Source organism: Phascolarctos cinereus, unplaced genomic scaffold (genome assembly GCF_003287225.1).
Source record: "Phascolarctos cinereus isolate Bilbo 61053 unplaced genomic scaffold, phaCin_HiC Scaffold_5;HRSCAF=322, whole genome shotgun sequence".
NCBI classification, from domain to species: domain Eukaryota; kingdom Metazoa; phylum Chordata; class Mammalia; order Diprotodontia; family Phascolarctidae; genus Phascolarctos; species Phascolarctos cinereus.
This window is the reverse complement of record NW_027555958.1, coordinates 418168594-418237104: the sequence shown is the minus strand read 5'-3', so window position 1 is coordinate 418237104 and position 68511 is coordinate 418168594. Positions and strand designations below refer to the sequence as shown.

The 68511-nt window shown below is 39.0% G+C and overlaps 1 protein-coding gene across 1 annotated transcript; it reads left to right on the top strand.

Moving 5' to 3' along the window:
* The first annotated feature begins 8214 nt into the window (after positions 1-8214).
* NTMT2 (N-terminal Xaa-Pro-Lys N-methyltransferase 2) lies at positions 8215-36794 on the top strand. The gene is given in 5 exon segments (XM_020970497.2): positions 8215-8582; positions 21300-21475; positions 31605-31706; positions 31709-31856; positions 32768-36794. Coding segments are annotated over 5 exon segments (864 nt in total). The 5' UTR covers positions 8215-8428; the 3' UTR covers positions 33052-36794.
* The last annotated feature ends 31717 nt before the right edge of the window (positions 36795-68511 follow it).

Here is a 68511-nt window from a genome sequence, read left to right as displayed (position 1 = left end):
TATACACATACACACACACATATATGACTGAAAGCCATTACTCAGAAAGACCTTAATAAGTGGTCAAAAGATATGAACAAATTGTTTTCAATAGAAGAATTGCAAACTACTAGCAACCATAAAAGGTAGTTCCAAATCATTAATATGAAGAGAAATGAAAATCAAAATAACTCTTGGGACAACAAGGCGATGCAGTGGATAGAGCTCTGGCCTTGGAGTCAGGAGGACCTGAGTTCAAATCCAGCCTCAGACACTTGACACTTACTAGCTGTGTGACTCTGGACAAGATACTTAACACCAATTGCCTCACCAAGAAGCAAAAAAAAAAAAAACTCTGAGATTACCCCTCATACATAGAAAATTGATAAAAATGACAAAAGATGGGGAAAAACCCATTTTGGAGAGGCTGTGTAAATACAGTACCCTAATACTCTATTTACACAGCCGTGAATTGGTCTAACCATTCTGAAAAAAAATTTGGAATTATGCCAAAAAGTATTTACATGGACACATCCTTTGTCTAGAAATTTTACTACTAAGCATATAATTCAAGCAAGTTAAAGATAAAAATAAAGGTTCTGTAGGTATCAAAATAAAATACTTCTTGTAGCAAAGAACTTCAAACAAAGTAGGCGCCTACTGATTGGAGAATGGCTAAACAAATTGTGCTATATACATGTAATAAAATATTGCTCTGTCCAAACAAATTATGAAGAATTCTGAGAAGTATAGGAAGACATAGGAACCAATGAAAGGTGAAGTTAAAAAGCACTGGGCTGATTACATCAACGTAAATGGAAAAAATAATAAAATGAAACTGAATGCTATTTAATTTTAATGACCGAGGTTGGTTTGAGAAAATATACCTCCCTCCCTTCTTTGCACAGATGGGGGCTATGGATGTGGGATATTCTGCATATTGTGAGGCATGATGATGTGGTTAGTTTTGCTGAAATTTTTTCTTTCCCTCTCTCAAAAAACTTTGTTACAAGGTTGACTTTGTGGGAAGGAGATAGGGGAGGGATATATTTAGAAATGAAGAGGAAGAAAATAGTAATTTGAAATTAAATAGAAACTATTCAATGATCTATATGTTAGCTTACATTTATGTGGATTTTGCAAACACCTTACAGTGTCTCATTTGAGCCTTATATCCTCCCTGTGAATTATCTACTACAAATATCATCCATTTTATAGATTATGAAACTGAGTCTGAGAGTGATTTAAATGACCTACCCTTAGTCGCTTAAGTAGTAAATATCAGAGATGGAATTTAAACTCAGGTCTTCCTAATTCCAGGTCTCACACTTTATGTATGATGCCATGCTGTCTGTCATTTAGATGGGGACAAATATACAGACTTGTGCTTGATTGGAGGATTCTGGTGAGCTTAGAGGTACTATGAATAAGGTAGCAATTTCACTGTATAGACTGATAATCCTCCCAATCATCTTGATACTTCCCTGTCCTAGCATTTCTGATAAGTAATACCATCAAAGAGTAAATGCTGGATTGTGACACAAAGCGCATGACAAAAAGGAGATAGCATAGCGTTCTGGAAAAAGCACTGATTACGGATTCAGAAGGTAAGCTCTGACTCTTTTGCTTATTGCCAATCACTTAATCTCTATGAGGTTCAGTTTCATGGTCTCTAAAATGATCATGTTGGACCTTTTCAACTCCAAATCATTGTGATCCAGCTAAGTAATGATGCTTCTACTATATTGAATCCAGTGCCCATAATTCTTCAGGGAAGGTAAGAAAATGTGATATAATTATATCTCCCTTTCTACCACAGTAACCTACCTGCTTTTACTAACCCTCATCTATCATCATCTTTCAATGAGATGAGAAATGTAAATCAAACCAAGCTGACTGGATTATGGCTCATTTGCTTCTTGATATCAATTCCACTTTCTAGGAGAGGTTCTGCTTGAAGCCATATAAATGGCATGTTCTGGATGTTAGGTGAAGGTATGTATTATAACATAGAAAGGAGGAATCCTGATCTGGACCTGAAATTTTTTCCCAACTTTTTTCACTGGGGGAGGAAGCTCCTTCTCAGGTTCTACAAAAACCAGATGTTGTAAGCAGGAGCATTATCCTTATCTTATCAAAAATGCCACTGTGTTTTCATCTCAGATGCTTTGAGAATTAAAATGCCTAATCCTATCCAAGCTACATATCTGAATTCTTCTCTTTAGGAAAGCAAGGAACCCAGCATAGTCCCTGGCCCTTTTCTTTCTCTTTATCTGTTAAATTAAATGAATTAACAAGAAAATTAGGAGTTAAATTATTTCTTCAGCTGTGAAAGGTCATTTGCCACAACCCCTTTCATGTTTAATGATCACCATTAAATTGAAACTGAGCTGCTGACCTCCTATCTGATTGGTCCAACTAGCCAAAGGACAGCTATTCTCTATTTCATAAAGCATTATCCTGGCTGAAGAGGGTCAGGCTTTGAAAGTATATAACCAAAGTAACTCATGTGCCTAATGTCCCAAGCTCAGGGTAATTGCCTCTGTTAACAGGCTTGCAGGGTTATATGCACTAAGGGAGTAACTAAATAAGAAGCCTGGTTCTTGGAAAAGTATCCCATTCCTTGATCTTCTAAATGAGAAATCTAAATTGAGATCCTCCTCCTGACCTGGAAAAGTCTATTCAGGAGATAGGATAAGGACACCATTCGGTATTGAGATAGATTGTGATGGGGACCAAGGAAAGATTCAGACAAAGTACCCTATGGAAATTTGAGGAAGGAAACATCACTTTCACTTGGAGAAAAAAGGGAAGGCTTCAGAAAGAAGATGGGTCTTGAAAAAAGAGAACTTCAATAGGAAGAGATGGGCAGATTATTGTGAAGGGTAGCAAATAAAAATGATTGCAACAAAAGCTTACCCCATTTTTTAAAAGCACAGTCATTATTTTCGTTGTTTATTTTTAATAGAAAGGATTTGAGATACACACCAGCAGTATTAATAGAAAGTGAATCTTGCTTTTCTGTTGACTTTTACTACAAAAGTAGACAAATTTCCTTTGGTGGTAAATTAGTTAAGTCTAAGTGAGGAACAGAATGCTATATTTTATCTGTTCTTAAGGGTGTGGGAATAGTGATATGTTTAAATGGAAGTTTGGGATTTAACTGTGTAGCCTTCATTTTCCACAACAACTTGAATTTTGAAAAAATGATGCAACTAATGAAGCAACCACTAACTTCTCAACTTTGATTTGGTCTTTCTTGTCTCTTCTAAAGGGATTTATTTTTGGCTTGGAAATGGCAGGATAAAAAATAGCTAATAGGAAGATGATATCCAAGATAAATAGGCAGATAGTCAAGTCAATAGGTATTTATTATGCTCCTACTATGTACCATACCCTTTGCTATGGGCTAGGAATCCAAAGAAAGGCAAAGACAGTCCCTACCCTCAAAAAGCTCATAATCTAATGGAGTAAAGGGGAGAAAACATGCAAACAGCTATACACAAACAAGACATGTAGAGGATAAATTAGAGATAATCTCAGAGAGAAGACACTAACATTAAAGAAGACTGGGAAGAGTCTCTAGCAGAGGGTGGAATTTCAGCTGAGACTTGAAAGAAGCCAGAGAAGCCAGGTGGCAGAGACCAAGAGGGAAAGAATTCCAGGAATGGAGATAGCTAGTGAAAATGCAGAGTTGGGAGGAGTATCTTGTTCAAGAAACAGCAAAAAAGACTGTCACTGAATCATAATGATTATATTAAATTGGTGGGTGGGAAGTAAGGTGTAAGACTGGAAAGGTAGAAGGGGGCCAGGTTGTAATATCAGTCAATAAGCATTCATTAAGTACCTACTTTGTGCTAGGCCCTATGCTAATCACTATGACTACATACCCACATGCAAAATATGAAAAAGACAGCCCCTGTCCTCAAGCAGCTCAAAGTCTAATGAGGGAGTCAACAAGCAAACAAATGTTTCTTTGTTGCTTCTTGAACAAGACACTCCATCTTCCAACTCTGCATTTTCACTGGCTGTCTCCACGCCTGAAATTCTCTTCTTCCTCATTTTTGCATCCTGGCTTCTCTGGTTCCTTTCAAAAATGCTATGTACAGGATAAATAGGAAATAATTAATTGAGTGAAGACACTAGAATTAAGAGAGGTTGGGAAAGGCTTCCTCTGTAGAGGGGAGGATTTTAACTGGGACTTGGAGGAAGCCGGGGAGGCCACTGGGTAAAGACAAGGAGGGAGAATATTCTAGACGTGGGGAACAGTCAGAGAAAATGCCCAGAGATAAGAGATGGAGTGTCTTATTCATGGAACAGCAAGGAGGCCATTGTCATTGGCTCAAAGGGTACATGGCAGGAAGTAAGGTGTAAGGAAACTAGAAAAGTGTAGGAGCTTTAAAAGCAAAAGAGAAGATTTTATATTTTATCCTGGAGGCAAAAAGGATCTCCTGGAATTTATTGAGTAAGGAAATTAACATGGTCAAACCTGCACTTTAGGAAGATCATTTTGATGGATGAGCAGAGGATGAAATGGAATAGGGAGAGACAGTTGGCAGGAAGGACAACTGGAAGGCTATTCCAATAATCTATTGACTGGCAGATTAGACTTAACCAGATCTTTTTCCTTTTTTTCTTTCTTTTTTCTTTCCCTCTTCCTTCTTTCTCTTCTTTCTTTCTCTTTCTTTCTCTTTCTTTCCTTCCTTCTTTCTTTCTTTCTTTCTTTCTTTCTTTCTTTCTTTCTTTCTTTCTTTCTTTCTTTCTTTCTTTCTTTCTTTCTTCCTTTCTTTCTTTCTTTCTTGTACAGGGTGTTGACAATTATACTTCCCAGCAGCCTGCTAGGCAATCAAAGGTTACTTTCATTGATGCCATCTTTGACTGACTACATCTTTGACTAACTACATCTTTGACTAACTACGTTTGACTAACTACATTAACCCATTGAGAGGGATAGTATCCAGATATCCAGATCTAGGGAAGATCTGGAAAGAATCTAAATAGTCCTAACTACCTCCAAAGATAGCCCATTCCATTTTTGGATAGCTCTAATCGGTAGGAAGTGTTTCCTTTCCTCTGTGCCTAAATTAACCTCTGCATTTTTGAGGCATTATTCCTAATTCTGCCTTTTGGAACCATTTAGAATAAATGTTTATTCCTCCTTCCACATGAGAGGCCTTCAAATATTTGAAAACAGCAATCGTTTGTGTTTTTCTCCTCCCACCAAGCATTCTCTTCTCTAATCTAAACATGAGATCCTTGAGCCAATGCCCACAGGGCACCCACCACCTAGAAGTGGGGAATATTAATTTTTAGTGGTATCACATAGTGATTGAAATGCTTATGGTTCTGTGTTTGAAGACATTCAGTGTATTCTTTTGAGTAACTTAAATACAAATGAAATGTAAAGGTCATTTTTAAATTAGTGGAAAAAATATAAGTTATTAGTTCATTGTTATTTTTGTGACTAGAACCAAGAACATATTTCATCTTTGCCCAACCTTGATAAAAACAATGAAATTTACTTTCTGCCTGAAAAAGAAAACAAGATTAAATTTTATCCAGAGGTAGAGTGTGATTTTTTAAAAAAAACTAGGCCCATTGCTTGGCCTAGGTCAATGGAAAGTTTGCCAAGATCACAGTCTTTTGTTGATGGAGATAATTTGCCAAATGCAAGGAACAAGACAAATTTCAATATTTAAATAAAACATTCAGAATTAGGAAATAAACCAATTGCTTCTTTTTTAATCAAAAATACCTTGAACTTAAAGCAGTTATTTTTAAAAGTGAAAATAACTGAAAAAATATCATTTGTAAGATCATAGGATTTTCAAATTGTGTTTAACATGTCAATTTGCATTCAACAAGGTTTTATTAGGGGCCTCTACTCTGTGAAAGGCACTCTCCTAGATGCTCAGAAATCCAACAGTGACTAAAATACTATTTAATAGCTATAGTCATTGTTTTCATATGTTCACTGTTAGCTTGAGCCTGTATCCTAAACTTCTTTGAATTTCATATCAGGGAACCTGTGTTTAAAACCACCACTGATATATACTAGCTGTGTGATCATAAGCAAACCCGTTACTCACTGTCTGTATCTTACATGTAGAGTTATTTGCGTGTTCCATCTCCCATTGGAATGTGAGACAGAAAGCATGTTTTTGCCTTTCTTTGTATTCTTAGCACTCGAGACAATGACGGTTATATCTTTTAATGTAGAAGCTCCAAGGTTCTGAGTAATCCTGGCTGTGGTTCCATGATATTTAAATTGTTTCTTTCTGGCTGCTTGCAGTATTTTCTCTTTGACCTGGTAATTTTGGAATTTAGCTACTATATTCCTTGGCATTTTCAATTTGGGATCTCTTTCAGGAGGTGATCAGTGGATTCTTTCTATGACTATTTTACCCTCTGGTTCTAGGACCTCAGGACAGTTTTCCTTTATGATTTCCTGAAAGATATCGTCCAGGCTTTTTTTTTTTTCATTGTGATTTTCAGGTACACCAATAATTTTTAAATTGTCTTTGCTGTATTGATTTTCCAGGTCAGTTGTTTTACCAATGAGGTATTTTACATCTTCATCTATTTTTTCACTCTTTTGATTCTGTTTGACTGATTCTTGCTCTCTCATAGAGTCATTAGCTTCCATGTACAAAACCCCTTACCTACATTATTTCATTTGAGCCTCACAAAACCTCTCTAAGGCGGGTGCTATTATTATCATCTCTATTTTACAGATGAGAAAACTGAGGCTGAAAGGGCTTAAGGGCTTGCCTGACTAAGTGTCTGAAAAGGGATTTGAACTCAAGTCTTCTTGTCTCTTAAGGCCACCACCACTCTATATGCTATGCCATACTGTCCCAGAGATATGAAAGAAGCAGGTATAGGTTAGGCTGTTGTAAAAGCCTCAGCATGTCTTCAGCTTTCTCTTTCTTATTAATTTATTTTAAACTTAAATACATAATATGAAAAAGAAAATATTATAATTAAATATTAAAACTTAAATACAAAATAAGAAAAGAAAAAAGCATCGCCTTGTGTTTAGCAGAACATACAAGAGGATTCAAAATATACAGCAATAAATTTCCATTTCAAGAAAGCCTATATAATAAATACTACTCATTGTGTTCAGAGCTGTCCATCTTTTCTTTGCTACTTTGTCATCAGCTTTCTCTTGAAGACCATGAGCCTTCCTTAGAGGTAAATTAGAGATCAGATAAAGCATTTATTGAAGTACTACCTTTATCCTGGTATTGTATAAGGAGTATAGGGGAACAGGAGGGTATTATTATATTTTTCTTATATGTCAAAAAAAAGTTGATGTACAGAAAAGTGGCCTAAAACATCACAGAAGTTAAACCAGAGAATTCAAAGGTCAAGGTGGGGAGTCTCTGCCTCCTTTCCCTTTCCTAGCATGCCACCTATGAAACCATGACAATCTCATGAAGGAACTGAAAACAGAGACACTAGGTTAAATCTGGTGGCTTAAAAAAAAGGCCATTGTTGTGGTATTTTCTTTATTTTGGTCTTAAGGCATATGCTAATTTCTTGTTCATTTTCCTACTGGAAACATCTGGGTATCTGACTGCATGTACCGGAGAAAAAAGTCTTATAACCTTAAAAAAAGGCAGAAGGAATCGGTTTAAATAACATTTGAGGGTACACAGAACTTATAGAAAGAGTTCCTTGACAGGGAGGAATGTTTAGGAATGAGATGATTTATCAAGGACTTTTCTCTCCTGGAAATTCTTCAGCCTGTGAGAAATCTTTTGCTCTATCTGGGATGATTAGAGGCCAATCTTGCCTTGTAGAAGAAGAGTAGACCAGGTGTCCAATGGAAGGCCCTTTCATCACTGGGATTCAGCGTTTCCAGGATGAATAGGGCAAATCATGGAAAGAGTATGCAAAGACTTTTTTCTTTTTAATATTAATCAATGAACAAGCATTCACTTTGTTCCAGGCACATATCCATGGCTCTTTGATATGGAAATGAAACAAGTCCAAGACTGGGAACAAATTAAAGCAAATCCTTAGGGTGTTGGGAGTGTGTGTGTGTGTGTGTGTGTGTGTGTGTGTGTGTGTGTGTGTGTATGTGTGTGTGTGTGTGTGTTGTGTGTGTGTGTGTGTAGCAACAGATAAAGCAGCATCTCAGTTTGTGTTTTCATCTTTGCTCAGCACTTGCTGGTCTGGAAGGGGTGACACCCAAGAGACTGGGGATAATGCCAAAAGTCTGACCTCTCCGTGCCTCCCTTCCCTCACTCCTACCCCCCTTCCCCTGCATCTCCACCCACCCCATGACACTCAGCCATGATATAGAATGACAGAGGACTGAGAGATGATTTAAAATGACAGCCCCAAGCTCCTGCAGAAGGAGATCACTCACTCTGCAAACTGGTCAGGCAGGAGTCTTCCTTTGCATGTAGAAAGAATCACTCTCCCTCTTCCCCTCATCATGGCCTATCTGGGAGCCCATCTTGCGTTTAGATCCCGTTGGCAAAAGACAGATGATGAGCTGTGTCGGCATAGCATGTCCTTCATCCTTCACAGGGCGATCCGCAATGACTTCTTTCAGAGTTATCTCTATCTCCTGGAAAAACTTTCTCTGGGTGAGTACATGAGACCTACAGGATCACAGCAGGGAGATGCCTGGGGTGGCTGGTTTGTTTTGGGCTTGTGGGGGGAAGAGAGAGGAAAGGAACGTTTTACATTTTCTTTTGCTGCTACAAACCACATAACTTTCAGCAGACACATGGCTGAGGAGCCCTTTTATGGGAGAGGGGAAAGCAAAGACTCTGGGGAGCTGTACCTTAAACTGTGAGTTACAACTGTAGGTTTCTGGTCTGAGATTCACTGTAGTCTAGGCATTTCATTTTCCATCTGAGACCAAGAATTAGAAGCACTTCCTCTCCCTGAAGGAGATGCACTATGGTACAATGGGAAGTGTGCTCCGTAGTGCTTAAGTCAGAGGTTTGCTGTTCAGTCATTTCAGGTGTGTCCCATTTGGAGTTTTCTTGGCCTTAAAGATATGGGAGTGGTTTGCCATTTCCTCCTCCAGCTCATTTTATAGATAACCTCAGTTTAAATTCTGCCTCTGAGGCTTACTATCTGTGGGACCTTAAACAAGGCTCTTAACCTTCCTAAGCCTGTTTGCTTATCTGAAATGGATGAATGGGACTGGATGCCCTCTAAAGTAGCTCCTAGCTCTATATCTGTGATCCTATGGGCATGTTCACTCTTTTGCAAATACTTAGGACTCTCAAAGTTGGATAAGTTTGAACTGCAGTTTATTAAGGATCTAGGAGGGGCGTAGACACACTAAACAATGATAGGAAAATGGTGTACTTGTTTGGCTTCAGCTTGGGTCTCTGATAAGTCCCATATATTAGACTTAATTTGGTGTTGAAACATGACCTAATGTGATATTTTCACCAAATTCTTGTACTTTAAAATATCCTTCTTTGACTTTTATGAGTCACAATAGTAAACAGAGAAAATGAAAAAGGCAGCTTTTGATTCTTTTTATTTGGCTGGGGTGGAAAGGGTTGAAAGGGGAGTTATGAGAAACTGAAATAATGGTTCTCTAGTTTCCTCCACTTTTCAAGGAATGGAACAATAGAGTAATAAAAGGCTTATCAGGCATGTCTATCCTTATTTCTATTGAATTGGTCACTTCAGAGCATTGTTTATAGTCAATCTATAGGAAATAAAGTCATGACTAAGGAATAAGTTAGTTTTATATAGTCGGACTTTTTCCAGGAACAGCAAGGGAGTCATTCATGTAGGGTTCCCAGACAATTTTTCTGACGCTGCCTGAAAGCCGTTTTAGGTCTTAGGTGAAGGAGGGCATTTTTTAAGAGTCTGGAAATAGTCGACAAGTTTAATTCAATTCAGCCCACATTTAAGTGTCTGCTATGTGCCAGACATCATCCTTTGTGATGGGAATACAAAAATAAGGCCCTCAAGGACCTTTTAGTTTGCAGGAGAATACAACCAAGATAAATAAGCGCAAAGTATATACAAAAGAATACAAAGTATTTACAAAAAGGGTAAAAGCATTAAAAATGAGGGGAGGGCAGAAAGGCTCCATTTAGAAGGTAGCACCTGAGGAATGTTTTGAGGGAAATTGTGCTACTTGAGGGAAACCTGGATAAAGGATGATCTGAACCCAGGTCTTTATCCCTAAAACTCTTTCTGAAGGTGGTTTTTGTTCATAGAAAAATTATAAGAACTCACCCTTATCGAGTTGTCTTGAAGTTGGATCAACTATGTTTTGAGTGAATGAACATAATGGCATTTATTAAGTGCTTACTATATGCTAGTTGTTAGTCACTGAGGTTACAGAGATAAAAACTAACACGGTCTCTGTCCTCATGGAATTTGTATATTCTAACAGAGGAAGACAATGCTTTTAGGGGAGTGGTGGCCAGGGAAGTTTGTTTTGTTCTGCAAAGTCCCTGGGATTATTAGATCAGCTTAGGTCTGGCTAGATGTCAAGAACTCTGACCAATTAGGAGCATGGTGCCCAAGGGTGGGAGCCAGAGTCCCTAGTTGGAGGTTAAGGGTAGAGCCAATCATAATGGTTTGAAGATGTTAGCTGATCTTCACAATGTGTGGTAAGTAAAGGAGGTCTTATACTGACTTTACATATAGGGAAATTGAGCCTCAGAGGAGAGTTGTGATTTACCTGCAGTCTCATAGATAGGTATTGGTAGAACCCAGGTCTAGAACCCAAATCTGCAACCTTAGGTAGTAGGTAGCATAGTGGGTAGAGTGCTGGACCTAGAGTCAAGTTTAAAACTGAATTCTGCCTCAGGTGCTTGCTAGCTATATGATCTTGGGCAAGTCACTTAGACCCTGGTCTCAGTTTCCTTATCTCTAAGGTTGGGATAATAATAACACTTAACTTAGGTGACTCGTCTTTGAAGAAACCTTTCTTTCTCATTTTATTATTGATGAAATGGTTTCTAGCTTCTTTCAAGGTCCAGTCTGGGTGCTGAAAGCTTTCCTTATCCCCCTAGCTTTCATCTTAAATGATCTTGTATTTACTTATTGGTATAACCATTATCCACTGCCTGCCCCCCAACAAAATGTAAACTCCTTGAGTTCAGGGATTGTATTTCTTCTTTTCTTTGTATTCCCAGAGGACGGCTAGACACACTAGAAGGAACAGAATTTAAGAATACCTTGAATCTGTGTTAATTGGCGCAGCATGTTCTTTTTAACTACAGGGTAAGGAAAATAGAGATAGAAAGAAAACCTATTTCAAAGTAAAATTTCAATAAATGTTTTCACATCTATTTATGCACCTTGTCCTTCTAGTATTAATAAAAATGCTTGTTAAATTGAATTGAAGACCTTGTTAAGGTCTGTTTAAATGAGTCTTCACCTCTTTGAGGGAGGTGTCCTGCTCAGTTCTTTTTACTCTCCCCTAGAAATCTCATTCACTCCCATCACTTTAATTACCACTATAATGATGATGATAATGACGGTGATAACTAGCATTTTTATAATTCTTTAAGGGTCTCACAGTACTTTGTAAATATCTCATATTATCTTCACACCAACCCCAGGAGGAAGGTATTATTATCTCCCCATTTTACTAATGAGGAAACTGAGGCAAAGGTTAAAAGACTTGCCTAGGGTCACATAGCCACTAAGTGTCAGAGGCTGGATTTGAATTTAGGTCTTCCTGACTCAAGGCCCAGCACTCTGTCTATCGAGCTGCTTAGTTGCCTCAAGTAGGACCCAGAACCAATTCTGCAGTGCTAACCTCTCCTCTTATGTCCACATCTAAATCTCCAACTGATTATAGGATAGCTTTTCTTGGATGACCCACCAGTCCCTCAGATTTAAAATACCCTAAACTGAGCTATTTTCTTTCCCTCCAAAGCAAATCAGTGCTATAGGGAAAGCAACAACTTTCCTGCAATAATTAGAAAGTCAAGGAGATAGGAAGGGACTGAGTACTTAGATTGTAAAGGTGCTGAGCACCCCTGGTTAAGTGAAAAAGTCCGCTTCAATCCAATTGCCTTGATCTCTGGAGGACTCGTTCAAGTCTTTAGCAGGAAAAAGTCTGAGTGTTTTGACTCTTGGCCAAAATGATGAAAGTCTAGGAGGTGCAGACAAGTTCTAGAAGTGCCTAAATCCCAAAATAGTTTGGGCTGTTAGAAAGTTGTGTTATACTCAAGCCTGGGGGAAATCAACGTTTAGCCTAAGTAGTAATTGAGAACATTTGAAGGTACCTAGTTGTTCTTCAGCATTTGAATTTCTTTAAAGATCACTCTATTTTCATATCATTAAAATATGTCATGTTAGTATTAGTTAATATTTATTCTTGGTTGCTTTAATAAAGGAGTATTTTTATTTTTAAAAGTGTGTAAAAGCATTTTATATAATTTTAACTTATTCTTTCAACTATACCATAATACCTATAACCAAACTTATTTCCAAATTACCCAGAAAATAACCCTAGTTCTCTGTGTTGCTTTGGCTTGGGATACCAAGGGGATTGAGACCTGTGACTATGGCTGCCTTAACACTAATTTTGGGCTTAGAAACAGCTGGCATTCATTACCAAGTAGTGACATGCCATGACTTACCCAAGGAGATATACACAGAATGTCCCTGTGAAACCTGGGGGGTCCATCTTGATTAAATTTATTCAGAGATTTTATGACTTACAGTTGGTGATATCAAGGCTTTCTCAGGATGAAAATCAAGTCTTCTTCACAAAAAAAAAGCCCTCCTGCCCAAGAGCCTATAGGGAAAGATCTTGGTGTTGAGGATTATTAAGGAAGGAGAGTAGGCTGTCTGTCCAGTCTCTTTGTAGGGAAACAGGTAAGGAGGAAAGGAGTCTTCACACCTAAAAGATTTTATAGTGATGTTCTGTGATGAAGTATTTTGCTAAAATGATTTCCCTAGGCTGCAGGGATTAATGATTGAACAAACACCTGTTCTAGTAACATTCCCCATTTGTATTATGAGAAGTGCTACTCACCATTGCTAAGCTCTAAAAAAATGAGAGCAATGCCTGGTAACTATCTTCCCAGATGGAACTGATATCAATGCATGCTGTACCACCTTTTTTGATTAGGGAGTAGTGGGGAGAAAATCCATTCAAAACACAGATTTTTGTGCTGGGACATTCAGAAAGAAAGGCACTCTTTGGAGGTAGCAAATATATTCATTTACTCATTTATTCCAGTTCTGATGCTATGATAGTATTAGTCCACAGATTTCTTGAAATATTCTTGGTTGTCTTTTGGGAGAATCAAATATAGGACCAGAAATCAGTGTTTAATTAAAAATAATAGCTAACATATAACTAACTTAATTTAAGTTTTAAATTGCTCTTTCATAATTTTCATCACAACTACCTGTTGATCTCATCAGCCCCCATAGGTTCAATTATCATCCCTCTTTCCTCTCCAATTCATACTCCAAACCACTGCTAAACTGATATTCCTAATCTCAATTCTGAGTGCATTTCTGCCTTATTCAGAAATATTCAGACTTCCAGTTGGCTTTAGGACAAAATACAAAATCCTCATCCTGGCATTCAATCCCTGCCTGCCAAACCTCGATCCTGGATTTCTCCTATCATTTGCTTTCTGTGCTCTATTCAGGTGCTGTTGAACAGAGTTATAGAAGTCATGACACAACGCTGATTAGGTCTACTACAATTTATGTTACTTGATTTGAACAGAGCAATCACAGAAACAACTCAACCATTCTACTTATTTCTAATGGATTCACTTATTCACTCTCCACAGCAGCTATTCCAGACTTCCTTGTCTCTTCCCAGGCTGCCATTGCAACTCCTCCCCTAAAGCCAATTGCTTTTTGGACAACTTGGAATTTATGTCCTATAGACATCTCAAATTCAACATGTCCAAAATAAACCCATTAGCTTTTCCCTTCTTCCAAACTTGGCATTCTAAATTGGAACTCCCAGGTATAAATGATATTTCTCTCTTGAAATTACTCTGTATGATTTCATGCCTACTTTTATTTTTTGGTGAGGCATTCAGGGTTAAGTGACTCGCCCAGGGCCACACAGCCAGTAAGTGTCAAGCGTCTGAGGCTGGACTTGAACTCAGGTCATCCTGACTCCAGAGCTGGTGCTCTATCCACTGTGCCACTCAGCTGCCCCAATACTTCTTATTTGTTTATCTGTGTACGTGTTTTGTCCCCTTATTCCTATAAGGAATATTATGTATATAATATTATATTATATCTCATTATTTTCTTGTAACACCTTGAAAGTAAGGACTACTTTATTTTGTCTTTGAATCTTCAGTGCCCTGCATGTGTTTTGCACATAGTAGGCATTTCATAAATGTTTATTGAATTGAATTGGGTGGCACAAGTATCATTATTCCCATTTTATATATGAGGAAGCTTAGAGTCAGAGAGGTTATGGTCATATAGCAAATGGTTTCTTGATTCCAAGTTCTGCACTTCTTTTTTTCTTTTTTTCACTATGCCATACTGCTCTTTCCAAGACCCTCCATCTTGAAAGAGAGTCCACTGGGTCTAGTTCCATAGGCTGTGAAATTTACCACACAGAGCTTCAAGGACTTCTAAAATGACATCATTATATATTCCAGAAGCAAAGCTGTTTCCCTCCTCCAGGTATCTCCAGCCTCTCCCTTCCTCATAGCTTTAAACGTGCCCCACATTGGGAAGTACTGTGAGTTGTTCCCGATGTGGGACACATTTAAAGCTATGAAGAAGGGAGAGGCTGGAGGCTGCTGTGACAGCTCGTATATCTTATTTAGTTAAATGCTTCTGTCAAGTAGGTGAAAAGGAGTTGAACTGACAAACCAGAAAAGGTTCCCTCCTGAGCCAGGCTCCCACAGAGCTGCGTATTCCTCTTGTGGTGGAAATGTTGCTGGCACCATGGGAAGATGGGAATGTCTCTATTCATTCATTAATGTTTTAGTAAGGTCTACCAAGCAGTTGACTTTAACAGGTGATGATGACTATGGCTAGTTTTACTGCTTTCGTTGGACCGAAGAGGGTCTTGGCTTGTTTTCTTGCAATCTTGGAATAATGTTCACAACTGGGCAATCATGGCTAACATTTATGTAGCTCTCTACCATTACGCAGAGCTTTATAGATATAATCTCATTTTATCCTCACAACACTGCTAAGTAGCCACTCAAGTTTTATTGTCCCCACGTTGCAGATAAAGAAATAGAGTCAAAGGGGTTAAGCTATTGCCCCACATCAGACAGCTGGGGAGAAGCAGAACTAAGACTCAGTCTTTCCTTTCTTGGGATCCAAGTCTAGCGTTCTTCCTTCTTCTAATTCAAGTTCTTTTTATGCCTTCCATCCTTCCTACCACAGTCATTTCCCAATAACTCCTCCTCTCTTGCACATAGAAACTTCCCTTGAAAAGAAGAAAAAAACCAGCCTAACAAAACTGACCAATAAAATGGTGGCACGTGGGACATAGATTATTAGGATATTCAAATACTAATTTGTATCATCTACCTTAGAAGAGGGTGGGATTAGTACTAATTAATGATGAAGCTCCTGAGATAGTTTCTAGGTTTTGATATAGCAGAGTTATGGTGCCCACCTTCTGGCCAATACCCATAACTTCCCTAAAGAACTCTAGATTAAGGGGCAGCTAGGTGGCACAGTGGGTAGCGCACCAGCCCTGGATTCAAGAGGACATGAGTTCAAATCTGGCTTCAGACACATAACAGTTACTAGCCGTATGACCCTGGGCAAGTCACTTAACCCCATTGCCAAACCAAAAAAAAAAAAAAAGAACTCCAGATTCACTATGCCATTACCCCGATATGAGTAGCTCATTTCATTCAGCCCATAGATGCCTGGAGCCTGCATAGTCCGTGAAAGTGTAAGAGGCAAATGTCTGACATAAAATGTCATAAATTAGGCTACAATTGTCCAGTACAGCATGACATTCTACATCTTCAGTCCCCTTACTGATATCCTAAGAGCCCAGGTAGAAAGGACACAGGGAAGGTTGATGGATCAGAGATTAAGTTATTTAGAACTTGGGGCATTCCTCATTCCTAAATCTGTCTCCAGATTAGAGTAAGGTTACCGTTTCATGAAACTAATTTTTTAGAGTAGATATCTGGTCACATGAAAGGTTGCCAATTCTAAACCTAAAAAATTCATAAGTGCTTTGAGAGGCTAAAAGAAAGGTGGGGCTTGAAGTGAGTTGGATGAAAAGGAGGACTCATCTGAAAGTTCCATGAGCCAGTTCAGTCTAATGAATAGAACTTCATTCTAGGTGTTGTCAGGAGGCCTGGCCTGAATTACCACTCCCTGCTATATAAAGTGTAAGTGGCTGTTTTTGGCCTCACACCCCAACTCACAGGGATGTGGGAAGGATTAGTGAGATCAGATCCCCACTGAGCTTGGAGCTGTTTGGGGGAAAGGAGCCATGTACAGTAAATAATATTATTATCAGATAACTTACAAAGGATCTCTCCAGGGTTTGCCTTTCTGCCATGACTAGTTTCTGACATCTCAGCTTTATTTGATTAGATCTCAAGAATCTGTCACTGGCAGGACTCTATAGGAAAGGTCAAACCAATACTGAATTCCAAGGGGGAGGTCGTGTGTGTTTATTGTGGAAAGAGCATTGAATGGGATTAAGGAGACCACAGACCTAGTTCTAACTCAGTCATTAACTAGCCATGTGACCTTAGATAAATCATTTCCCCTCTCTGGGCCTCTTTCAGGAAATAAAGGTCCAACGATTAGATGAAATTTCTTATAATATGAAGGCAGTATGGCATGGTGGATGGAGAACTGGCTTTGGAATTAAGAACAACTTGGTTCAAGTCCCACAAACTGGGGGTATAGAAATGGGCAAGTCACTTCTCAGCTGCCTGAGACTACAAATTGCAAAGCAGTTGCCAATTTGTGTTGGTTGAAGAAGTTTCGTTTCTGGGAAAGTGGTACCCAAAGTGGTGTCATGGTGGGGAATAATGGTATGGCATGACTCCAAGAGGATTGTAGCATGAACACAAAGGATGTGTGATCAATCAATAAAAGGATGGGCAAATGGGTTCCTAGCAACTTTAGGACCCTCTTCAATGATGTACTCCCTTCTTACATTAAGATCTATGTGTCTTCTTGAAATATCTTTTTGGGCTATGACAATCATTAAAATGAAAGTGCAATACTCCTCTACTCTATCACTTTCAATTGGAGTGGTAATAATCTAAGTATTACTACTAGACAGGCAACATTCTTTTCCTTCCTCTTCCTTCAGCATCCCCCAACCCTGCCAATCAGATTTTTTCATGGCTATCACAGGTGCCTTCAGCTTTTCCTACTCTCTTCCCCCTTACATTTTCCATTCTTTGGTGGGAAGGAGTGAGTAGCATTGAATGTGCAAGTGTGGAAGAGATACAGTCTGCACTGCAGATCTCATTCTGTCACCTTTTCCTCTCCAATATACTTCTCTCCAGAGGATATCTATTTTCTTCAAGGGTACCACTACTCTTCCAGTATTCCAGATTATCAGCTTCTTTTTTATCCTTGGTTCCTCATCCAAAACAAATTGCTCTCTCCAAAGTTACTAATGATTTGTCAAATCTGATGGCCTTTTCTCTATCCTCATCATTCTTGACCTCTCTTTATCATTTGAAATTGCTCATCACTTATTCTTGATAGATGTTTTCTCCATTCTGAATTGGTGAAAACAATGAAAAGATGCCATGTAAAAACTGTTATGTCATGTCTACACACTTTAAAAACTTGGGAACTATTTTCTAGCCTATTTTATTTTATTTTAAAAATTATTTTGATTTATCAACAATCACTTTCATAAGCTTTTGAGTTTAAAATTTTTCTCCCCTTTCCTCCCCACCACCCTCCCCAAGATGATGCACGATCTGATATAGGCTATGTATATAAATTCTTATTAAACATATTTTCAGATTAGTGTTGTGGTAAGCAAAAATTAGAACCAATAGGAGGAACCACCAGAAAGATGAACAAAACTCAACGGAAGAGAAAAAAAAAGCAAATAGTATGCTTTGATCTGCATTTAAATTCTATAGTTCTTTCTTTGGATGTGGATAGCATTTTCCACCATGAGGCCTTTGGAGATGTCTTAGATCCTTGTATTGCTGGGAAGGGTTAAGTTTATCAATATGAATCATCGCACAACGTGGCTGTTATTGTGTACAACGTTCTCTTGATTCTGCTCACTTCACTCAACATCAGACCAGACAAGTCTTTTCAGGTTTTTCTGAAGTCAGCCTGTTCATCATTTCTTACAGCACAATAGCATTCCATTACATTCATATACCACAACTTGCTCAGCCATTCCCCAGTTGATGGGCATCCTCTCAATTTCCAATTCTTTGCCACCACAAAAAAAGCTGCTATGTATATTTTTGTACACATGGCTGCTTTTCCCATTTGTTGATCTCTTTGGGATATAGCCCTAGAAGTGTCTAGCCTATTTTAAAAACCTTCCAAATTAAGAGTTTCAGTGGTTTTTAAACTTTTTTTTAAAGCAGAAACCATAATGGCACCTTGTGATTATTTGCAAGAACAATCAATTGGAATCATTCAAAGGAAGCTAGGAATTTGTTAGTCAAATTTCCATGTAAAAACTCTGCATGACTGGTAGATGAGACTGAAAAATGAGCAGCATGATTCAATGTAGCCAATGATACTCTTCTTTCACTTGGACATGGACATATATGTCTTTGTGAATTATCCTTTTCAGACAACCATTAAACCCAAGTATTGAAATAAAGTTAATTTAGGTGGCTAAGTGGATAATGCTCTAGATGTTGAGTCATGAAGACCTGAGTCCAGATCATGCCTCAGGTACCTACTATCTGTGTGATTCTGAGCAAATCATTTACCTTCAGTAGTCCTCATTTTCCTTATCTATAAAACAGGGAAAATAAATGCACCTTCTTCCCAGGGTTTTTGTGAGAATAAAATGGGAAGATATTTGTAAAGCCCTTTGAAAACTTCAAAGAGCTATATAAATGCTACCTGTTATTGTTATTTCATTAATGCCAAGTATTGAAATCGAACTTAGAATCAGATCTTAGAATTACAGTATCATAATGTGTTAAATCAAGATTGTCCAAAATAATGAAGGATATTAAATCACATTGCCCTTACTAAATTATTAGCAATGATATTTAAATGAAAGCAAAAATGAATTTTGTATTAATAAATAAAATATTAAGTGTTTCATATTTATCTCTTTCATTTTCAATTACTTATATGTACTTTTATAATATTATTACCTAGTAGCCCATAATAAGCTAACATTATGTGTATCACCTATAATATTATACTATTATTAGGTAATAATACCTATTATTACTTATTATTTGGGATTATTAATGCCTAATGATAGTATGATTACCTATTACTTAACCTTACCTATTATTACTCTTTATAATTATTAATACATGTACATTATTAATACATATACATGGATATGTATTAAAAATACAACTAAACATATAGGGATGTATACTCAATTTTTTTTTTTTTACCGATAGGAGTATCTGATCAAAGAAGTTTGTTGGCCACTTCTTTACTGATGAAATCATAGGTCTGAATAAAGAAAAGAAAATGAGAAAAGGCATTCGGTTACATGATCTTTGCAGTCTCTTCCAGTTCTAAGGTCCCATTCTTTAACCCAGAGCCATTTAGGTAGTCAATAAGAATGAAGCAACTCAAACTTAGAATAAGTAGTATGATACTACTTACCACTTACTATCCTAGACACTGGTGTTGTTGCCCATAGTTGTAGGAACTCTAAGCAGAAGGAACATAATCTCTGCTTCAGCCAAAGGTTAATATGAAGATGTCACTCGACATCACTGTCATCTTACTGAAATGGAAGAAAAGTGAGCATGGAAAATCAGATTTGAGACAACGCGATCCAATATCTGGCCTTGGGGAGAACTTAAGCCAAAGTCTCAACCCCATTAGGCAGAAGAGCCATGTGAAAGAACTCTGTAAGGTTTAGGAAGAGCTGCTGTTTCTACATTTGCCATTTATCCTGTTGTGAGTATTTTTGTTATTTCTGCTTGTTTGTTTTTACATAGAGTTTTATTTTCACAGATAAGCATAGGTGAATTGGAAATGTGCCGTATTCTCTTTAACTCATTTAGTTACGCCTATGGGAAGTCTGGTTGTTAGGACCACTAGGCCTGAGGCTTTAAGTACTCTCATTTACCAAGCCCATTCCCAAAGGAAAGTAAAAAAAGCCTCTGTAGCGGTAACCCAAGTCTATAAAGTGATGTCCAATGTCATAAATAAATTGCCTCGTTAGTTAACTTTTTGAATCCCTATAGCACTGAGTACAAAACGTAGCACACAAGAAGTGTCTAATAAATGTTTTTTGACTGTATTCAAATAGTTTGCCTTAGTCCCCCAGTTTGACCATAGGCTTTCTAAAGGCAGGCACTATTTTTAGTCTTCTAAAAGTCCCCAAAATGCTTTGTTACCTATAAGGTACTCAACAAACATCTACTAATTGGATGATTAAGATATAAATTGTACAGGATGTATAGTATACAAGGTCAGCATGGTGTATCAGAGAGTAGATTTTGAGTCAGAAGACTTGGGTTGAACCTTAGCTCTGTCACTTAAGACTGGTGCGACTTTAGACAAACCCTATCACCTTTCTAAATTTGTTTTCTCATCTGGAAAATTAGAGGATTGGACTAATAATATTTATATCCTTTTTTATCTCTAAGTTCTATGAGTTTATGCTTTGCTATCATTTGGTCTTTATAGACTTTCAAAATGTGAACAATAATGCCTGATATTCCAAGTAGGTGATCTGATCTCTAGATTTCTTTGACTTGGAAAGAGCATTATTGTGAAAAACAATGCTGAGCCTATGTAAATAGTTGGTTTGATATATTGGGCTGGTAATACACCCCTCTATATTTAAATTGCCAAATTATTATGTGGAGTCCCTGTCTTCATCAGCCAAATAAAGCAATCTATTTAGAAGCCACCTTTATGTTTTTTGCTTTAAAAATACAATAGGAAATTGCAGCAGTTCCAATTTCAGCCTCTGAGAATGAAATCAAGATTAACCAAAAAAGTAAGAGGTTAAAAAAAATCACACTTCCATTGTGATTCCAGAGTTGGTACAGTACCTGTTTCCTTTTCCTCCTTCTTTGGGACGTTCACTCATTTCCTACTGAATGTCCTTTGTCATAGTTACTTCATAGCCACATCCTGGGTCTTCTTAGGGAATTACAGACATCAATAGAGAACTGACCCAAGATGTGACCCATATTGCACGATCATTTGTGATTTTCCCTTTGCAGTGAAACTCTACGCTTTAACAAGCCAAGTCATCAATGGTGAGATGCAGTTCTATGCCAGAGCAAAGCTTTTCTACAGTGAAGTTCCAGCGACAGAAGAAGGGATGATGGGAGATTTCATTGAACTGTCTAACACAGATATCCAAGCCTCCCGGGAATTTCTTAGGAAGTTTGTCGGGGTGAGTTATCCAAGCAAAGCTTTGGTGAGGAGGAAAAGTGTGCAGAAGCACTAGCTGGGATTCTGTTTTCAATCTTAGTGTGTAAGATAGAGGAAGCTCATTGGATTCATCAACTGGACTGCTGCAGGCTGAACTATTTTGAGGATGGATTTCTCCATCCTCCATTGGACCACAATGAGGTTGGGCTTCATTGAACCACTGGTTGAGCACTGACTAATTCCATGCACTTCAGAAAAAGGCAGCAAGGTGGTATAGTGGATAGAGTGCTTGGCCTGGAAGCAGGAAAACCTGAGTTCAAACGCAGCCTCAGACACTTACTAGCTGTATGACCCTGGGCAAGTCACTTAACTTCTGTTTGCCTCAGTTTCCTCACCTGTAAAATGGGGATAATAATGACAACACCTACTTCCTAGGGTTGTTGTGAGGATCAAATGAGGTAATAATTGTAAAGCAATTAGCATAGTACCTGGGCATCTAATTCTTAGTTGCTTTTTTTTTATTGTCTTCCAGAAACGGTGGTGATGCCACAAGGCAAGAGTGGGGAACCCGTGGCCTCGAGGCCATGTGCGTCCCTCTAGGTCCTCAAGTGCAGCCCTTTGATTGAATCCACATTTAACAGGGCACAAGATTTGTTCTGTGAAATTTGGATTCAGTTAAAGGGCTCACTTGAGGACCTAGAGGGCCACATGTGGCCTTGAGGACGAAGGTTCCCCACCCCTGCCACAAGGCAACATCAAAGATTCAAAGACAGATTCCCTTCTGAACCCTACAGATAGACAACTGATATCCTAATGAATGAAGATTTGTATAATTGCAAATCATAGGTGTGACTGGGTATTTTCTAATTCTCTTCAGTTAAAACTACATATATATGTTGCTGTTGCAAATAGAAAAAGTAAATAATTGACAGGGGTTTTTTTTTGTATGTTTTTTTTTTATCCCCAGCAAGTTAGTTCTTTAGGGATCTATGATTTTACTGGTATGGGCCCTCTATCCTCTGATATAGTTTGCAACCTTTTATAACTTAGTAGATGAGAACTTGCATAGCCAAAAAAAAATCATCATCCTGACTTTAAAGCTGGGGTAAACCTCTCTGCACGTAGCGCTGCTGGTCCTTAGATAAGAGAAATACAGTCCACCACTAGGCATGGACATAACCAAGTTACTCTCTTTTAAAAAAGGCCAGTAGAAGTATGAGTACAATAAAAATCTGTTTAGTGAGTAGCTTTTGCAAATGACTTAGCTGCCATGGGCCTTAGTTCCTTTAACCATAAAATGAATGATTTGGACTCAATAGCTTTTGAAGTTCCTTTTAGATACAGATCTATGATCCTAACTCCTTCATTAACAATGGCATCACAAGCAAGATTAATATCCTATCTCAATCAATTGATTAGCAAACATTTATCAAAGCCTCTACTGCATATCAGACAATGTGCTAGGTGCTGAAGTTACAAAGACAAAAGTAAAGCATTATTTGTCCTGAAGCAGCTCATTCCACGAACAGACAACATGCATATAATTGATACATACACAGTAGATTCAAGATAATTTGTTTTTTGGTGGGGGAGTAAAGAAGGAATGTATTATCAGCCAGTAGGAATCAAATAAAGCATCATGTGGTCTTCATATTACAATAGGCTCTTACTCTTTGCACTTAATTCTAAGGACGTTAACATTTTGGACTGTCCTAATCCTTGTAATAAACCTTTTATGAGGACATTCTAAAGTGTATGCATAGGAAATTCACAGCTCATTAATGATAATACTCCAAAAATTCATTTGTCAATTGATTGTCAGGTACTTGTAGTGAATTTTCTCACAGAAATAATTATGGACTTTTGGGGTTAGCTTAAGAACTTATAAACCTATTTAATCTATAATATAATAACATATAATAGTAGTTGAAGCCCCCAAATCCTAAGCTCTTCTGAATCTTGAATTCCTTTCCCCCTCCCCCAAATACATCTGAACCCTGATCAGAGGTGGGGGTTGTAGAAGATGGTAGCTTCTCCATTTGGTCAGCTCCCCAGTCAGCTGCAGAATCAAAGGTTGTGGTGATAACTGTTATTTACATAACTGTTATGTTTGTCAGGGAGCAGCGACAGGTGTTTGTAAGTCAAATGTTCATAATTTTATAATTTTTTTCCAAAATAGTAAAAATCCATGCTCTCCTTTTAGTGTAGTATGAACCACATCTCTCTTCCAACTTCTCCCAGTCAAGGTTAGAGTGTTTGATAGTCAATTAACATTTATAGGTCCCAGGCCAAATCCTACTTGGTTATTGTTTTGGTCTGGATTGGCTCAGAATGAATGTAAATAACAATTGTTTCTGTTTTGGCCAGAAACCCTGAGGCCAAGGTCTCCCACAGCATCCTGGGCCATCTCTAGTTGTCCTGATCTATATCTGGCCACTGATCCCAGATGGCTCTGAAGGAGTAAGTGAAGCTGGTGACTCGGCACAGCCTTCCCTCACTTAAATCCAATTCACTTGCATATCATGGCCTCACCTCCCTGATGTCATGGTCCTCTGAGAACAAAAGACAAGCAACATTTATAAAATGATTGCTATGTACTAGTACTGTGTCACCGTGATGAGGATATCAAAAAAGGCAAAAGACAGTTCTTACTCTCAAAGTTCTTACTGTCCAATGGGAAAACAACACGTAAACATTTGTGTATAAATAAGATATACAAGATGTCATCCCAAAAGTCTTACTGAAGTTTGAAGCTATTCAAGCTTAATGCTTCTAAAGCTTTAATAGTTTAAAATTTCACTAAGATTTTTGGGACACCAAATTAGAGATAATCAACAGAGAGAAGGCACTAACATCAAGACGTGCCTTGCACAACAACGGTGATAGAAAATAGTCACCTGTACTTCGAGCATATTTGGAGTACTGTGTTCTGTTCTGTGAGTCATAGTGTAGTAAGGATATTGACACGCTGGAGAAAGGAACTTGGATGGTGAAGGGCCTCAAGAAAATGTTATGTAAGGAAATAAAGAGATCCCAAAATGGAATGAGTGGCTTCTGGAAGTTGTGGGTTCAGATAAAGGCTGGGAATTGGAGAAAAGATTCCCGAATATGTCCCTCTAACGTCCCTTCCAACTCTGAGATTCTGGTCCCATAAAACTTTATGAATTTAACCTCATATTGGCATTCTGTCCCTTTGAATATGAGGACAGTCTGACCACCAGGATCCATGAATAGACTCCATTGACTTTTCTTCTTCCCCTTTTCCTCACTTCGCAGGGGCTCAAGGTCATATAATGATGGTAGCTCCCAGTTTCTTTGAGGTAAGAAATCTTTCCCTCTTTCCTCTAATGTAGAAGGAAGAAGGAAGAAGGATTTGGAATAGAAAAAGCTGGACAAGGAAAGGGAAATTCCATGAGGAAATAGAATATAAAAATTTTTGTATTTGTATTGTGACAGAAATAGACTGGGTGCTGATGTCAAAAGAATACTTCAAATTCCACTTGACATTTACTATCCCTTGGACAAGTCCCTTAACATACCTCATCTACGAAGAGCGGTGGACTCAATAGCATCTGAGGTCCCCTCTAGCTCAACATCTATGACCTTCGTCTTCGGTGAATGACTTGGGATTTAGAAAGGCTCTCTTTCTGAGCTATCAATACTCATTGTGTAGTGTCCTATAATTGGATACAAACAGTGTATTTTTAGAGTTAATATTGCTACTATTACACCAGGGTGACCTTAATGATCTCCTACATTAGTAGCCAGAGCAAGACCCAAGAAGTGAGGGAATACTTGTCTCTGACAAGATTTATTTTTGTGTCAGCTGGGAGAAGGCAGACTGTTTGAATCCTTTTATTGCCTTCATTTCAGCAGCAGTTACAAGAGACCAAGAAAGTGTTTACATTTGATGCAAATATGTTTCTTGAGCAGATAAATAAACAGGATTAGGATGCTGCTAATAGCCCTGTTGATATCTTGCCATTCTTCCAACTTCTTGAAATAGTGAATTTGCTCTTCCTTCAAAACAGCTAGAATTTCATAGTTTCTCTGCATTTCCCAGAAATATGATTTTAGTCTAAGCTTCAGGTTGTCCTTCCTTTAATTTACCTTTTTAAAATTAAATGTTATTCCCCCACTCTATTTTCAAGCATTTATTTTTTTCTCCTTCTCTACCCAGTGGACCTCACTTCCCACAGTTCTCATCCTGGAAGAAAAAGGAAAAAAAACCCAAATTCTTCTAACAAATAGGTATAGAAAAGTAAAATAAATCCCCATATTGGCCATACCCCAAAGATACTGTTCTTCTGCAATTCTGAGTCTTAGAGAGTTTCCTTAGGTACTTAGAGGAAAAGTGACTTGCTCAGGTCACACAGTCAACATTCATCATAGCATGACTTAAACTCAGTTTTTCCTGAATCCAAAGCTGGCCCTTGATGGAGGGCAGAAGGAGATGAAGTTCTAGGGACAGCAGTTCTCAAAGTGTGGTCTGAGCACTCCTGGGGATCAACAAGACTGACCCTTTTAGGGAGTCTGCAAGGTCAAAACTATTTTCATAATAATACTAATATTGTATTGCTTGTTAAAATATTTTCCCCTTTTGCAACTAGATATCAGTATGAGGCCAGATTTTCTTCATATACTTTGACCACAATAACATACCTCAATTGATCGAATGCAGAAGCAGATATGAGAATCTACCTGTCTTCTATTAAGCCACACATTAAAAAGATTTGCAAAAATGTGCAAAACAATTCCAATCTCCTCACTAAATTTTTTTTGGAAAATATAGTTACTTTTAATAAAATATATTATTCATGTTAATATGTACATTAACATGTAATATATTATGTATGTCAACATATTTCTGAATCAATTAATATATATTTCAATTTTTTATTAGCTTTAATTTCTAATATAGTAATAGATATACCCACATAAACAAAAGCTGTTTGGGGTCCTCAATAATTTTTAAGATTGTAAGAGGTTCTGAGACCAAAAAGTTTGAAAAATAGTACCCTAGGAGACTGTATTATAACACCCTTTCTAGAATGACTGTAGATAAATGGACTCTGTCCAGTTAAACATATGTATGTATGTCTATGTATATACATATGCACCTGTGTAATGTATATATGTATCCTTATACAAGTTGATTTCATGAAATGATTTAAATGTAGAGAATTTAACACATTAATATTTATGCCTTTTACATTCCCCACAGGCTAGGCACAGCCAAACAAACCTTTGTCTACCTGTTCCACTTCACGGTTTTTGTGAAACAATTTCATCTGCATGTCAAACATGGCAGGAAGGGAGCTCTGTTAGAAGCATTCTTTGAAATTTGAGAGTGGACATATGTCTAGTCGTGATGAAGTAGTGTAGCCAGAGTGAGAGTGCTTATGCTATCTGTGTGTAGCATTGGGACTTCCTCCATGAGTTCAGTCTTCCCATCTCTTTCTCAGAGAACTTTGAATGAGAGGTGGAAGAAAGGGAAGAAACTCTTTAACTCCCAAGAGAAGGAAATAGCTGTGAAAATGAGGAAAGTGCAATGGGGCAAAGAGATGTGAGGATTATACAAAGGACTAGAAGAGCGACTGGGTTTGAGTAGCTCTTTTTACATATATACATACATACATAATACATACATACATACATATACACACATATCTCAATAATTCAATCAAATTAGTAAAACATCTTAATCACATATTTTGTTTTAATAAATTTAGATTTTTTAAAATTTACCATTTATGTACCCCAGTTTCCTCCTGTATAAATTGGAAAGACTGGTTCAATCTCCTTATTTTACATGGTCCAGTGCATTCACGTGCTGCCTTAAGATGACAGTCTCTAGGACAGAAGGGTCAATGGAACCATTGTCCATTGCCTTGGCCAGATCACATCTATAGTGTTCACTTCTGGGCACCATATCTTGGCAATGTTATTGATAAAATAATGTCCACAGGAGGCCAACCAGAATGGTGAAGGACTTCAACATCATACCATGTGAGGATCAGTTGAAGAGACAAGGGGCCTTTTGTTTGGGTGGGGGGGAGACTTGACATTGAGGGTAGGGGTTCAATCAACTAGCCATGACTCAAGGGACACTGACTCAATCCAGACTTCTTCGGCTCTTGCCACACACACACCTAGAAGCACCTGACAGTCCTAAGGGAGAGGATGACCTCCTCTTCTCAAAACCACTGACTGATTTTCACACAAGGTTTCCCATACAAGTTTTTTCATGGTTTCATTTCTGCCATCTTTAATTCGATTTAATTCTCCAGTTTATAATCTGTACCAAATTGTTGTTTTTTCTTTTCCACCTAATCCCCCAATTAAAATATTCATCTCCTGTTCCAAACATCCTGGAAAAAATAATGAAGAAAGAACTACCCATGGCTACACCAGCCCCCAGCTTCTTCCATGCCTCATTGGACCTCAGTGCTGCTGAGGCTTCGGCACCTTGGGCTCTACACCTAGTTTCCAATACTTTGTGGCAGCGACTTGCATGTCGGACTCCTAGCTTGTATGCCTATTTTTCTAAAGGAACTCTAAAATAGTCTTTGATTTTTTGAATTTAAGGAAAGCATTTCAGAGCCTTCTCTTACCACAAAGAAGAGATGTTATTATAGCCAAGAAGGACTTCAGCTGAAGCCAGAAACAGGAAGCAGAGAGACACTCCACAGGCAAATGCCCAGTAGAACTATGCCTGGCAGTATCTGGGAAAGACTATATATCCATCAGAGAGGTGTCCAGGGGAGCCAGGTTTGGCAAAGACCACATCTCCATTAGAGTGGCAGATTCAGCCAGTGTCTGTGTCCCGTGGAAGCGCTGTGTCCAGCAAAGCTCCAATAGAGCTGTGTCTGGGAGAGGCTTAGTGCCAAGCAAAGATTAGGCCAGGAGGAAGTTGTACTATGTTATCACCAGAAGATATAAAAGGGGCTGCATTTTTCAAGGCATGAGTTCATCCCTCCACATACACCCTGGCCACACATGATCCATATGTGTGTGGCTATTCTTCCCATGGGTAGTGTGTGGGGAGGGTACTCCAGGTTTATGGGGGATAAGTTTTATTTCTACTATTTTACTATGCCTTTATATTAAATTATTTTGCTTTGAACTAATTGTATTCTCTGGCCTACTACTAAAAGTCAATAAGTTTGTGGAAGCTTGTGAACTATGGTTTTAATGCATGTAGACACATAGAGAACCTTGAACCCAAGGCAGCAGGTTCTGGGGGAGCCTTGTAAATTGAGGGATCTCTCTATGTGCTACACTGGTTGTCCTCATCTGAAAGGGCAGCCACATACAGTTGAGAAAAAGGCCCTTTGTGTGAAAGGGATAACTGACTTTTCTGCTCTTTCCCTTCTCTCTTCATTCATGTATCTTTTTCCGCTGGTCTGGATGTCCAGAAATTGTGAGTGGGTTTTCTGCTCAAGTTTCTGATTGGCAGCTCTAAGTATCTAGTTACCTTAATTTCAGAGGCCTTCCTGACTTTGGCAAAATAATTTGGTGCAGCTGAAACTTTTAAAATAAAAAAAAATTCTTTTCTATTTTTCTTTTTCAATATGAAACAGTTTGCTTTGGCTAATTCTTCCCACCCCCCAGGTAATGGAATGTATAGACTTGCTTTTTGCCCAGTTTCAGGGTGGTTGATAAGTCATGCAATTTTAAAAATATAAAATAAAATCTTGGTATTACAAAAGCCTTGAAAAGTGACCAATTTTTTCCCAACTGAACACGGTATATTTCTGATCTCCCCAGTTCTGAGTGCTCCCTCCACCTTGAAATTACTTTTTATTTCTTTTATGTATCTAGTAATTTACATGTTGTCTTGTCCATTAGAATGGGAGCTCCTTGAGGGCAGGAACTGTCTTTTGCCTTTCTTTGTATCCCAGGAACTCAGCACAGTGCCTTGTATATAGGAGATTCTTAATAAAAATAAGCAGACTAACTTTGTATTTACTTTTATATGCAAATGTGTTCCTCTAGGAGAATGAATCCTTTTATAATGCCTTGTGGGTAGGTTCAGTAGGCATTTAATAAATGCCTGTTGAATTAAATTGAACTGAAGTAATATCTGATCTAGTCTTTGAGGTGAAAGACTGAGGCTGAAGATTGGTACACTACCATTCCATCCACATAGGACCTAAAATAAACTGCAGACCATCTAAAGAATGATTTAGTACTCCCAAAACAGATTTCAGAAAAGATTCCATTTTTAAAACAATGTCAAGAGTAAACAAGTCATCTTCTGCTTGATCTTCTTATTACAGTCAAAATATAGACCTATCCGTTTGCTTCGGGACAGGTAGGTCCCATACTGTTGTAACTCTTGTGTTGTGGAACAATAGATCCATCTCTTGAGAAATCATAGCATGTTCAGGGAAGGAAACTCCACGTAGGCGCAACCATAGTTCAAGCTCTACTCAGCTCCTGCTGGTGCTATTGCAATAGCTTCTAACTAGTTTCTCTGCCTCGAGGCTCTCTGCACTCCAATCCAATCTCCATTCTACTGCCAAGGTAATTTTTATAAAGTGTAGGTCTGACCATTTTACTTCCTTATGTAATGAGCTCCAATGGCTTCCTATTATCTCCTCTAGGATCAAATACAAAATCCTGTTTGGCATTTAAAGCTCTTCACAACATAGCTCCTTCCTACTTTCCAGTCTTCTTTTCTTTACCCCATTCCATGTACTTTTTATGCCAGCTGCGATGGCTCCAACTCCTGCCTCCCTTCAATATGCTTAGGTTGAATCCAGGTTCATCTCCTCCAGTCCTATTCATTTGCTGCTGAACTGAACTAGAGAAAGCCACTCAGCTGTGCTAAAAATCAACATCATCTAATCGCAACTGGGTCCTCACTTTATCAAGGCAATTATTCTTGTGGTTGTAGTTGTTTCAGTCATGTCTAACACTTTGTGACTGCATTTGGGGTTTTCTTGGCAAAGATCCTGGAATGGAGTGCCAGTTCCTTCTCTAGTTCATTTGATAGGTGAGGAAACTGAGGCAAACAGGTTTAAATGACTTACCTAAGGGTCACACAGCTGGCAAATGTCTGAGGCTAGATTTGAACTCAGGAAGATGAGTCTTCCTGACTCTAGGGCTAAGCCCAGCACTCTATCCACTATGCCACCTAGCTGACCTGGCAATCTTCCTACTCTTCCCTAATAGATTTTCTTGTCCCATTCACCATAACAGCTAGTCCAAACTTCTCTTCTCATTTCTCTAAGTTTCCCTCCTAAACTTACCCCCTTAGATACAGATTTTGCGTCATATTCTGCTGAGAAAATCAAAGATATTTTCTGTGAGTTTCTTCTCCCCTTCTTTTCTTACAATTACTTGACATCATCTCCCATGTTTTATTCTAGTCTCTGATGAAGAGATGGCCCTTCTCTTGATCAAGGCCAAAACCTCTACATGTACCCTTGAACCCATTCTCTCTAGATTTTTTCCCTCAGCAGATTAACCCCACTAATGCCGCCATGTTTTCAGCCTTTTTCTATGTTCTGATTCCTTCCCTAATCCCTACAAATACTACGCTGTGTCTTTACCAACTTAACAGTCTTTTACTATTATCTATCATCTTTTAACTCTCCTCCCTTTCTTGGTCAATCTCCTGGGGAAAAGCTATCTACCGTATTTGCCTCCACTTCCTTAATTCTCTCTCCACTCCAATCCATCCTTCATTTAGCTACCAAGGTGGTGTTTATTTCTTCACCAGGGAGGCTGATGCTTGTGTATCAGTTAAGCTCACGAGTTCTGAATCGCAGAGGGTTAAGGTTGATTGGGTTTCCACACTAAATCCAGTACCAATATGGTGAGCCCCCAAGGAACAGAAGTGACCAGGCTGCCTAAAAAGGGGCACATTGGCCCAGGTCAGAAAGGGAACAGATCTTCTTGCTGATCTGTGGTGAGATCAGGCTCACAAGTGGCTGCTGTATGTCCAGTCTGGGTGACATGGGGAGACCCAGATAAAAAAATTTTTGTGAAAGAAGAATAGGCTGGACTGGATGTTTTAGTTGTCTTCCTACTCTAAGAGTCTGTGCTTTTACCCTTTGAGATAATTAGATAACAGCAATGAAGTTTAAAACTCACTGCTTCAGATACAGTCTAACTTGATGTGTTCTTTCTGCTGTCTACAGGGTCCTGGGAAAGCAGGTACTGACTGTGCCTTGGACTGTGGTTCTGGAATAGGAAGGGTCAGCAAACATGTCTTGTTGCCAGTTTTCAACAGTGTGGAACTGTTGTGGACATGATGGAAGCTTTCCTGGCTGAAGCTCAGAATTACCTACAAGCCAAAGGTGACAAAGTAGAAACATATTACTGCTACAGCCTTCAGGAATTTACGCCTGCTCTCAGAAAATATGATGTCATTTGGATTCAGTGGGTTTCTGGTTAGTCTTGTGTTACTCTAACATTTCCGTTTTCCTTGTTCTAGCTAGAAGGAAAACAGGAAGCCCAGATTCAGAAGAAAAATTTTAGGAAGCACTATACTGAAAAAAGCTGCACATCCCTTGTACATCCAGCTTATAGAAGATTGGAATGAGGCTTGTAGATTATACTCTCAGAGAGATAATGAAAAATCATGAAGATGAATAAAGCAATGATAATAAACTTTATGAGAATGTTTTTGTTTGAATTTAGAGAAATATAAAAAAAAATCACATAAAATACCTATATGTTGAGTGAAATAATTTTTATAATTTTTTTCAGCTACTTTTTGGTGTATTTTTTTCCATTTATAGTGAATTCACTTCAAAGGATGTGGTCTATATTCTGGAATGAAATATATTTAATATGTATTAGGAGTGGCAGGAGAATAGAGCTGGAATCATCAGAATTAATGCCTTGTTAACTGATGGGATATGTTCTTATCAAGGGTTGTAGGATGGATCTCTTTTTCTTCATTGTCCTCATTAAAAACATGAGAAAATCCTATAAGATGGATTTTTACACACACACACACACACACACACACACACACACACACACACACACACACGTACACTCTGCCCTGAGAAGGGTTCAATTAAGAGAGTAAGTCAACTATTAATATCTTTTAGATTTAATAAAATGCAATGGATGATCCATAATTCGTCTGTCTGACACAACTTTCCTAAGCACTTTGAATCCTCATTCCATTTTATTCTGACAAAATCCCTATGAGGCTGATAGAGTAGACCCATCCCTATCTTCCAGAGTTTAATGATTGATCTAAGAGTAGCAGAACTGGAACCAGAACTCAGACTGGTGCTCTTTAACAACCCACTGACCCACTGTTATACCTCTATCCTCCTACCTACAGGGAACCTAACTGATAAAGACCTCCTTGAGTTTCTTTCTCGCTGCTGTAAAGGCCTGAAAGAGAGTGGCATCATCATCTTGAAGGACAATGTGGCCCGCCAGGGTTGTATCTTTGATTCATCTGACAGCAGTGTCATCCGGGACATGGACATCCTCCGGAGCCTCATTCACAAGAGTGGGCTGGTGATTCTTCGGGAAGAGAAGCAAGAGGGCTTTCCAGAGCAATGTGTGCCGGTGTGGATGTTTGCTCTTCATAGAAGGGTAACTCATAGGATCATAGATTGAGAGTTGAAAAGGACCTTAAAGGTCATCTGGTCCAACCCCTCTTCCCGCCTCCCCCTTCCCAGTTTTACATTGGAACAAACCAAGGCCCAGAGAAATTAAGTGACTTGCTCACAATTATAAAGCTAATAAGTAGTAGAATGTAAATTCAAATTTGATTCCCATGATTCTAAGTTCAGTGTTCATCCCTCTGCACCACATTACTGTCTAATCAGCAAAGTGGGAGACTGCTGGCCTATGTAGTATTTGGGAGTGGGAGGTGTAGAAAGTGAGTTCTTCAAAGTCTCTGTTAGAATTCAGTTCACCTCAGCATGCTATTTTTCACTTTCTGAATTTTTTTCATGTTTTTTTTTCCTTTGGGTCTGGGTCTTCTTTTACAATCTGACGAATAAGGTAATATGTTTGCATAATTGAACATGTATAACCTATGTCAAATTGCCTACTGTCTCAGGAGGGAGGGAGGTGAGGAAGGGAGAGAGAAAATTTGGAACTCAAAAATTTTTTAAATGAATATTAAAATTGTCTTTACATGTAACTGGGGAAAAAGAAAATGTTATTTAAAAAAGTATTCAATTCAATTCAGTATATACTTATTAAAAATTTATTGTATATACAAGGTACTAGATGAGAAGAATATTTATACTTGGGCTCCTCCCTCAAGCAGCTTCCAATCTAATGAGATTCTATTTTGAATTCTAATGAGGCATAGGCGGAAGGAGACTAGTATTTGCATGAATGATGGATGACGATGCATGTCCACATGACTTAATATTTCATACTCTTCTATCTGGGCTTATGGCTTCAGAAGCTCAAAGTTGTAAGGGATCTCAAAGGCCAAACCACATCTAAATAAGAATCCCTTCTCTACCATCCCCGATAAGCATATCTTCGCTTGAAAACCTTTTGGGAGGTAGAGTCAGCTTCCTCTCAAGAAAGCTCATTCCACATTTTAAAAATCATTAAGAAAATATTTGTTCATGCTGCCCATTCCACTTTTGGATAGACTGAGTTGTTAATAAGTTCTTTTCCTAAATGGAGCTTAATCTGCCTCTCTGCAGAGTTTTGTTCCTAGTCCTGTCCTTTCCAATCAAGCAGACTAAGTCAGATCCCTCTTCCATACAAAAGTCCTTCTGACACAGCTAATTTGTACTCCATTAGTCTTTTATTCACCAAGCTGAAGATCCCCACATCAGTCAAGTGATTTTTGTGTGTCAAGATGGCAAGGACCTTTACTATGCCATTGGCTGTTCTTCTCTGAATGCTGTAGTTTGTCAATATCCTATCCAGAACAATGGTCTGATTAGGACATCTGCTGTGGAACCATCACTTCCCTAGTTTTAGACACTGTTTCTCTCTTAGTGGAACTTAAGGATGAATTAGTTTTTTTTTTTTACTATTGTAGCATACTGTTGACTCTTCTCAAGTTTGTAGTCAATTAAAACAACTACATTTCTTTCAGATGAATTACTACGTAGCCATAGCTTAGCCATAGTTGTCCACAACTCCCTAATCTCTATTTTGTTCACAAGAATAGCATGAAAAGCATTGTGAAATGCCTTGCTAAATCTAAATAAACCATGCGCAGTAGCAAGTAAGACACTAGACTTGTGGTGATAGAAGACTTGAATTCAAATTCTGCTTCAGATACTTACTAGTGATGGGACACGGGCAAGTTCCTTGATCTCTCAGACTGTTTTCTTATCTGCAAAATTGGTATTATAATAATAGCACCCACCTCACAGGGTTGTTGTGAGAAATCAAATGAGATAACATGTAAACATTTTGGAAACCTTAAAGTACCATACAAATTATTATTTTTTTATTAATTACTATTCATTAACCATAATAAATAATAATAAATTGTTACTCACACATCTATGGAGTTCCCTTTGTCTACAAGTCTAGTAACCCTGTCAAAACAGAAAATGAGGTAAGCCTGGCATGGCCTGTTTGTAATGATTCATGCTGGTTCTTTGTGATCATTACTTCCTTTTCTATATGTTAATCCACCATCCCTTTAATAATTCTTGATTTTTTTCAAGAATCAAAGTCCATCCAATTGGCCTATGGTTTACAGTTTGCCTTCGCTTACTTTTTCAGAAATCAAGGCAGTTCTTTAGGCCTCTGACCTCTCTCCCATTTTCCAACATCTTTCAAAGATTGCCAATAGTAGCTCAACAAATACATCCATGGTTCTTTCACTCCCAAGGGATGTAGTTTATCCAGTCCTAGTGATTTGTAATCATCAAGAGCAGCTAAGTGCTCTTTTATTATCTCTCTGGTTATTTTTGGCTTTAACTCCCTCATTAGCCATTATTTTTTTGTTTCATCCTTTCCAGTCCAAAAATCATTCTCTTTTGGCAGAAAAAAAATCAAAACAAAACCCAGAAGCAAAACAAGAGCAGGACAGTTCTATATTCTCTCTGTTATCTATTATTATCACCTCATCCATTCTGAGTAATGGCCCTCTTTGATCCTCTTTTTTCCCTCAATACAGAATTTAAAAAAACCCCACAAAACCTTTTAGTTGTTCTTGGCATTCATAGCTAGCCTCAGCTTCTTCGGAGTTTCAGCCTTCCTGACTCTGCTTTTACAGAGCTATGCCTTCATTTTTTTATTCATCCAGCAAATATTGTTAATATCATTTTTGTACAAAGTGCACGTGCCCATACACTTGGGGAGCAACAATGATAAATAAGACAATGCAATTGTCTCAAAGGAGCTTACACTCTGAGATAGTGGGTGTGTGAAAGATCAGGTGTTTTCTAATAGTTCTTTTATTCAATCGTTTCAGTCACGTTGAACTCTTTGTGACTTCATCTGGGGTTTACTTGGCAGAGACACTGGAGTGGTTTGCCAATTTCCTTCTCTAGCTCATTTTACAGATGAGGAAACCGAGGCAAACAGGGTTAAATTTTCTGCCCAGGAGTCTGAGGCTGGATATGAACTCAGGATGATAAATCTTCTTGATTCTGAACTCAGCACTCTACCCACTGCACCAATAATAACCCTGAGAAGGCTGCTAAGTTGGAGGGGAAAGGCCTTGTTTATTCACCGAGTGTTTGTGGGGCATGTTCTGCATACGAGATTAAGTGCTAAGTGCTTCACTGTATTACCAGACAAAAAAAGACAATAGCATCGGGCTTTTAAGGCAACTTCTGAAAGACCCTTCCCTTTGAATCCATGTTTCACACATGTGAGCTAGGCTAGGTTGATGGGTATCCTAGATCACAATTCAGCCATATTAGATTTGCTTCTTTGCTTTTTGGTGTTTGGGGTGTGGTGATAGGGAGACTATTTCTTTGCATAGGAAATAGTGATTAATCAATAATCCTTGATTATGGGAGAACTTGTTAAGATTATATTATGAAATAATTTTCATCATTTAATTTTGTCTTTCGTCCTTCACTTGAAAGAAAAATGATATAGTTTGGTTTTCTATTTGGGATAAGTTTCACTTCCCTACAGTATAATATGGCTACAATCAGACCATAACAAACAATGATAGGAACCCCCTGGTATGATTGCATTTCAGTGATGGGTACACAAGTCTCTTTAAGAACAAGTTATTGATTGTCCAGGCTTCTGTGGGTAAATGAAAGTCATAGATAACCACAGATAATTTTATTTGCTGGAAGGATTTTATTTAACTTTATTTAACCATTGGCCTTCCCCCTCTCACAGTAGTTACTGGTGTTATAGAGTGATACATTTAGGGGAGGAAGAAAGAGGAGAGATCATCCAGCCCTAATTTTACATAGGAGGAAACTAAAGCCAAGAGAAAGGAAATAACTTGCCGATTGTACAGACAGAAAGCAGCAGAACTGATATTCCTTTGGACTGACTTCTGTATCTGAAGTTAACAGGCAGCATAAGAAGTAGGGGGAAAAAAGGATCAATTATGAGCAAATTTGCAAATTGAATTGTCTGGATTCAATTTATGTTTTGGTTTAACGTGAAAGAATTTTGATTCAACTATTAAAATTGAACAGTTTTGAATGGTATGTGCATATCATTGTTTGCATGAATGCGGTATTTAAATAAAACTACTTGTGTTTTTAATGCTCTCATTTCTCCATGATGGACTTTCAATGTGAATGATACAAATGAGCTCATGTGCATATAGCAAGGACTGTGACCTTTCAAAGGAAGGCCAGCTAATTCACTGGTGTCCGAGTATCATATTTTAGAGGAAAAAAAACCTTGAAAAGGTGCAGAATGGATAGAGTGGGTCCTCCAGAATAATGAAGGGCCTCAAGTCCATGGCATATTAAACTTAGTTATGTGAACCAAGGATGTTTAGGCTGGAAAAGAGAAGGCTAGAGGGTGAGAGGTGGGGCCAATGGATTCCATCTTTAAGGTACTTGAAAGGCAGTTGAGTGGAAGAAGATAAAGCTTGTTCTGTTTGGCCTGAGAAAGCAGACCAAAGAGCAAGGGGTAGAAATTACAAAGAAGCAAATTTAGGTTTAATATAAGGAAAAACTAGGAACCAAGGAGAACTGTGCCAAACTGGAATGGGTTGTCTCAGGAACTAGCGGACTGCCCCTGATAGGAAGTATTTAAAGAATCACTAGATGGACAAAGGTGGTGTTTGGGCACAGAATCTTTTCTGAGTATGGATTGGACTAGCTGGTTGATGAGGTTCCTTCCAACTTTGAAATTCTGTGACTCATGCAGAAAGGTGTGTGTGTGTGTGTGTGTGTGTGTGTGTGTGTGTGTGTGTGTGTGTGTATGAGAGATCTTTTTCAAACCGGACAACCATTCCTTATAAAAAAATTTTAAAAAAGGAAAAAAAAACCCATAAACAAACTGATCAACATATCAAAAAATAATATGGAAACATATGCAATGTACTACCCTTGTGGACCTCCCACCTCTGCAAAGGGGTTGGGGGATGGATCTTCTTATATCTCTTCTTTGGGGTCAGCCTTGTTCTTTGTAATTCTGCAACATTTATTTTCATTTGTATTGTTGTAGTCATGACAGATAGATTTTTTTCTGGCTCTGCTTACTTCACTTTGTATCAGTTCATGTAAGTCTTTCTATGCTTCTCTCTATTCATCATATTTGTTGTTTCTTAGAACAGAGTAATATTCCATTAAATTCCTGTTCTAAAATTTGTTTAGGCATTTCCCAACTGATGGATCTCTTTGCCTTTTAATCCTCTGCAAATACATCTTGGAGATTTAAAAGAATTTTGTCATTTGGCCACTCCTGTTGACTTCCAGTCCAGTCTCCTGGACCCCAAGCCTTCAATCAATCCACCAATATATTTATTAAACATTTATTAAGTGTCTTCTGCGTGCCAGGCACTGTTCAAAGCTCTGGAGATACAAAAAGAGGCAAAAGACAGTCTTGCCTTCAAGGAACTTACAATCTAATGGGGGAGACAACATGCAAACAAAAATATACAAAGAAAGTTATATACAGGGCATATATATAGGAAGTAGTTAACAGAGGAAAGGACTGGAATTAAGAGGGGCTGGGGAAGGATTCTTGTAGGAGGTGGGATTTTATTTGAGACTTAGAGGAAGCCAGGAAGCAAAGGATATTGACATATCTCTAGATCCTTATAATTTTTGACAGTTTAGTACTTCTAAACAATCTTCCAAGCTAAGGCAGGTTAGGGAGGCAGAAGGCATTGGTATTGTGGAGAGTCAGGAAGAGTCAGAGCACCTGAAGTCAAATACTAACTTTGCTACTGATTCCATTTGGAATCCTGAATAAATTATGTAAGTACTCTGATTCTCTGATCCTTTATAAGTTTGCTCACTTATAAAATGAATGGGTTGGGTTGGATGGTACCTTAAAGCTGCTACAAATGCAAGACTATGGAAAAATGATGTGCATATTAATGCTGGATATGAGGAGCAATTATAAATTATAGGAAAACTGCTGGTATGTATCAGCGAAAGGGGGTGGGGTCTCCATACTGGGAGTGGTGGCAAGACCATATATGTATATGTATATATATGCATATGTATAATGTCTACTATATATAAGATTTATATGAGATATATGTGATAAAAACATGGGCCATTATTACTAACAGGTTACACACCATCCCTGCTACCCATCTCCCTGTCTTGAAGTTGGCCTGCTATATGGCCATAGAAACCATGTCTAATTCTAAAAAAAAAAGTTCCTCATTTTCTTTTTTGGGGGGTTGAGGGAAGTATTTGAGGTGGGAAAAGACAATTGACATTTTGAGTAGGGACTCCCTCATTCTTCTATCTATTCTAGCTTACTGACCACATTACCATACTTAGAGCAAATGAATGCATCTTTACCTCTTGAAAGTCTTTTCTTTCTTCAAGGCCTGGCTCACATGTTACCTCCTTTATGAGGCCCATTTTAATAATCATTAGCACTCACAGAACTGATATACACATGTACACTCATTATAAAAGTGTTAACAATTCTTTAAACTATTTTAACTCTTTGAATACTCCATGCTTGTTTTTTAGCAATTTGTAGAAAAATTCTCAGACAAGTAACTTAATTTCTCTGGTTCTTAGTTCCTTCATCTGAAAAATGAGGGAGTTAGGCTAGATCAATGCTAAAGTTTCTTCTGATCTATGAACCAAATCCAGGGGGTGTCAGTGTCTGAGGGGCAAACCAGTAAACTATTTTCAGAGATGCTATGGATATGGAGTACGTAGGACAAACCCAGATCAATTTTGTTCACACGTGTATATATACATACACACATATACACACATATGAATGAAGCCAGGACATATGCAGTCAGTTCTTCATTCAGAATTCCTCATCATTTTATAGATGAGGAAACTGAGGCCCAGAAGAGTTAAGTGATTTGTCCAAACATTTAAAAAAATTCAAAGGAAATAGAACACGAGGTGTTCTGTTATGCATTACAGGGACATTTTAGCCTCATCTTTTGTTTTCTTTTCTTTTTATTTCCTGCAACTGGTCTTCCCTGAGTGATGTCAAGGAGGGAGCCTGTATCAGATACATCCAGCTGTCTGTCATGAATAATTAGAACCAGTTGTGTTATTGCTTTCCTTGGTTCTGGTTTATTCAGTGATGCTTTGGTGTCCATGCCAAAAAAACTACCTTCCACAATCACCAGTGGCCAGTACTTATCAAAGGTCATCTTAACTTAATTAGGTCAATATGTGAAAAATAAATGTAAAGTAATCCTAGGTCATTAGTTATGCATTGGGTAGGAAGTAGAGTTGGGGGAAGCATTAGACACTAGCAAGGGTGTAGGAATCAGTAAACTATTTTCAGAGAGGTTATGCATACTCAAGAGGACGTAAGACAAACTTAGATCGATTTGCTCCTTTTCCAAGAATTCTTTTAACTTCATCCTGCCCTTATCACTTCTTCACTTTGCATTTTGCTAATACCTGACATAAATATATTATTATACATTTGCTTTTGTTCTCTAAGGATTTCATATACAATGTTTATATGTTGCCTCCCTGGCTAAATTGTAAGCTCTCTGAGGGAAGCTGTCTTTTTTTTTTCTTTTTTTTTCATTGGCCATGGCATGTAGCATAATGAAATGGTTTCATGAGTGTATATTCCTAGAAGTGTGCACAAGTCAGAAGGGACTTTCAGAATCATGCCACACTCTTATCAGTAGCATTTAGGGAAAATAAACCTTTCACATGGGAAAACCCAACCACAAAACAATTTTTTTGATTCAACAGGATAGGGAAAATTATGCTGGGGACGATATGACCAATGTGGCTTTTGATGTCATCTACATATAAGAAAACAGGACATAGGGAGCCAGTGCTTCGTTTTTTCATTCCTTAGCTATCTTTCCATCTAAAATATCTCTGGGCTATGTCAGAGCCATCTAACCACTAGGTGAGAGGAAGTCATATCAAGGATATTGAGGGTTGTTGCCACATAAGATTATAGGCTCAAAGTACCCTACTTTCCCGTGGACCAGACAGAAGGCACCTTATAGATGGATTTGCCTCTCTCCACCACTATTTTTCTGGCACTATGGACAATTCTGATTTCAATCACACTTCACTTGATCATCAAATAAATTCTCATCTAAAACTAAATTATTTCTTTTGCTCCTGATACCATAAAATTGTCCGACTGTCCTTCAACTGGACTATTGAACATGACTTTTTCTAGTACAGAAACTTTTCGCTGAAGGAGTGATTCCTCTGAGTCTTTGTGATGAAATAGTGGTAAGTATATACTCCCTGGAAAAGAGGCAAAGGGCAGTTTCCTAAAAGCAGCCTCCTAGAAGGCTCCTTAATTTAAAAAATTGTCCTTTAAGCCTGTTGGGGGCCAAATTGGAAACTACCACCTGTCTTAGCTTCCACCCCCCAGACTCCGGTCAGACCACATCTAGAATATGGTGTTCTATTCTAGATGCTAAACTTTCAGAAGGATATTGATAAATTGGGATGTATCTGAAGGGCATCTAGGTGGTGTAGTGGATAGAGTGCAGGGCCTGGAGTCAGGAAGACTTAACTTTCTGTTTCAAATTCAGTCTTACACTCTTACTAGCTGTGTGACCCTGGGCAAGTCATTCAACCCTGCTTGTCTCAGTTTTCTCATCTATAACATGAGCTGAAGAAGGAAATGCCAAACCACTCAAGTATCTTTGCCAAGAAAACCTTAAGTGAGGTCATGAGAATCAGGCACAACTGAAAACCAACTGTCCAAAGGAAGTTGACTGGAATGGTGAGGAGACTAGAGTTGCGCAACAAAAAATAGGTTGAAGGAACTAAGGATGTTTATCCTGAGGAAGAGAAGACTCAGTAGTCCAGGATGGCTGTCTTCAAGTATCTGAAGGAATTTCACATGGAAGACTTGCTTTGCTTGATCAGAGGATGGAATTAGAGGGAATGAGCAGAAGTTGCCAAGAAGAAGATATAGGCTTGACATAAGGTAAACATTCCCAACAATTAGATATATTCCAAAATGTAGACACCTCTCACTGAAGGTCTTTAATCAGAGGCTGGTTTGTTGCTTTGAGTTCATCCATTCTCTACAGGACAACAGGGATATGGTGAAGTGGAATTCTTTTTCAGACACAGGTCAGTCTGGAAGATCTCTAAGGTTCCATCTCTGGAGTTCTATAATCATGTGATCTCTTGAGGTTCTTCTGGAAGCTAACATCGAACTTGGGTGCTTGGGGAAAATGCAGAATATCCTTTCTGGAAAACAAGAGAAGTTAAACTACCTCCACTTCACTAAGGGGATTCCATGGAATACATACCTATAGACACAGAAAAGATAACATATAAAAGGAAGCTAAAAAGCTGGGGGATGGGGAAGGAGGATGACAAAGGTATCTGGCCTGAGAGCATGGTAGAGGATGTACAGAGGATGGCCTGGAGAGGAACGATAATGATTATTATTGCTACATAACTACATATAATGATTAATAATAATAATAATTGCATTTATATTGCATCTTTATGAAGCTCTTTACAACAGCTTGTAAGGAAAGCAGTGAAAGTATTATTATCCTTCTTTCACAGGCGGAGAAAATGGGGCTAAGAGAGACTGATCAATCGGCAAGCATTTATTAAGCACCAGCTATGTTCCAAATACTGTGCTAGTTTCTGGGAATACCAATACAAAGAATAAAACAATCCCCTCTTGTGAGGAGCTTATATTCTAATATAACTTGGCCATGTTCATATAGTTACTAAATGTCTGGGCTGGAATTCCAATGTAGATCTCCTGATTTTAGCACTGTTTCCACTATAGTCCACAACCTCTCTAGTAGACCTTTGAGGTGACGCTTAGTAAAGAGTTTATTTGGGGAGACATCAAGCCCCTGGACCTAAGACCTTAGCAAGAGGACTGCCCTTTTCCCAGCCCAGACATTACTGTGGGCAGAATGTCTGCGTAAAGGCAATCTGGCTGGTTTTTTAGAAGAGGGAACAAAAGAAAAGTGTGGAAGGCTCTCATTCTCACTCCCACTAGGCATGTTTGGTGAGGAGAAGAGAGAAAGAGGAATGTGGCAGCCAGGCCCTCGGTGTCCACCATATGTTCTCTGACAATACACATTGTTAAAGTTGAAATGTAAATTGTGAGGGAGTTGGATCCATCAAACAATGAAATAACTGATGGCATTTCAAGCCCTAATTTATTATAGTCTGCTGGTGTGTTACTTTGGATTCATCTATTCTTTCCTGGAATGCAGGGTTCACTCCTGAAATAATTACACAGGTCTTTTGGCCTCTTTCCAGGCTCAGAATGTGTGTGGAGAGGCATTTTTCTTCAGCCCCCTCCCTACTCCTCATCCCTTCAGTATTTCCTCTAAGGTTTCATGCCCTCACATTCACATGGAATAAGAATATGCTTAGAGCCATCTCAAGGGATTTGGGTGGAGGTGATCTCTAAGGAAAGCATGTTTCATCAAAGGAACATGAAAAGATTAAATCTATGCTATATAATCAATTAGATAATTCTTTTCACAGACAGATTCCCTTGTGATTTTTGCTTTGTTGATACAAAAATGATAAGGAGACATGAGCAATTCCATCCTACCTACTCTTCCACCATCCCCTCCTCCTATTCCCTTGAGTTTTATTAGTTAGTTTGTCCCTAAGTATTCCTGGGAAAGTTTACCACCCTTTCTTATTCCTCCTCCATTCCTAGTTTATGTTCAAGATTTAATATTCAATTTAGTCAACTTCTAGATCACAGAGATGAAGAAAGCTCTGTACGTCAGTCATAGAATCCAAGGGAACTTCCATGGCCAACCTTACCCCTAAGGCTTTTAGAACCTATAACTCTCGACTGTTCCTATCTCTGAGGGAAAACAAAGAGAAACTCTTGTCTTCCCATGACAGACCTCTAAAGGATAGATTTAGATTTGGGAAGGGGGTGTTGTCAAGCATAATTATAAGCATTAAGGTAGAGTAATCCTGTGAGCTACTCCTGATCACCCACAGAGACAGCTACAATTGGGAATTCTTTCATCAGGGGCAAAAATAGTTGGGAAGAGACATGCAAAGAAGGGGGCATGGTGATTGTAATGCCAAGGAAAGTCCAACTGGAGGTATGACCATGGGAGAAACCTGTCCTCCACAGAGTATGACCCTTATTTTTTTTGGTGGGGAAGACATTTGGGATATAGTAAAAGGCAGGCTGTGGATAAGAGCTGTCATGGCAAAGACAGCCTGGCATTATTGATATGGAGGATATTAGAGAACTGCAAGAGTCACCATCCATAAGGGTGGTGGTCACTTAGGGAGGAAGGATGCTACCTGCCTGTCTGCCTCTTGGCAGACTCATATAATTCATATAACTCATATAACCCATGTTATATAGTGATATCACTTTCTATATCTATCTATAGATAGAAATAGATATAGCTATTGTTATAGTGATAAAGCTGTACCATTTCTTTAAATCAGATCTCAGGTCCAGAAATGTAAAATGGTAAAGGAGGAATATGGGGAGTGATGGCTCCTATCTAAATAATTTCCTCTCATTTTTCTTCTTATTAGGTGAATTCTGAAACCCTTCCATTAAGGAACACAAGAATATAACATACCTAATAAATCAATCATGGGATCTAAGGGAATTTCAAAGTTCAATATCACCCCTGAGGCTTTAGGAGTATTTTAGGAGGAGAGTGAAGCCTAGAGAGATTAATTGGTTTATTAATTGGTCACACAGGTAGTCTGTGGCTGAATGAGGATTCTCACCCAGGCCATCTGTTTTCAGAGACCACCCTCTTTCCACTATACCATAGTGTCCCTTTCCTTTATATCTGAGGAGACTGTTGCTATACTTGCCTGAATATGGGTGAAAAGACCAAGGTGCAAGCTTTGGAACTTCTTCCTGAACCTAGTGTGAATGGGACAGCTGTTTGACGGGGAGGGCCGCTGCAGCAGCTCTCCTGGGACATACACATCATGCTGGGTCTGAGAGAGGTGAAAAGCCAGTGACAAGGAGTCTGGGTGAGATACCCATTCAGTTCTAGGCAGCAGTTCATCAACTAAGCCTCTTTTGGCCAGGCTTTCTCCACCCCACCATTGGGCTGGGGAGGAGGGAGTGGTTTCTATTACAGCAGTTGCTAATCTGAGGAGAGAGACCCAGACAGAGATTGATGAGAAACCTTAGCCCTCTAGTGCATGAGGGCAGAGTCTTATGCCAGAAGGCCTGGCTCCAGCAGAAACCTTCTGGGAAGCCAAAATTGTCTGCAATGGGATATGAGGCCCCTGCCCCTGGAAAGATAAAATGGAAGCCAGTGTGGATACTCACAACACTACTTCTCTGTTCAGTGGTTCAGTTTGCTTTCCAAGATCCTCACAAGCCACCACCTCATTCTTAGTGGGGGTAGGAGGTGGGGTGAGATGTGCCCTGCAATTTGGCATCTCTAATTTTTGGACTGCCCAGGTAATTGGATTAGGTTATTGTCAGACTGTAGCTAACCCTCCCCCCTCCAGGCCTTCAGTAGAGAAGGTTGGGGATGAGTCTAACTTTGTGGGGCTGCTGAATGAGACAGTCTTATGAAGCCATAGTCATTGGTGAGATTCACCCAATGGAATGAGGCTAAGGAGCTAGGAGAGGTTTTGTATTTGGAGGAGGTGCTATTTTCCATCCTAACTGCCCATTCTGTGACAACATATAGTACTTACACTAACGTATCAATGACATTCATCTCCATTTACTGGGCTTCCCCGGCTTTGTTAATTTAAATCAATTCAACAAGCATTTATTAAGTACTTACTATATGCAAGGCTCTGTGTCAGGCATTAGGGTCACAAAGATCAAAACAAAATTTGTGCCTGTTCTCATAGAGATTTTGGGACAGGGGGAGGAGCAAATCATAACATGTATACAGATAAGTTTGATAGAGATAGATTGGCCTATGGGGATATTCCTTGCCTGGTTGTAGTCCAAACTATAAGAGCCTGTTGCAGGCCATGTTTTATGTGATTAAAAAAAACCCTCTAATTGGTTGGAAGAACTAATAACTAGGCAGATACAAGAAACAACAGCAATCTTACAAAGCTTATCAGAGGTGATTGCTTGCCCAGTATTTATGGAGGACTTTTCTTCATGCTCATAAAGACCTTTCTTAACTCAGCAATGAGAGAAGAAAAAAGTAAAGAAAATCAAGACTTCACAGAGCGAATGTTTTTTCCTACAGAGCTTCTAGAACATAAATTGGGGATATCCCCAAAAGGATTAGGAACCTAAGGTCAACTGGAAGTGACACCTCTCCCCACCCTACTCTGGCTTCCCTAGTGACCATATCTAGATATCCTCCCTTCTAGAAGCAATCGTATTATGAAGTAGGCTACCTTTTCTGTATACTTACTCAGTCTGGAATCAGTAACCCAAGTCATCAATTCTTCTGGCTCTGTAGCTAGTCAGAAATTTTTTTCATCATCACATGGTACAAGCTCCTCAGTTATGGCCAGAAATGATTCCCCTCTAGTTTCTGCATGGTTCCTTGGAGTGTATACAGGCAAGAAATACATGCGCATGGTTCAAGGACTTCTCCTCCCTTCTGCCCCACCACCCCTAATCCATTCCTACAACATAAGCAAATAAAAATGAATGCAAAGAAAGTTTATGTGAGAGGAACATGATAACTGGATAAATCAGGGAAGGCTTCTTGTAGGAAGTAGCATTTCATCTGAGTCTTGTTGGAAGCTAGGGATTCCAAAGAGTAGAGGTGAGAAGAGAGGGAATTTCAGGCATGGGGCACAGCCAGGGGAACAAAACCAAAGTCATGTGAGATAGAATGCCATAAATGGGAAAGAGCACCCAAACCAACTTAATTGGAACATAAGGTAAGAAAGGAGGAGTAATATATAATCATCCTGGATACTCATAGTGTGAATCCACATTTTAAATGCCCAAACAGGGGAGTTAGTATATTAACCTGGGGTAGTAGGTAATCACTGAGGTTTCTTGAGCAGGGGAGGAGAAGGAGATAATGAAAGTACAGGTCTTGAGCAGACCTATCCCTTAGAACTACCAATGTGGCAGTTGTGTGGATGACAGATTGAACAGGGGAGGGGTTGAAGACAAAAAGATACCAATTAGCCAGTTCAAGTCAACAAGTATCTATTAAATACCAAGAGGAAGCAGTGCTGGGATGGAGAACAAAAAGAAGGACAAAAGCAAAATTCTAGCCCTAAAGGAATTTACATTTGAATGGGGGAGAGAGCATGCATAGGAAGTAAACAGAAAAGCTAGAAGGCATTGTGAGAAGGAAGGCATTAATTAGCAGATGGAAATACTGGGGGAAGAGCCTCTTGGAGTGGGTGGAGTTGTGCTGTCTTTTTTTTTTTAAACAGAATTTTATTTTTTCCAATTAGATGTAAAGATAGTTTTCAACATTCATTTTTTAAATAAGATTTTGAGTTCCAAATTTTTCTCCTTCCTTCCCCATTCGTCTCCCCAGGATGGCAAGCAATCTGATATAGGTTATACATGTGCAATGATGTTAAACTCATTTCCACATTAGCCATGTTGTAAAGAAGAAACAGAACAAAAGGGAAAAACCACAAATAAAAACAAACAAACAAACAAAATCGAAAACAGTATGCTTCAGTCTGCATTCAGACTCCATAGCTCTTTCTCTGGATGTGGGTAGCATTTTCTATCACGAGTCTTTTAGAATTGTCTTGGATTATTTTAGTGTTTAGAAGAGATAAGCCTATCATAGTTGATCATCTGTGGTAAGTCTTAAAGAAAGTCAGAAAAAGTGGCAGGTGGAGGTGAGGGATTAAGACGTGGCAGGAACAGTTGGTGCAAAGATACAGAAATGAGAGATGAACAGTTCAGTTTTTGGACTACAGATGAAGAGGCTACTGCAATAGTTCAGGTGAGAGGTGATGAGGACTTTACATTTTAGAGTTAATCAAAACAGATCTGGATTGGAGATGTATCCAAACTCATAATTCCCTAACAAATGATGGGACCATCAGAGCAAATGAATCATCATTAGATGATAATCAGGTGGTAGGGAGGGGCTCCAGACATAAGCAGAGGGCCATTGGCTGGGCTGGGCACCACTACCTACCCAGGCACTCGGCCTAGGATGACATCTTGGGGTGATTTATCCACCTTCAATGTTCCATTTGAAAATAGGAGGAAACCCAACTCAGTGGAGTGGGAGAAGAGCTGGGGGAGGGATGATTGCCGAGAGTGAGGAAAAGCCAAGGGCTCTAAAAGGAGGTTGGAGAGAAATTCATTTTCCTACCTTCTCCCCTAGCAATGAACCCTTAGGGAAATAGGATCCTCTGTGTATTTCAGGTCTAACTCTGAATAAATTTATTGATGTGACATGACTTCTGAACCATAGCCAACAGAACAAGTGTGGAGGCCGAGAAAGAATGGAAAGTGTGGAAGAGGCTACAGCTTGGCACAGGGCAGTCACAGCACCTGGGGCCTAGTTCCAACTCTACCCCCACTTCTTTTGGGTCAGGTTCAGCCAGCAAAGGCCTTTTTGTTCCCTCTCAATTGACTAAGTAGTCAACTGTGGGGAAGACTTGGCCCCCTAAGTTATTTACCATCTCTGTGCGTCACTTTCTACATTAACTAAACAGAAATAACCCTAACTCCCTCATCTTTTACTTCCCTCCTTTCCTCCCCCAGTGTTTCAATACTGAGATGATGATGGCAGCTGGGGGCGGGGGAATGCTCTTGGGAACAAAGGTGCTCACTATAAATAAAAATTATAGCCAGCAACACATTTTATATCAAGTCCTCGTATTTTCTGTTCCACTTATCAAGCTGCCAAGTGGATTCTTTCTTTCTCACAGTATAAAAACTCAATGCATTTTCCTATATTTATACAGACACTCCTTGCATGCTCCCCCTGGCCCTCCACGTTGCTTTTTTTTTTTTAACAATGCCATGAGGGGCTGACATAATAATAATACATCTGGTGACCCATTTAAAATGGGCCACATTTAAAGTTACACTGTATTAAAGGGGACTGTTTTAAATGGACCACCCTGTATGTTGCATTAGATTGTGCCTTCCTGCCAATGAACTCAGAAGGATTTTATAAATAAAAGATGATGTTAGGGAAAAGGCCCCTTTTCTTTAAAAAAAGAAAAGAAGAAGGAAAAATCACACAGCCAACTCTAATGTAAGAAGCTTAAGCATCCAAAGATGGCAAGGTGAGTTCAGCACAGGGAGATGATCTTTGATGAGTGTGGGGTAGCTTACGAGGTGTAGCTTTAGGACTGGGTGAGAATTGTCCGGCCTAGATCCCTGAGGGAGAGTCCTTCCAGGCCAGAGCCTGTGCACTTCTTTGGTTCGTAAAAGAGGCTCTGAAGAGTCCATGAAAGGATCTCTAGTTCAAATGAGAGCAACAGAGGACTCGCTAGTTTATAGTAGTTACTGCATTGCCTCTAGTAGATGCTTCCTGACAGGGGGTTCTGGTGTCCTTTGATGGAATGAATGAACAAGCAAAGTGTGAGCTCCAAAGGAACTTCAGTGAGAAGAAATAAAAACCTTACTCCAGACCTTCAACCACATCCGAAGCCCACTCTCAGTTCCAGATCCTTTTAGATGTCCAGGGCTGTTCTGATTGCTTTCTGTGGGAAAATAAGTTTCCTTTTTATGAGCAAGCTCCAGGGATTCTTGGTGGCTAGCGGGGCTGGTGCCTGTCAGGATGGCAGGAATCTGGGTAGTTTTGGCCCAAGCACAGGCCCCAGAAGGGTTAGGCATCTTATTTCACAACATCCTTGGCCTGGTTTCTCTAGACAAAGAAGACTGGATGGTTGTGATCAACTTTGCAGTAGTCCTCTGAATTGAGTTCCTTAACTCTGTCCTGAAATGACCTAGAGAGATTGTAGCAGGTAAAAAACTCGAATAACACTTTTTTTCCTTTCAGAAGAGTTGTAAGCAGAGGTGTCCTGTGGCCAGATCTAATCAGCTTGTGTTAGCCAATAGTTAAAATTTCAATGTGAGCATGTATACCCCAGAAATCAGCAATCTCACAGATTAGGGCTTGCTTTACTGTTTTGTTGATTGTCTAAGACAATAATAATAATAATAATAATACAGATTAAATTTAAAAGTGTATAGTATGTACATCCTTTTTTTTCTTTCTCTCAGAGAACCTGGTTGTTTTTAAACAATCATGTTTATAAATATAATAGTTAACATGGTTTCCTCAGCTAGACTGTGAACTACTTGAAAGCAAGGACCTTTCTTTGGTCTTTGTATCCCTATAGCTTAACATTCATTCATTCAAGAAACATTTATTAAGCGGCTACTATGTGCTAGGCACTATGCTAAGTGCTTGGCATATAGCAGGTGCTTAATAAATGCTTGTTTTCTTGACTTGTCTTACTATTTATACTATGTGCTTGGTTTTTAATTATAAACTCATTTGATACATCTTTGGTATGACCCTCTTGTTTTGCTAGCATAACAGGAGACTGGCAACCTCAGGCCTTATGAACACGTGTAGGAAGCTAGGCTAAAATGGAATTCCCATGTGGACTTTGGAGGATGCAAAGGTAATTTTTTCCAGTCTGCATACCATGTGAAGAAGAAAGAGTCTTTCAATTGGCTGCCGAGTCAGAACTGAGAATGCTTATAAAAGGCACTAACTCGATGACCTGGATGCTCCTTCTGGCCTGGCTGCACCTCAGGGATGAGGCAAGGACAGCTGCAAGTCTCCTGGTGGGGAGAGCCAGAGCCAGGGCCAATGGTCTCCTCTCCTCACCAGGATCGATAGGAAACCAAAAGCATTTTCTTTGACAAGTTGCTTCTCTGTTTGTTGCATCCATTCTTTCCTGACTTAGGTGAAGGAGTCTTGGTGGAAGGAAGGAAGGAAAAAAGCATTTTAAACACTTACTATGTACTAGATACTGTACTAAGTGCTAGAGAAAGAAATGCAAGCAGAAAAGAAGACGGCCCCTTACATTCTAATTCTAACAGGGGAAGGCAGCATGTACATGGGAGTGGAAAAGGCAGATGGGTGGGGAGAGGGGGCATAGATTTAAAGTCTAGAGGGAATCAGGGACAGAACCAAGAAGAGAATGAAGAAGGTGGGTCAGACTGGGCCCCTCTAGGAGGAATTCCCCAATGGGAGAAAAGGAGCAGGTCTTAACAGAGGGACGTTCCATGGTGAGTGGACAACTCTGAGAGATAGAACAGGATAGGCTAGGATGCTATGAACTTCAAAAGGCTCCTCTTGTTCACGTGGTAAGTAAACTGGAAAAAAAATCTGTGCGTTTTCTAATTTTAATTTTTTTCGGGGGGGCTAGGCAATGGGGTTAAGTGACTTGCCCAGGGTGTCACAGCTAGTAAGTGTTAGGTGTCTGAGGCCGGATTTGAACTCAGGTCCTCTTGACTCCAGGGCTGGTGATCTATCTACTGTGCCACCTAGCTGCCCCTGTGCATTTTCCAAAGTCCAAACTCTAAGATATAGAGAAGGCATCAACCTGAATTGGGGGAAGGGAAGGTAACAAGCATTTATTAAGCACTCACTACATTCCAGGTACTGTACTAAGCACTTTACATATGTTATCTCATTTAATCCTCATAACAAGCCTGGGAGGTGGATGCTGTTCTTATTCCCCTTTTACAGGTGTAGCAACTGGGGCAGATAGATGTTAAGTGATCAGCCTGGTGTCACATAGCTAGCAAATGTCTGAGGCTGGCTTTGAACCCAGCGTCTTCCTGACTCTAGGCTCAGCACCATATCCAGTGTGCCACCTAGCTACCATTGGCAGAGGAATTTTTCTCACTTAGGAGTGACCTCTATACCAGAGAATTGAGATCTAGTTCCTGTCTCCAGCCATAGAAAGAAATGAGGGAGAATGAAGACACCTACAAGATCACAAGTCCTTGGTCAGCCTCCAGGAGAGTACTGAGAAGCTGGGTTCCTGTTGATTTCACTATTAAGGATTTCTTCTGAAGTGCCAGTGACTTAGGGAAGGAAGTTGAATACAATATAAGCTCTTTGAAGTCAGGAACCATTTCATGTCTGTCTTTGCGTGCCCAACACCTGGCACAATGACTGGCATGTAGTACCTACTTAATGCTTATTGGAAAGTAGATATTTATTCAGAGAACTGATAGGCAGCAGTGTGCAGTGAGAGAGGATCGATTGGGAAAGAGGATCCTAGGGATCTACCTCCCCACCATAACTTTCCTTTGTTTTAAGAGTACTGTGATCAAAAGATGAGGCAAAGGACCCTGGACAGAGAGGCAGGAGATCTGGATTCTAGTCCTGGCCCTTATACTCCCTAGCTCTTTGACCTGGGACAAATCACTTAACCTTCTGGACAGTGTTTAGTTTCCATATCACTGAAACAAGAGGGCTGGACAAGATCCCCTCCAAGGGTCCTTTTAAGCGCTAATAACTGATGATCTATAATGCCATTGTTCGATAGTTTAATGTGCAGCTAGAATTCTTGAGTAAAGCTTGGGAAACTTTTTAGTGGAGACTTTTCTTTTTCCTGAAAGAGAGGAGGAGTTGCCATAAGAAAGCCTCATTAGTCTTCAAATTTACTTCTTCCTCATAGGATTTCTGGTAAGAGCCAAGCTCTGAGAAATTCTACTGCATGACCCATGAAGGCTCAGTACATCTGCTACTGTGTCAGGCATACAGTGAGTGATCACTCAGTGTCTAATAAAGAAAAAGAATCAATTCTCACACACCCATTTAATCCAAGAAACATTTCTTTTTCCCCTCTTTTTCCTCCAAAATGTTTGACATCTCTTTTTTATATCCTTCACATTTTCCAACATATTCCTTTCTTCCTTTTCCTCCATGAGAAGGGATTTTTTTTAAAAAGAAAAAAAAACTCAGCAAAACTTACCAGTATATCAGCTATGTCTGGCATTATATGTAATGTTCTACACCTATAGTTACCGACCTCTGCAAAGAAGGAAGGTACATTTTCAAATCTCTCCTTTGGGATCAACCTTGGTCATTATGATTTAACAACATTCTTGTTCAATTATTTTGTTCTTACTTTTCTATTTGCATAGTTTTAGTTATCGTATATATTGTCTTCCTGATACTTCACCTTGAATTAGTTAATATAATTCTTTATTGTTTTGTTTTGTTTTGTTTTTGGCTAAGCAATGGGGTTAAGTGACTTGCCCACGGTCACACAGCTATTAAGTGTTATGCGTCTGAGGCGGGGTTTGAACTCAGGTCCTCCTGCCTCCAGGGCCGGTGCTCTATCCACTGTGCCACCTAGCTGCCCCAGTTAATATAATTCTTCTCAAGTTTCTCTGTACTATTTATACTCATTGTTTCTTACTGTATAATAATATTCTTTTCCGTTCTTGTACCATAACTTTTTTTAGCCATAGCCCAATGGGTGAACATCTATTTTCCAATAAGCATTTATTAATCATCTACTATATTCCAGTCACTGTAACAGGTGCTAGGAATACAAAGACAGTTCCTGCCCTCAAAGAGCTTATGCTCTGCTTATCCTTCCCTAAGCCATTGGCATTTCAGAAGGAATCCTTAATAGTGAACCAAGGTTCATGTACAGTACTCTAATAACCAACTAGCATATGGTGAGCATTTGATGAAGTGAAATAAGCATTCTTCAGGGAATGTCTCAGGTTCTTAACCATTCGAAAAGAAGAGGGGTGAAGAATGCTTTCAAAATTAGGAGAAATTAGGAAAATTTCCAGTGGTTTATTCTTCAGCTTTTGTTAAGGAGAGCTTTGTATGTCTTACCCATAGGGCTTAGACCTCTGACAAACCCCTTCCATAATGAGTAAAGATGCATTCCTCTACATGGCAAACTGGAGATAATGGAGCTCCTTGCCCTTTAATCCATGACCACTGTGGATAGAGTTACCTCTTCGAAAGAGCTCTTTTCTGGCTAACTAAATGAATTGAAATTGATGGTCTTAATTGTTTTCTAAATTGCAATTTTTCTCCCACAGATGTTTTTTATCAGTGTCTAGTCCAATGGGCTCTGTCAGTCACACAGGGGGATGAAGTCATGTGGTAATAAAAGAGTAGGAGTAGGGGGAGGAAGGGAAATGCCATACAGTATATTGTCTAATTGAAAAATGTGCCACGTGAATGCTGTACTTGAAATATCTCCCTCCCTGGGGGCTACTCACAACAAACAATGCACACATCTTCTGCACTGGAGAGATTAGAGCTTTTCCCCTTACTCCATTAGAAATGGGCCTAGCAATAGTTTCCTTCCTTTGCCTTTTGTGGGTGAACTTACTTAAATGGAATAATGATGAAAGATAATAATCTTCCAGAGTAAAATCCTGAGCATTGAGAGTAATGGCACTGGATTCATAGAGAGGGAGGTGGTGATAGGGAATATGAGTTACACAGCACTCCAGAGTTATATAGAGAAAGGAGATGCCTGAGAGCTGGGAGATGCATCCTGTAACATCTACAGGAAGATGGTTGCTGGTGCTAATATAGTCTTAAAAGGAAGCTTGAGCTGGTGGGCGTATGGTAGTAAGAAGAATAAAGTGAAGCCTTAAAAAGAGGGAATTTGGAAAAAGTACTCCTCTAAGGAGAGAGAGAGAGAGAGAGAGAGAGAGAGAGAGAGAGAGAGAGAAAATGTTGAATGAAGATGGAGATCCAGACAGTACCCAAATGAGAATTGAAGATGTAGGGATCCAGCTCTTAGAAACAGACTTGAATAAGTAAAAAAGAAATCTCATTAGCACAAAGCAAAGAATCTGACAATTATATTTCATGGAAATATGGGACCAACTCTGGAAATATAGAAATTTTATGGAAACAAGGTACTCTGAGATATCATCTAGTGTAGCAATATCAAACTCAACAGGCACAGGGACTCCCAAACTTTAAGGATCACTGTGGGCTATAGATTGACTTAGAAAACTACATATTAACATTATGTTTTATTGTATTTTTATCTATTTTGTTAAATATTTCCCAATTACACTTTAATCCAGTTTGGGCACACTCAGGGAAGCTATGGGTTACATGCAGCTGGTGGCCATGCCACATGTTTAATACCCCTGATCTAGTCCATTCTTAATCTTTTGATTCCAGACTGAATAATGTATGTCCAATTACAAAAACCCCCAGTGACATAGTGGATTAAACATTAGTTTGATGTCAGGAAGGTTTGGGTTTGAATTTTATTTCAAATGCTGTGTGAACTTGGGCAATTCATTAACTTCTCTGGACCTCAGTTTCCTCATTTGTAAAATGAGAGATTTGGATTTGATGGCCTCTAAGGTCTCTATCAACTCAAATCTGTGATTCTATGAATTGGTTATTTATTTTTTCTGAGTATCTAGGAAAATAGAAAGAGTCTCCTTTTGTGCTGTAATTTAAGTATACACCCTCTTGTTTTGTCTTCAGTGAAGGTGGGAAATAGTGGGTCACCGTAACACATAATCATGACTTATCGGCAATTTCCACTATACCAAGTGGTATAAAAAGTACAATAAAGGTATCTCACGCTTATATAGCATATTAAGGTTTCCAAAGCATTTTGCAAACAACCTTTTGAGGTAGTATATTATTTCGCTGTTTTATAGATGATGAGATTGAGGCCCAGAGAAATCAAATCACTTATCCACACTCACACATAGTACATAGCTAGTCAGGTACTCAAGACCAGTCTTCTGACTCCAAATCCAGTCTTCTTTGAAGGGTACTAACCTCTGTCTCAGAGAATCATTCTCTGTGAAGTATTTGATAGATTCTCCATGTGCCCTTAGATCAAGTCACATCATCTCTCTTTTTTAAACTTAATCAAATTCAATTTCAGCATTCTATAAAGGAAAGCCTATCCAAAGTCTTTTGTTGTATTAAATACTGCTTGAAATAAATGGGCCATTTTCTAGGACAGATGTCTTCACTGTAACAGTATTTGTAATACTAGGATATGAACTATGTCATGATGGAGAGAAGCATATAAAATAGTGCGGTCACAGTAATGACGACTGACACATATCACTTTAAGGGTAACAAAGCTCGGTTCTCCAAGTCTGTAATGCCCTTGCTACTCATCTCTGCCTTATGGATTTCCTTGGCTTCCTTTAAGACCTAGGTAAAAATCCACCTTCTATAGTAAGCCTTCCCTGATCACCCTTAAAGCTGATCACCAGATTACCTTTCCCTTCCCTCTGTCGATTATCTTCAATTTATATCTCACACACACACACACACACACACCACACACACACACACACACATGTTTTGTTTTCAAATTCATATAAGCATGAGATAAAAGTATCTGCTATACCTATTTCAGGCACTGGGGTTCTTCAAGTCAAGGCTGAATGGCCTCTTGTGAATGTTGTAGAAAGGATTCTTGTTTAAGTACAGGTTGGACCATATCACCCCTAATGCTAATCCCTTCTCTCTGCTGATTATTTCAATTATCCTCTATGTTCCTTGATCATACGTAGTTGTTTGCATATTATTTCCTCCATTAGAATGGGAGCGCCTTAAGAGCAGGGGCTGTCTTTTGCCTTTGTCTTTTTTGTGCTTGGCACCATATCTGACACATCATAAGCAATTAATGTTATTGACTGCCTGACTTTTACATATACTATCTCATTTACTCTTCACAAACACTTCTGCCTTTTTGTCACCATTTTACAGCTGAGGAAACTGAGGTTCAGAGAAGTAAAATGATTTAACCATGGCCATGTAGTGTCAGGAGGTATTTGAGTCCCGATCTCTCCTGAACTCCAAGTATGAGGACTTGTCACCACATTCTGTTACCTTTCAGCATAACAGAAAGAACTCCGGATCGAGTCAGGATCTAGAGTCTAGTCCTGGCTGTGTGACTAGTTTACAGGCTGTCCTTGGACAAGTCTCTTACCCCTACCTCAGGTGTTTTGCTTTTTTCAATTCTTATAAGCATGAAGATAAATGTATCTGCTGTACCTGTTTCAAGGGTTTGACCTCTGTCACTGGAGTTCTTCAAGTAGAGGATGGATAGCTTCTTATTTTGAATGTTGTAGAAAGGACTCTTGTTCAAGTACAGTCTGGACCAGATGGTATCTGGGGTCCCTTCCAACTCTGAGGTTCAACGATTATACAGATCAAACAAAAGGAAGAAAATGAAAATTCAAATGGAACAATATTTTTGAGAAATTGATTTGTATTTGAGTGTGGAATTTCTTTTTTTGGCTTGGTAGTGGGAAATGAATTGTAAATATTTCATGACACATTAATCTTTCAAAGCACAGCTGAAATTCCAATCATCCCCCCTCTCCTATTGCCCCCGCCCAAGAAGCTTTTGGTTACTTTCAGAGTCAACTGTCTCTTCTTTGATAACCTGCACTTTCTACCTCTGTCATTGCTCTTCTACATTCTGCTTTGCATTCTATTTATTTATGGACATGCCTTGTGTTTCTCCTATTAGACTGTAAGTTCTATGAAGTTAGAGATCTCATCTTATTCTGTTTTATATATCCTAAACCACTTAGAAAAGTGAAAGACTGCAATTTGTTCATTCATTTAGTGAATATTTATTGAGCACCTATTAACTTAGAATCACATAATCTTAGAATGTCATAGCTAGAGGAAACCTGAGAGGACTTTTAGTGTAATCCCTTTCTTTTGTGATAAGAAACTAAAGGCCAGTAACTTATATAAGTAGCCTGAGGTCACATAACTTTGATAATTACGATGAAAAAATTCATGAGAATCAAATTAGTGGATGTTTAGTTATTCTTAAAAGGGCTAAGTGATATGAAAATGTAATGATTATAAAATGATTATCATAATTTGATAATGACAAGTAGCTCACTGTATACTGGAATGCTAGATGGTTAAATCATCTTAAAATGTTGAGTGTTTCCATAAAAATGGTCACCCAGTAAGCTTGGGGGAAACCCAGTTATAAAATGAAAAGGTCATTTTGTCTTTGTGTCTATCCATCCTCATCTGGGGGGCAGTTATGAATATGAAATTTTCTCTTGAGGATGTAAAGAGGATGAAGAAGATTCTATTATATTGCAAATCATCATTGGATTATTCCTTTCTTTCAAGCTCTCAAAGATTCAGTTTATGATTTCATCTAAACACTGGGGGAATCTTAGTCTGGAGAGGATAGCAGAGTGGTATAAAATTAAGGAGCAGAGAGAAATTTTTTGAGGTGGGAAAAGAATAAAGAATTGGTATGTAAGAAAATAAATGTATGCCACTGGAGATAAATGAATCTTTCAATGTAGCACACTACAAATGGAAAACGGGATAATTATAGGCAACAGCTGAATCTGGTAGGAGCAAGGTAGTTGGGGATTCTTGAGTTAAGATCAAGGCTCATCAAGAACATCACTGTTCTTTTGACACAGAGCCATGTTCTTGTGACCTTAAGGATAGTACAATATTGAGGGGGGGAGGGGGAGGGAAGGGGGGAGAGGGAGAGATCTGTTCATGTGAGGAAGGGGGAAGGATGGGTAGGAGGAAGAATACACTATTAAGAGACAGAACCAATTTAAGCTTTTCTATAGAGTTGAGGTAGAAAGGCCACACCTGGAAATGATAAATCAGGATGTGTGGAGAGAAAAATGGGGCCAGTCATTCTGTGAATTAAAACATGATGGAGGAAGGGAAATTTGTGCTGAGACTTTGTGGAGAAATGGTCAGAAATTGTAAGGTTGGCTGACAACCACAAGTCTCTTCAATTGTCCACACAAGGGTGGGGTGGGATTGGGTGAGAGGTGACTGTTTGTAGAGTCAGTCTCACCTTCCCTCATTGCCACCCCCAGCTTGAGCACTTTTGACAAGTACTTCACTAATTAAAAGACAGGGTCATATTTATTATGGGTGGGGCATCCAGGGAGCCAAGATGATGACTTTCTCCTTGAGCATAGTGCCTCTTACATTTCCCCATGGAGAGATACAGTCTAACACCGAAGAGTGTAGTTCTACTTGTGTGGCGGATAGGGATGGGGGCTTCATTTTGAGGGTCTACATTGAGCAATTTGGAATATGGCATTCAGAAGCACACCTCCCCTTTGCCAGATTTGGGGAAGTGTTGCTTTTCTCTTGAATACCCTTGCCACCTAGGATGACACATATTGGAGACAAAAGACAAGCACTGGGGGACCCAAGGGAAGATTCTTCCCAGGGACAATAGCAGCAATCCAAGTCATGATCTGAGAAAAAATAAGAAGAGGCCATGACAGGTCAAATCAAAGTTCACCTATTAGTAATAACAAATCCAACAGGTGAGTTAAAAAGTAGGAAGCAGAATTTGAACTAGACACCTAAAGCCAGAGGTTGGCATGGAATCAAGGAGAGTATATTGCAAAGAGGAGTGATAGAAGTCCAGAGAATGGAGGTTTCTCTCACATGAATTTCTTCTTCTTCTTCTTTTTTTTTTTTAAGCAATAGTGTACTCACCATGCTCCTTCTGGGTTGGCATAGCTATGGCTTATACATTATTCCTCCTCTTAGGGACTTCAGAGGTCTAGCTAGTCCAACCCTCTCATTCTGATGAGATGAAGAAACTGAGGCAAAGGGAGTATAAATGACTCGCCCAGGATCATCTAGGTAACAGGCATCAAAGGAGAGATTTGAACATAGGTCTTTCAATTCCAGAGCCAGTGCTTTTTACAACTTAGTAGAGATGGATAAGAAGTCAGAGGATATAGTTTGGATTTAAAGTGAACACATGTTAAAAGAGGTAAGAGGGAAAACTAGAGAGCCACAATATTTTATGTAGGATAAGAAAATGGGAAGTCTAGCACAGAACTGAGCTAAATTGGTCAGGGAGCCTACAACTACCAAAATGGCATAGTACTCCCAGAATTAAAATAGATTGGTGAAAAACATGTACAGTTGCCATCCTACAAGGATGGAATGGAGGAGTTAGGAGGAATTGTAAAAAGCTTGTCAGCTGTCACCAAAGAAGGCATACACCTCTCAAGATTGTACATGTGAACAGAAACTATGTTATATTCATTGCCACCAAAAGTCTCGGGGCACCATTGTGAATAGATTCCTGCGTCTTATTGCTAGCCTTTCATGGTGGAAGGGGGACACTACCAACCAAACTCTGCTTGGAAGAACATTTAAACACAAACTGAGATTGGCATTAGAGGCTGATCCTTCTTCAGGTATGGTATTGTGCCAATTTAGAGGGTGTTCATTGGGTTCTGAGTACAGACATACTTTTAACCTGCTGGTGGTGGTTCAGAACTAGTAGATCTGCTCAAGTTTGAGTGGATAAAAAATTTATAGTCTTCAGGAGGGCTTGTTGGGGTGAATGATATGCTGGTTGTACAAATAAGAGCAATGACCAAATTTTCCAGGTTTCAGTGTAGCTCCAGGACATTCCTTAAGCCCAGGTTCACACTTAGCAGTGCCCTATGAAGCTAAGACATAATCGTATAGAGTCAAGGGTACTGGAGTGGGGACTTAGGAGACAAGTTCTAATCTATACTCTACCCCTATCTAGCCAAGTGATCTTGAGTAAGTCATTTAATCTCTTTAGGGTTAAAATCTCAGTTTACTCTTCTGTAAAATGTGGTAGATGATCTCTAATTTTCAAATAGCCTACAAGTATAATAAGCTTGCCATTTGGCAGGCAGAATGCATTTCTGGAGCCTTATTTCTTCAGGCCAGCCAGACTTCCTTTTGTCTTGTTCAAAGGCAGCAGGGTTGTGCTTTTGGTACAATGCCACATTGGTCAGTAATTACCAACAGGTGAGAAGTTGCTGTCCAGAGAGGACTTTCACACAACTGAATGGAAACCTGAGAGATCCATGGAAATTTTTGACAGGGTGGTCTTTATGTGCCAGTCTCCAGGGGAACATTTACAGTAGCCTATGGTGCCCTGGTAAGCTATAAATTCTCACCGTGAGCACACTCAACAAATTATGAGAACTTTTCCTTCCTCTTTTTTGGGCTAAAGCAATATAGGAACAGAGCTATAGAAATGTTGACTCAAGTAACTGTCCAAAAGGAAAACTGGTTGCCTTGGGGGGTCTTTATGCAGAGAATGGATGGTCACTTGATTTTCTTGTTGAAGGGATTCCAGTCCAAGCAGGGATTATTGGCTTGGATGACTTTTGAGGCCTCTTCTGACTCTGAGAGCCCATGATTCTGTGAGCTGAAGGAATGGGGAATGTTGGTCAGGGTGAGCAAATTGGCTTATCTCTGAATTTTGCCCCAAAATAAGGTTTACTGAATATTAAATTAAAGAAGATTTTTTTTTCTATTGATTAAATGTCTAATTGGTCACAACCTTCTTACCCATATGTAAAGAATGACTTCCAGAAATATTCAGGGAACTGGAAGAGGCCATGTATGAAATAGCTTCTCTCCATTCCTCAAAGAGTTTGTTACCATCATATGGGGAGTGAGAGTTAACTGGTACATTGCCTGAGACTGAGATCTTAATTTGAACTTGATGAGCTCTTCCACAGAATCATGGAATTTAGAGTTGGAAGAGGCCTCAGTGACCATCAAATCTAGCTCATACCAAAAACAAAGATTTATTACAATACGCTAAATAATTGGTCATTCGGTGCTCAGCATAATGCCTGCCACATAGTAGGTGCTTAATAAATGTTTATTCATTGATTGACAGTTTTCTTGAAGTTCTGCATTCTACTTCTGGATAACTCTAATGATTTGGAATATTTTCTTGTCATGGACTCTTTGCAATTTCTCTTCATTCTTTCCTGCTAGCTTCTGAATTTAAAAGTTTGATCCCTTGGTTTCAGAAAAACCTGGGAAAACTTATATGAACTCATGTAAAGTGAAGTGAGCAGAACTGGGAAAACATTGTATACAGTAACAGCAATATTATAAGGATGATCAACTATGAAAGACTATTCTTATCAAAACAATGATTCAAGACAATTTCAAAGGACCCATGATGAAAAATGGTATCCACCTCCAGAGAGAAAACTGATAAACTCTGAATGCAAATTGAAGCACACTTTAAAAATTTTTTTCCTTATTTTTCTTGTTTAATTTTTTTGTCTGTGTGTAACATGGTTAATATGGGAATATGTTTTGTATGATTTCACATGTATAATCAATATCAAATTGCTTGTTTGCCTTCCCATGGAGGGGTGTGGGGTGAGAGGGAGAGACATAATTTGGAACTCAAAATTTTAAAAAATGACTGTCAAAATTTTTATATGTAATTGGGAAAAATTTAATGAAATAAAAATACATTTTAAAAAAGAAAATATAAAAAAGAAAAATTGTGCCACAGTAATGGAGTAGTTGCATGTAAAAGATAATGCTGGGTAGCCTTGTTGATCTGTAAGTACCATATAACAGATGACTAAAGATTTCAGCAGATGAGAATGGAATGACTTCTACAAAAATTGTAAGGTATTGAAAATTCTCCTGAATAAAATTAGTATGAGTTTCTACAGGAAAACAAAAGTTTGACCCTTCTTGAAGCTGGGTTCATTATTGTTTTTCTACTTCTTTCTGGTACATGCCATATTCCAGAAACTTCTAGAAGCAGAAGCTCAAGGGGATGCTTAGGCTAACCTCAAAGCTCCATGTGAAGGAGCCAGAGGATAACAGATTGCATTAGGGGTTTTATTCTATCATCAGAATTTCCTGTACTCTACTTTTGGAGCCTGAACGCCTAAGAATCCCCTTTCCTTGGCTGGTATATTCTTGTTTCTGGTATAGAGGTGAACCTCACTTGGACCCAGAAGGAGCAAAGATCCTCTTCTTTCGTCTTCTTGGTTTTGTGAAGGTCTATCAGATGCTTCCTCTGAGCTCTCTCCAAGGAGAAACTAGTTTTCCTGGAAGGCCTGCCAAGCTACTCAAGCAGAATATCTATGGCTCTGTAGCTTCAAACAGTGAGGGAGCTGAAACTCTAGGCCAAGGGAAATACTACTCTCATACTAGAACAGGGCTTCTTGGAGACTGAGACTGAGGAGGTCACTGAACATAGGAAACAGTTCTTTTATTCCCCATTCCTTCTGACCTAGAACCTTATTTACCCTGCCCCTTGCCCCCTTCTCCAACACCTGCACACTTTTGGTAAATGAAAGTGTGGGGAAGATGGAAATATAGATAAGAACTCTGGGAATTCCTAATGGAAATGGGAGTTTGTGACCTTGATGGGAGGTTATTTGATTCCTGACATTTCTGGTGTATGCACACGTGGCACAAGAGGGTTGATCTGGCTTTTAATGTCCCCATAGCAACCACATCAGGAATGGGAGCCCTTTTCGTAACTGCATTGGGGGGAGCAATGGCCAGGAAGCCAGCATAGGAATGAGACACATCCTTGGTCTCAGCACACAGACTTGGGCGGCTCTTACACAAATAATCACTGGGAAACCCCAATTCCCTGTTCATTGTGAAAAGAGACGGTACGGGAGGGAAAACTGAATGAAATTGTTTCTCTTTCGTGAAAACTTAAGTGTAAGAACCTTTCAGTCCAGACCCTTGTGGTTGGAATAGCTTGACACCTCATAAATTATCATAAAGGCAAAAAAGAGCTTAAAAAAAAAAAGACTGAAGCTACATACTGAAGTCAGCATTTTTCCTTGTCTCCTCCCTCCCGTCTTTTTCATTTTGTAGGTTCTAGTTGTCTAAAAGAAGCAATAGGAAGGGAATGTTCTGAGGAATGTTGTTTCCAGGACCTGAGTTTTTCTAGGCTGGGGTAATTCCTTTACTTTTTTGATAGTTGGAGGTTGTACAGCCATGGTGGTGGTTTTCAGAAAGCTTGATGGAGATGGCAGGAGAAGCTGAGATCCTTTCCTAAATTTGACTGCGCCTCTCTATCTCACTAGGGTGAAAGGAAAAGGAGAAGGAAGAAAAAAAGGATTCCAGAATCGTAGATTTGGAGCTGGAAGGCACCTTTGAGGTTCTGTAGTGTGATGCCTTCATTTTTTTAGATAAAGAAACAGAGGCCTAGGGGGGATGAATCCTTCCCACAGTCATTCAGAGAGCAAGTGGGATTCAAACCCAATTTTTCTGACATCATATATGGTGTTTCTTTTTCCAAGAAGGACTATGCTGTTTCTCCTAGTAAGAAGAAAAAGGAGGAGAAAGAAAGGGAAAAGAGGCAGGGATGGGAGAAAAAATAGGTTAGGTAAATAACTGGGGGTACAGAAAGACTGCTTAATTCTGATTTTTTCCAACATCACTGGTCTCACAAGACAAAAGCTCAAAGACCCCTCCCATATTCAATGAATTCTAGACCTTTCTGCTGTTGTCTCTTTCCTCCTGGGGAATGATTCCCATGTTTTTGGCACGTAGTAGGCACTTGATGTAAATGTATTCTAAATGAATCAACTGGGGATTAATTCTTAGAGAGGTATGTTGATTTATGTTGTGAAACCCAAGGAAGATCATTCAGAAGGAGCAGTATTACTAAAGATCAAATTGTCATAATGTTTAATGAATCTGGATTTTTGTGGGTGTAGTTGGGGGTATTGTGTGTGGCAGTGTGGGTGGGTGGTCTGGATGGGTGGGGATGTCCTTGGTGAATATAAAGTCCTTTATAACTGCTGTAAAAATAAAAGCAGTGAGAAGTATGCCCAAACCACCAGCCATCCAGTGACCAAAACTGACCTTGGCAGAAATGAATACCAGGGAAATGGAGTCGAGTATTATTAGTCAATGTTTTCAGTTCCTTGTGGGATATTTTCAAGGCCTGCTGGGTGGGTTTTTGGTTAGGTTACCCAGTCTGCTGCAGCCTATAGTATTCCAGAAGATTGCCTGTCTCTTTCCGGACTCTCCCACTGGGGTGCAGTTTATTTCTGGTCGTCATTTCTGTAATGGGGTATCTCTCCTGGTTCTCCATTACACTGTAATGTGATTTAATTTCATTTGCCCTACAGCTGAAGTTGAAACTACACACCTATAATCAGTCCTCACATTTTTCATTTAAAGTCTCACTCAGTCAGGAGACCATGCTAACTAAAAAAAAGTCATCTATACCCATTACCTCCACTTCTCCTCCCATTTCTTAATCCTTTGCAATTTGGTTCCAGACCCTATCATTTTACTGGAACTTCTATCTTTGAGATGACCAATGATCTTTAAATAACTAAAATGGATGGTTTTCCCCTCACTTCTCAGCCTTTTTGACTCCTCTGGAGCTTTTGACATTATTGATCACGCTCTGCTTCCAGACACTCCCTTCTGACACTGCTCTTTGCTGGTTTTCCTCCCACACGTCCAATTTCACCTTCTTAGTTTCCTTTGCTGGATCATCACCCATTATTCTATCCCTGAGAGAAGATATCTCCCAAGACTGTCCTGGGTATTCTCTTTCCTCTATCTATCCTCCCTCTCATTGATCCCATCAGTTCTTATGGGTATAATGAGCATGTCAGTGCAGGTGACTTCCAAATATATCCATCCCTAGTCTTTCTCCAGAGCACTAGCACATGACTAATTGCCAGCTGGAAATACCTACCATGGTAGCCCATTGGCATTACAAACTTAACTTGTCCAAAATAGAATTCATTATCTTTCTTTCTAATCCTGCCCATCTTTCAGACTTTTTCTCTTTCTGTTGTAGGAATTACTATTGTTCCAGGCACTGAGGTTTACAAATTTAGAATTATCCTCAACTCTTACATCTTCCTCACCCCAAATATCCAATACATCTTACTTCCACAACATCTCACTAACATTGCCCTATTCTCTCAACACCCCCACCTAGACAATTTCAGCAGCCTCATAAGCTGATACCCAGAAGCCAGTGTCTGATCTATAAGCAACCTTCCTCTTGCCAAAGCAGTCTTTCTAAAACACCACGTCATTCCTTTGCTTAAGAAACTTGTATTGCCCTTTTGTCTCTGAGATAAAATATGCACTTCTCAGTTTGGCATTTAAAAACCTTTACAACCTGGTTCTACTTTGAATTTCTTTTTTAAATTTTTTTTTCTATTTTGAACTTAAATGCTAGCAATAATATTTCCATATTCACAGCAGAACACACAAAACAGGATTTTACATGAAACTATGAGTTGTTGTTTTACAATACAAGCTTTTTAAAAGGCATGTGATAAATTAGGTTGCTTTTGTAACATATATGCTCTGGCTATACTCTCTTAGGGCTAAAAGGATTGGGACATCTCTCTTCGGGGTTCTAGGATGCCCTAAAAGGTTGGGGGGAGGGGAATCTCTTCTCTAATGCCATTTAGCTTGATCCCCCACTGTTATCCCCATTGTTAGGGACCTGTGACTAGCATGCCAGTTCCATTCAACTACTTACCATTGAGCAGCTTTCACAAAGGAACACTTACTTTAAAGATAATAGCAAAAACAAACACAAAAGTATATTCCCCAATACTCTGGGTATCACCGTAGACTATGGAGGAGTAAGCTCAAAACTTAGCTCAGCTTCTGCATGGCATTCTTCCCACCAAGCTCCCATTCAAAGTTGGCATTGCCACCAGATGAGTCCTATTTTCAGCTTTTGGTGGTATAAGTTCAGAAGATTGTACCTCAGGCCATTGATGCTGGGTTGGCTACAATAGCTGGCCTGAATTCTGCCTCTCAGAATCCTCTGGCTTGCTCTCTCAACCATGATTGGAAACTCTACTCCCTGTACCTAGACAGAAAAGAATAAAAGGAGGCTAAGAAGAATGGAGACCTGTTTGTGAAGGTCAGACAGCCTCAAAGAAGAAGGGCCTAGGGGCCTTCCTCTAATTGCACAGTATCTCAAGGGACACTGTGAAAGAGTCACTGAGCTCCCTTAGACTTAAATGCCTGAAGCTGACTCAGGGCTTTTTTGAAGATGCCAGAAATTTTGGCTACACAACCCATTAAAAAATGCTCCTCCTAACCACACTTTTAGCCAACCAGAACCAGTCACAGAATGTCTGTGCATACTCCACAGCCTCTGCAAGGCATTGCCCTTACATGTGATCATGTTTCTATTGGAAACAACTCCTAGCTTCCTTGACATGGAATTTATATCAGCCATGTGTTCAGATGGGGTCTGTTCACAGACCCCATCATGCTTTCAAAAACTTTTATACTTGTCTGTGCTTCCTTCAGAATGTCTTTTCTTTTCTGTGTATTTAAAAATTATTCAATGGCCTTTTCTATTTTTTTCATTATTATTGCTGTTCTTTGCTTTTGTTTTTCTTTTAATTCTCCTTTCATAATCAGGAAGCGTGTGTTTATAAAAATAGGTCTATCTATCTTTCTATGTATCTAGCTATAATTTATATGTTGGCAACTATAATATTCCCTCCCAATATTATCCTCCCTCTTAATCTCCTTTCTCCTTATTTTCACTCATTTGTTTGTTGAATTTGATTTATTTCTAAACCAGTGTGTGTGTGTGTGTGTGTGTGTGTGTGTGTGTGTGTGTGTGTGTTTGCTTAATCCTCCTTTATCCATTTAAGACGAGTGAGGTTCATCTAATGGCTGCTCCCCTTGCTCCTTCCCCCATTTTTGTATATGCTTCTTATGTATTTTAATTAGGAGAAACAGTACTCCATTCTTCCTCCTTTCTATACTAATGCATTTATTTTACACTCCTTTTCTTTCCCCTCTTAAAACCCTCAGAATAGAACAAATCTACCTTCCAGGTCTTCTGTTGTTTCTTATTTAACTTCTCAATACCCTCTGAAGACATCAAGGTTCTAAAGAGAAACTTGTTTCTCCTCCTATTAATGGAATGTAATCATTGCATCATCATATAGCCTCTTCCAATTGCTCAAATACATTTACCTTTCTAGGTAAATTATCTCTTTGACCTTTTTTTTTCCAGGTCAGTTGATTTTTATATTAGATATCTTGACTCTTTGCATTTCAAAACTCCTATTCAACTGTTTTTTAAAAAAATCTGATTAGAAATGCTTACAAGTCCTTTATGCCATTAAATATTCATTTTCTCCCTTGTAGGAACATACGTAGCTTTTCAGTAAGTTATTCTTGGTTGGAAGACCATATCCTTTGCCTTTTGGAAAATTGTATTCTAAGCTCTCTTCTTGTTTACAGTAGAAGTTGCCATGTCTTTGTGGTTCCTTAGTGCTTGCACTCCTTTCTAGGTACTTGCAGTATTTTTCTTCAACACAGAAGCTCTAGGGATTCTGGCTATGTCCTTTCTGGAGCTTTTCTTTTTTTGGTTTCTTTCAGGAGGTGATCAGTGGATTATTTTTATATTCATTTTTACCTTTGGTTCTAGTAGATCCAGCCAGCTCTCATTTTATTATTTCATGAAATATAGTATCCAAGTTAAAAAAAAAATCATGATTGCACAGGTAGGTGGCACAGTGGATAGAGCTCCGGCCTCGGAGTCAGGAGGACCTGAGCTCAAATGTGGCCTCAGACACTTGACACTTACTAGCTGTGTGACCTTGGGCAAGTCACTTAACCTCAATTGCCTCACCAAAAAAAGGCAAAAAAAATTATGATTTTTCGTGGGATCTATTGATACTTAAATCCTGGTCCTGTTGTCTGGTAATTTTTTAAAAAATATCAACTGTCTTATGTTTCTTCCATTTTATAATTTTCTTCTAATATTTCTTTCTTTCTCATGGAATCATTGATTGTTGTTTGGTCTTTCTAATTTTCAAGGAGTCTGTTACTTAGGGGTAGATGGACTCTGT